At 37.4% G+C, this 60,948-nt stretch overlaps 2 protein-coding genes and 1 pseudogene across 2 annotated transcripts; all 3 read right to left on the bottom strand.

The window, feature by feature from the left end:
• Positions 1-14,199: 14,199 nt before the first annotated feature.
• Positions 14,200-15,144, bottom strand: LOC120221086 (olfactory receptor 4F3/4F16/4F29-like). The gene has a single exon (XM_039218345.1). It carries the CDS (start codon positions 15,142-15,144, stop codon positions 14,200-14,202), a length of 945 nt encoding a protein of 314 aa, XP_039074276.1.
• A 14,976-nt stretch (positions 15,145-30,120) lies between these two features.
• On the bottom strand, positions 30,121-31,059 carry LOC120221094 (olfactory receptor 4F15). The gene has a single exon (XM_039218353.1). It carries the CDS (start codon positions 31,057-31,059, stop codon positions 30,121-30,123), a length of 939 nt encoding a protein of 312 aa, XP_039074284.1.
• A 28,036-nt stretch (positions 31,060-59,095) lies between these two features.
• LOC120221077 lies at positions 59,096-60,361 on the bottom strand (annotated as a pseudogene).
• Between the last annotated feature and the right edge of the window lie 587 nt (positions 60,362-60,948).

Genomic DNA, 60,948 nt, shown 5'->3' with positions numbered 1-60,948 from the left:
AGCCCAAAGTAGCCAAAGACTAGTCTCATCCATGTTCCCTTTGGAAACTTTCTTCCCTGGAGCACTGAGACCCCCGGACCTACTAAACCAAAGCTAACAAGAATAAATACAGGGAGCATAAGTTTCTCCAGTGAATTATTTAGTCTAATTACAAGAGTGACTTTTTCCACTTTGGTCTTATATATTCCAGCTTTAAGACAGACAGCAATGTATATATTGGGTGCTGGTTTAAGGTGTATATTGCGTCAAATAGCTTCCTAAACTTGCAAGGTTTTATACCAACCTTTTGGTACAAAAGCTAAGCATACACCAGGCCATTCCACCATTCTATCAGTGAGTTGCTTCTAGGTTGTGGAGCATGAGTAACTCTAGTAATTCTATGGGTGTAAACCCATTGTCACACTTCATTTTGATAAATATGTCCTCAGAGCCAATGTTGTATAATACATGATAAGACAAGACAGGAAAGGTCTTCTCTAAATCTATGATTGATAGTGCTAGCAGAAGCACTAAGGGTAGGGGAAAAATCAGAACCCAGAATAAGTTTATATCACTATGATGACAGGTCTCTAACCTCTCCACAAAAGGTATACAGTGGGTTTCCTGAGAGTATGTTGAGGTATGGCACCATAGAGAGTATTGAGGTTTTACTTTTACATTGTCAGCTTAGGCACACAGCGCTGATGGTACACAGATCATCTTTAGTGAAGGGAAATTCATGTTGAGTCTACACAGAGACTTCAAATATACTGCTATGGCCACTGTTTAGTGTTTCTAGGAAAACAGATTCTGAGATCAAGATTAACATACATGGAAGTTGTTAGGGAATGCTATTCGGCTCAATTAATTCCATTTGAAAGTTAGGAAATAGCAGGAGTTGGCAGAGGCGCAAGTTGCCAAACTTGTGGGAGCTCTGCACCTGGGATGATATTCCAGAATTGCCCCAAGTGGACTGTTAACCAATCATTGTATGCAAACTAACACAGAAAGTGAACATGGCCTTCGGTATGTCAGCTTTCTCTTTTTTTGTATTATTTTTATTTTAATTTTAGAGTGAGAACACAGGCAAGCAGGGAAAATAGAGCACACAAGTGGGAAAGGGGTAGAGAAAGAGAATCTTTTTTTTTTAATTTTTTAACGTTTTTTTTCTTTTTGAGAGAGAGAGAGACCACATAAACAGGGGAGGGTCAGAGAGACAGAGAACACAGAATCCAAAGACAGGCTCCAGGCTCTGAGCGAGCTGTCAGCACAGAGCCCGACGTGGGGCTCGAACCCACGAACTGTGAGATCATTACCTGAGCCGAAGCCAGACGCTTAACTGAGTGAGCCACCCAGGTGCCCGGAGAGAGAGAGAATCTTAAGCAGACTCCACACTCAGTATGGAGCCCAACACAGGCCACAATCCCATGACCCTGGAATCATGACCTGAGCTGAAATCAAGAGTTCTCAACTGACTGAGCCACCAGGTGCCCCCTTTTCTCTCTTCTTTTTTTTCAACACTCCTTAGTCAAGGGCATTCCCAAAAGGGCAAATTAGTGTCCGATAACAACCTTCCAAAGTGAGGAATAAATCCTTCTGCCCTGAATAAATCTTTCTGTCCTGAAGGAAGGGATCTGGGTGGCAGCTCATAACACCTGTGACATCCACCCCTAGGTCCCTTGCATATCCTTGATTCACTTGAGTTCTAGGAACAGCTTCTTTAGGACTTTCCTAACCTCTTATCTTGAAGGCATTCTGAAAAGGGAAACTTAATAGGGTAAATTACAACACCTTTGGGGTACATTGTGAAAAATTGGAAAATTTTCTAATTTCATTGTTATTTCAGGTAATATGATCCCAGCAGTAGGGCTCTTTGCACAGAGTCTGAAACTGATGCAGAAGAATCTTTTCCAGATCTGAGCTCCACTCCAAGCTGACAAATTTCATGTCATCTGGTACATGTGTTATAGTGATAGTACTGGATGTAAACTCTGCTTCCTTCAGAAAGGGAAGAAGCCATAGTATTTTCCAGAGAAGTGTTTACATTCTCACCAACATCTTTACCGGCACTTGTTATCTTTTATCTTTTTGCTAATAGCCTTCACAGGGGCAAGAGGTGATATATCATTTTGGTTTTGATTTGCATTTCTGTGAAAATTAGTGATGTTGATCATCTTTTCATATGCCTTTTGCCCATTTGTATGTCTTCTTTGGAGAAATGCCTATTCATACCTTTTGCCCATTTTTAAATTGGGTTGTGGTTTTGTTTTTGTTTGTTTTTGCCAGTGAACTGTTTGAGTTTCTTATATATCTTGGATATTAACCCCTTATCACATAAATGGTTTGTAAATATTTTCTCCAGTTCTATAATTTTTCTTTTGACTCTGATTGTTTGTTGTTGTTGAGGGTTTTTTGGGCTTCAGTGGTGGGGGTAGTTTTGCTGTGCGGGAGTTTTTTTAGTTCGATTTAGTCCAGCTTTTCTAATTTTGCTTATGTTGCCTCTGCCTTTGACATCATATCAGAGTAATCATTGCCAAACCCAAAGAGGCTACTCTGTATGTCTTCCATGAGTTTTACAGTTCCATTTCTACATTTCAGTCTTTAATCTATTTTGAGTGGATTTTTGTATATGATGCAAGATAAGGACCCAATTTAATTCTTTTGCATGTGGATATTTAGTTTTCCAAAGCCTTTTGTTGAAGAGACTATCTTTTCCCTACTCTGTATTCTTGGCACTCTTGTCAAAATTTAGTTGATCATTTATGTGTGAATCCATTACTGGGATCTGCAGTTTGTTTCATTGGTCTGTATGTCTTACACCAGTATCATAGTGTTTTAACTACTGTGGCTTTGTAAAGTATTTTGAAATCTGTAAATACGATGCCTCCAAGTTTGTTCTTTCTCAGTATTGCTTTGGCTGTCAGGATCATTTGTGGCTCAATATTAATTTTAGGGTTTTTTTCAATTTCTATTAAAAATGACATTGGAATTTTGATAAGGATTTCATTGAATCTATGACTATCATTGGGTAATATGTATAATAACAGTATTCATATCTATGATCATATTCTTCCATTTATTTTCATCTGCTTTAATTTCTTATATCAATGATTTGTAGTTTTCAGTGTATGAGTCTTCAACTCCTTGGTTTTACTCTTTTTGATGCTATTATCACTGTGACCAGTTTCTTAATTTATGTTTTAGATAATTCACTGCTAGTGTTTGAAAATGCAATCGAATTACCATAAGACCCAGCAGTCTCACTTCATGATATACAGTCAAGTATTTAAATCAGGATCTCAAAGAAATATATGCACTCCTATGTTCATTGCAGCATCATTCACAATAGTCAAGATGTGGCAACAACCTAACTATCCATCAATAGATGATGGATAAAGAAAATTTTATATATATGTGCAATGAAATATCATTCAGCTTTTATTTTTTTTATTTTTTTTACAAATAGTTTATTGTCAAGTTGGTTTCCATATAACACCCAGTGCTCATCCCCACAAGTGCCCTCTTCCAAGCCCATCTCCCCCCTCCCCTCCACACGCATGAGTCCTCAGTTTGTTATCAACATTCAAGACTCTCTTGTGGTTTGCCTCTCTCCCTCTCCCCCACTATTTCCCCCCTTCTTCTTCCCCACGGTCCTCCATTAAGTTCCTCCTAATCCACATATACATGCACACATATGGTATTTGTCCTTCTCTGCCTGACTTATTTCGCTTAGCATAACACCCTCAAGGTCCATCCATGTTGCTACACATGGCCAGATTTCATTCTTTCTCATTGCCATGTAGTATTCCATAATATAGATAAACCATATCTTCTCGATCCATTCGTCCATCGATGAACACCTAGGCTCTTTCCATGTTTTGGCAATTGTTGTCATTCAGCTTTTAAAAAAGGAAATCCTATAGTATGTGACAACATGGATGAACCTTGAGGACGTTGTGCTAAGGTGAAATAAAAGTTACCAAAAAAATACTGCGTAACTCTTATATGATAACAGAGTCAAACTTACAGAAACAGAGAGCAGGGTGGTGGTTTCTGGGGCTGTAGGGAGGGGGAAATGGGAAGGTATTAGTCAAAGAGTATAGAGTTTCAGTTCAACAAAATGGTAAGTCTTAGAGAGCTAATGTACAGCATAGAGCCCATAATTAACAATACTGTATAGCATACTTAAAATTTTTCTAAGAGGGAAGATCTTATGTTAAGCATTTTTGTTACAAAACAAACAAACAAATAAATGTAAGGAAGAAGGAAACTACTGGAAGCGATGGCTTTGTTTATAGAATAGATTATAGTGATGGTTTCATGACTGTATACATAACTCCAAATTCATCAAGTTATATATATTAAATATGCTCAGCTTTTGGTATGTCAATCATACCTCAATAAAGTAGTTTTAAAAAGAAAGAGTAAACAGTTTGGAAATGATGAGTTGAAATGGCCATGACTTTAGTCCCTTATATAAGCAGAATCTACAGAATGGTATTATAATTCACTTTTTTGTAGGAAAGGAAATAGAGCAATAGATCGATGTTTAAGGTCATTCAGATAAAAATCTGTAATCTTCAACTTCCAAATACTAGTCTGCAGTTACTAACAAATGATTAGTTAAACTTGGAGTTGCTGAGAAAAAAGAAAAATTGCAGAAAAGTATATCAATCTGATTGTACTAGAAATTTCTCCACTTGTTTATTCTTTTTTTAATTTTTTTATATTTTTTTTACAAATAGTTTATTGTCAAGTTGGTTTCCATACAACACCTAGTGCTCATCCCCACAAGTGCCCTCCTCCACGCACATCTCCCCCCTCCCTCCCCACACCCATCAGTCCTCAATTTGTTCTCAGTATTCAAGAGTCTCTTATGGTTTGCCTCTCTCCCTCTTCCCCACTATTTCCCTCCTTTTTCTCCCCCTTGGTCCTCCACTAAGTTCCTCCTAATCCTCCTATACATGCAATCATATGGTATTTGTCCTTCTCTGCCTGACTTATTTCACTCAGCATAACACCCTCCAGACACATTGAACAATGGAATATAATTGAGAACTCAGAAGTGGACCCAAAAGTATACAACCAACTAATCTTTGACAAAGCAGGAAAGAGTATCCAATGGAAAAAAGACAGCCTCTTTAAAGATGGTGCTGGGAGAACTGGACAGCAACATGCAGAAGGATGAAACTAGATCATTTTCTCACACTATACACCAAAATAAACTCAAAATGGATGAAGGACCTGAATGTGAGACAGGAAACCATCCACTTGTTTATTCTTAATGAGAAGGGTAGAAAGAGCTCCAGACACTACTCAAAATATCAGAAAGATGTACAGGTATGAGCATGGGAGCTGCATGCTCCCAAAGTAGCTGTTTCTACTGCTATCGATGCAGCAAGGCTTCTAGAAGAAGACTGTTCTTGCTAGGACATAAATAAAATTTTGCTAGTGACTGTAAAATTCCTTCCTTTTAGAGTTAGAAAACTAATGTACAGGAAAGATAAATGGCGTTGTTGAAGCTAAGGAACAAGTTGGTGGCAAATCCAGAATTAATAGATTTGACCCCTGGTTTCCCATCAGTCTGGGTTATTTCTACTACAACATGCTTCTTTTGCTATGGTGGTTCAACCATTGCATCTAGTCTGTCGCCCAGAAAATCATAATATATCAAAGCTACCTTATTCATATTGTCCAAATTCTTCACGTTTACCCCATTGGACTCAAATCTTCTGCTCCTACTTATACTTCATCTGGAGATCAACATTTAAGACCTCTGTGCAGTTCTAGTGAATAACTTCTCCAGTATGGAACGTGAAGTCATGATTTGATTCCACTCATCCTGCTGTCTTCTATATTTTGGTTGTGAGTTTATTTGTTCCAATTCCCCTATTTAATTACAGAATTGATTCATTCCCTATTCACTAGATTAATCTCTCCCTTCTCTATTTCTTGATGAGTTTCCATGCATTTAACCTACATGGACCACTATCCAAACCATAATGGAATCAAAAGACCAAACTCTTACTTTTAGAATATCATTAACATCTATCATAAAAAGACAGCTGAGTAGCAGCACTGAAATATATACACTATTTCATTTTTAATATATACTGTTAACGGTCCTGTATGGGCGTTTCATGATCACATCTGTTTATTTGAAGAAATGCATTTAAATATTTACTCTTATTATATGCTTACTGATTAAACCAAAGGCTATTACATCACTGAATGGATACAGCTTACTGATGCCTTCTTTCGATGATCAGTGGACTCATGATCAGTAAGGAATGGAATTACTATAATTGAGAAGCACTGTGTGTATCATTCCACATGTGAGTGAAATCATATGGTATTTATCTTTGACTTGTTTCACTTAGCATAATTCACTAAGGGGTACCTGAGTGGCTTAGTCGGTTAAGCATAGTACACTCTTGCTCCATCCATATCATTACAAATGGTAAGATTTCATTCTTTTCTATCACTGACTCACATTTTATTGTGGGGTGTCCACCACATCTTTTTTATCTATTCATCAGTCAATGGTCATTTGGGGTCTTTCCATAATTTGGCTATTGTTGATAGCATCCTATAAACATTGGGGTGCATGTGTCCCTTCGAATCAGCATTTTTGTATCCTTTGGATAAATACATAGCAGTGTACTTGCTGGATCATAGGATAATCTTATTTTTAATTTTTTGAGGAACCTCCATACTGTTTTCCAGAGTGGCTGCACCAGTTTGCATTCCTACCAACAGTGCAAAAGTGTTCTCCTTTCTCCACATCCTTGCCGGCATTTGTTATTTGCTGAGTTGTTAACTTCAGCCATTGTGATAGGTATGAGGTGGTATCTCACTGTGGTTTTGATTTGTATTTTCTTGATGATGAATGATGTTGAGCATATTTTCATGTGTCTCATATATATGAATACCTTCTTTGGAAAGGTGTCTATTCATGTCTTCTGCCCATTTCTTCACTGCATTATTTGGTATTTTGGGTGTTGAATTTGATAAGTTCATTAACCCTTTATCTGAAACATCGTTTGCAAATATCTTCTCCCATCCTGTCAATTGCCTTTTAGTTTGATGATTGTTTCCTTAGCTGTGCAGAAGCTTTTTGTCTTGATGAGGTCCCAATAATTAATTTTTGCTTTTGTTTCCCTTGCCTTCAGAGACATGTCTGGTAAGAAGTTGCTATAGCTGAGGTCAAAGAGGTTGCTGCCTGTTTTCCCCTCTAGGATTTTGATGGTTTCCTGTGTGGTTTTTTTTTTTTCCATTGAATATTCTTTCCTGCTTTGTCAAAAATTGGTTGGCCATATGTTTGTGGGCCCAATTCTGGTTTCTATATTCTATTCCATTGATCTAAGTGTCTGTTTCTGTGCCAATACCATACTGTCTTGATGACTACAGCTTTGTAATACAGCTTGAAGTCAGAAAATGTGACACCTCCTGCTTTGGTTATCTTTTTCAACATTGCTTTAGCTATCCAGTATCTTTTCTGGTTCCATACAAATTTGAGGATTGTTTGTTCTAACTCTGTGAAGAATGCTGGTGTTATTTTGATAGGGATTGCATTGAATATGTAGATTGCTTTGGGTAGTAGCAACATTTTAACAATATTTGTTTTTCCAATCCATGAGCATGGAATGCTTTTCCATTTCTTTGTGTCTTCTTCAATTTGTTTCATAGGCTTTCTATAGTTTTCAGAAAGAAGATATTTTACCTTTTTGGTTGGGCTTATTCCTAGGTGTCTTATGATTTTGGTGCAATTGTAAATGGGATCGACTCCTTGATTTCTTTTTCTGTTGCTCCTTTATTGGTGTATAGAAATGCAACCGATTTCTGTACATTGATTTTATGTCCTGCAACTTTGCATATCAGTTCTAGCAGTCTTTTGGTGGAGTGTTTTGGGTTTTCCATATAGACTGTTATGTCATCCACAAAGAGTGAAAGTTTGAATTCTTCTTTGACAGTTTGTATGCCTTTTATTTCTTTTTGTTGTCTGATTGCTGAGGCTAGGACTTCTAGTACTATGTTGAACAGCAATGGTGAGATTGGATATCCCTGTCATGTTCCTGACTTTAGGGGGAAAGATCTCAGTTTTTTCCCCATTAAAAATGATATAGACTGTGGGCCTGTCATATATGGCCTTTATGATGTTGAAGTATGTTCCATCCATCCCTTCTTTCTTGAAGGTTTTTATCAGGAAAGGATGCTATATTTGTCAAATACTGTTTCTGCATCTATTGAGAGGATCATATGGTTCTTATCTATTCTTTTATCAATCACACTGATTGATTTGCAAATACTGAACCACTCCTGCAATTCAGGAATAAAGACCACTTGTTCATGGTGAATGATTCTTTAAATATACTGTTGAATTTGATTTGCTAGTATCTTGTTGAAAATTTTTGCATCCATGTTCATCAAGGATATTGGCCTGGAATTCTCCTTTTTAGTGGATTCTCTGGTTTGGGAATCAAGGTAATGTTGGCTTCATAGAATGAGTTAAGAAATGTTCCTTCCATTTCTATTTTTAGAATGGTTTGAGAAGCGGTATTAACTCTTCTTTAAATGGCTGATAGAATTCCCCTGGGAAGCCACCTGGCCCAGGACCCGGAACAAATCAAAAAGATCAAGATCGCACCATGCATACTTTCAGATCACAGTGCCATGAAACTCAAACCAACCACAAGAAAAATTTGGAAAGACTTCAAAATACATGGAAGTTAAGGAATATTCTACTAAAGAATGAATTAATAAATCATGAAATTAAAGACTAAATTAAAAAATTCATGGAAGCAAATGATAATGAAATCACAACAGTCCAAACTCTTTGGGATGCAGCAAAAACCTCCTAAGAAGAAACTACATTGCACTTCACGCCTATCTCAAGAAGCAAGAAAGGTGTCAATTACACAGCCTAACTTTACACCTAAAGAAACTAGAAAATGAGTGGCAAATGAAACCTAAAGTCAACAGAAAAGAGGAGATAATAAAGATTAAAGCAGAAATAAATGATAGAGAAACAAAACCAGTTGAACAAATCATTAAAACTAAAAGCTGATTTTTAATTTTTTTAATATTTATTTTTTAGAGGAGAGAGAGAGAGAGAGCACAATTTGGGGAGGGGCAGAGAGGGACACAGAATCTGAAGCTGGCTGCAGCACAGAGCCTGACGTGGGGCTTGACCTCACAAACCGCAAGATCATGACCTGACCCAAAGTCGGATGCTTAACTGACTGAGCTACCCAGGTGCCCCTAAAAGCTGGGTTTTTAAAAGAATTATCAAAAAGAAAAAGGAACCAAATAGATAAAATCATGAATGAAAGAGGAGAGATCACAGCCAACCCTACAAAAATACAGTTATGAGAGAATACTATGAAAAATTGCATGCCAAAAATCTGGGCAATCTAGAAGAAATGGATAAATTTCTTGAAACTCACATACTACCAAAACTGAAACAGGAATAAATAGAAAATTTGATCAGGCCCATAACCAACCAAAAATTCAATCATTTGTCAAAGATTTGGGGGGAGGGGTGTTGGCTTCTTAAAATTCTAAGGTTACTGTGCTTCACCCCTATTATGGTGCAGTTCAAAATCATGGTATTGGTGAAGTGAAGAGTTACAAAGACCATTTACAGGGGAATTCATTCAGTCTTAGGAAGCAACTCCATCAAAATTTGATTTAAACCAGCTTACCATCTTATTCTCTCATCCATGAGATAATACTTCATACATGATCACTTTATATATGAACCATGTTCTTAACTGTTTGAAAATTATACTTTGACCATTTGGAGATCCAACAAGATATTTAAGTGGACTCACCTTGTCGGGACAATAAACTGTGTTTTCTAAGCTATGCACTTCCTAAGACATTTAGACTTAGTTGTGTCTCTTCTGGATTCTCACCTTCACTGACATTTTTATCTCTATTTTATTTTTCTGCTTTGGTAGTTTTTGTTTGTTGGTTGGCTTGTTTCTGCTCTGCCAAGTTTGGTTCCAGTGCTGGTTTTGCACAGGGCTGATAAATTATTCCTCGTTGGTGACAAGAGAGATTGTTAATTTGGTTACATGATTTACTAATTTCGCAGTCTCTATTAGGATGGTGAGGATTCATCATGAGTTGAATTCTGTACACCCACCACCAGCAGGATTTATCTTGAAGTCCCCCAATAATTCAGAATGTTAATTTAGTTTGGAATAAGGCCATTACAACTGAAATGAGTTAAGATTAGGGTGAGACCTAATCCAATATGACTAGTGTCCTTTTAAAAGGGAGAAATTCGGTTAAAAACAGACATGCCTAGAGGAAGAATAATGGCTGGAGGGGAACAGGGAGAAGACAGCCATCTACAAGTCAAGGAGAAAGCCCTGGAAGTGATCCTTCCCTCACAGCTCTTCGAAGGAACCAATCCTGCCACCATCTTGATTTTGAACTTCTGTCTTCCAGAGCTGTGAAGCAATAATTTCTACTTATGATACCTAGTTTGCAGTGCTTTTGTTGCAACAACTTTAGCAAACCAATGCAGGAACTATTGTCTATCAGATGAGAGATGAGGAGAATTTGGTTTGTCCATCTGTTTTTTAATCTGTTTGTTTGTGTAAGAATCTGTATTGTTTCTGATGAAAGCAAAGTTTCTTTGAGTTCCTAGGTCTGTATGTGTCTCTACTTTTGATATCTTGGTAGATATGATTGTACCTTTGATCTGTAGGTAAGGTTGTAAAATAGAATCTAAGAGCTTTATGATGCCTTTTATACTATAATCGATAAAACTTTTATTCTCATTATATGACTCTGAAATATTTTTCTACCTCAAGTAGATACTAATAGCATTTATTCAAAGCCTCTAAAAATAAAGATTATGTAAGAATTCATTTATAGAGGTTAACAAGTGCTGACATGAATCTAGCATACCCCATATTTCAAAAAAGTTTTAAAAGCTGAACTTCTATATTAAATTATGCTATATTTTCAGAAAAAAATATTACAAAATTTATTAACTAGAGACATTTTATACAATATTCTATAATCACATAATCTAAATAAACTCTTGGACAATTCAAACTAATTTGATATCTTATAGAACAGCGTTAGATCTTCTCCGTGATCTTTATTGTACAGACCATAAAACAAGCATTTAAAATTAGAAAAAATGTAAAATTATATGTTCAATTTATTACACTTCTGACAGTTCTGTATTGTGTCCACTTAAACATAACATCTAATATCCTTAGCAATTTTAAGACCTTGAGTTAGTGCTAAATAATTACTGGATATGCTTTGGATAATTTTAAAATAAGATTAATTAGGGAATCTTTGGTCACTGTGTGTACATGTGTGCATGTGTGTGTGTGTGTGTGAGAGAGAGAGAAAGAGAGGGAGATTTATGACTTAGTAGAATGTCTATATCTTTTGATCAAGTTAGTGAATGTGCTCATTTAAGAATAACATTTATCACCTATAAGAAAGTATAAGTAAGATGTGTGTGGCTGCTGGGCATTATGTTTCATGTGTTCATAAGCTTTGCCAGTTTACTAAAATGATCACATATGACATAAAATTCTCAATTACCTTCAAAAGCACAATGAAACACAACTTAGTTATGTTGGTTAAAAGTTATAATTGAGGCACCTGGGTGACTCATTCCATTAAGTGTCTAACTCATGATCTCAGCTCGGGTCTTGATCTCAGGGTTGTGTCTTCAAGCCCTGTGTTGGCATCCATGCTGAGGATAAAGCCTACTTAAAAAAAAGTTATAATTAACTTGGGTGACTGAGAATATACCAGAAGTAACATGACCAAAAAGTATCAATGACTATGCAAGTAAAAGAATCTGGTTTGTTGATAGAGGAAAAAAATACATTTACCTTAAGATAAAATGTTGTTCCTTAATGTGAAAAGGAATAGTAAAAGATAAAATCAAATGGATACCAACATTTTCAGAGTAAATTTTATTTGCTTTAGTTATATATATAACTTTAGTTTTTAATTTAACACTGATTCAAAGGGTTATATATGTCCTGATGTTTACAGCAGGATTATCAACAATAGCTAAATTATGGAAAGAACTCAAATATCATCGACTGATGAATGGTTAGAGAAGATGTGGTATATGTACACAACTGAATATTACTCAGTCATAAAAAAGAATGAAATCTTGCCATTTGCAATGACCTGGACAGACCTAAAGAGTATTATGCTGAGAGAAATAAATCAATCAGAGAAAGACAAACACCATATGACTTCACTCAAATGTGGAATTTAACACAAAACAATCAAACATGGAGAAGAAAAAAGAGAAAAATCATGAAACAGACCCTTAACTATAGAGAACAAACTGGTAGTTACCAGAATAGTGGTGGATGAAGGGATGTGTTAAATAGCTGATGGGAGTTAAGAAGGACACTTGTTGTAATGAGCACTGGGTGTTATATGGAAGTGTTGAATCACTATATTTTATACCTGAAACTAATATTACACTGTGATAACTAACTAGAGTACAAGTTTTAAAACTTGGAAGTTATACATATATATATATGTGTGTGTATATATATATATATGTAACTTTATACATACATACATATACATATTTAACTTTAAATAATGGGTCTGAAAAGAAGCAATGACAGATATGAAAATTTTGGCAAAGTTTATACAGCTCAGCTTTGATGAGCTTATTTGATTAAATTTAGAAATGCTTTGCTATCAAAAAGTACTATCTGCTATCAAAAAGTATTAAAGCAAGCCTAGAATTTATTTTTTCTGTTAGAATGACATAACATTTATATTGTTGTATTCCTTCTGCTCCTAACTAGAAGCAATCCATGTAATTCGTTGTCTTCTGTGTAATTTTCTTAGTAAGCAAATTTTCTGTAGTTCACAAAGTAGGTTGTGAACAAGTTTTTAATAGAAGACAAGAGAAAAGGAATGAGAAAAGAAAATTTCATCAAAAGTAAATATCATTATGTGAAACTTTGGTTCAATTCTTTACAGGAATTGGGCAGGATATATACTGTAATGTATAATCTGGGACAGTATCCAAAAGTGTGAAACCCATTCCTCTGATTGACTCTACTCTTGCCATTTAGCTTTCTCCCCTCATTGACACACCATGGCTGAGCTTCTTTGGCCAAAACAAGTCACTCAAGGCATGAAACCTGTGGAGGAGGCAATTTATTACAGTTATAATCAAGCAATAGAAATTTAAACAGGACTGCAGTAATGTATGGTGATAGATGTTAGATAGCTTTATTGTGGTGATCATTTTGCAATATATACAAATATTGAATCATTATTTTGTGCACCTGAAACTGGCATAATAATAAGTTTCAATTATACATTAATTTTTAAAAAAGGAGACAAAGGAACAAAATAATAGGACAGCAGTAAGGGAAGTTAGAAGGGGACAGAACAGCAAGTGAAAGGAAGTGGAAAAAGAAGGAAGAATGACGGCAGGGAGAAGGAGAAGTAAGAAAGTTGAAAAATGAAGGGGAATGGGCTGGAGATCTTCATACCCCAGAGACCGTAAGTGCTTGAAGAAAAATGAAGAGGAAGAAGTAGAAGAGAAAAGGGAATGAAGATTTAATGGCTTTGAAGATTTAATGGGTTTGAATAATACTAATCTAGGAGAAAGATAGTGATGGTTTCCCAGTTCTTTATATTCTGGGATTACATGGCTTCTACCCGGACATGCACCCATTGAGCTTCTATATGTGTGTTCTCAAAGATTCTGTGTGTGTGCTCTCAAAGATACTGTCCTCCTTTCATAGCCCTGACAGAGACCCACAGAAGGAGTAGAATATGGGCAAGCTGCAGCATACAATAAGAAGACTTCATTCATTTCTGTCAGCAAACTCCCACTGAGTACCAGTAGAAATTCCTTTCTGTGAGACAGACTCCTGTTTAAAAAAGTGAGCCCTCCCTGTTCTGAAGGCCGCAAAGAAGTCTACCCTCTTTTGTATTTCCAACAATTACTTCAAATAAGTATTATTCCTTAGGAATTGAGGCTCAAAATTATTATAATCTTAGATTTTAAGTACTTCGTATGTAACTCCTTCTCTCTTTTCAAAAATGAATGTCCCTCTATAAAAATACTCAGTATCAGTTTGTATAATCAAATCAAGGCAAGACAAACAAGAGCTTCTCTCTGAGTTTGACCATCAATAATGAGCATCAGTTATCAATAAGAGCTCTTCACAATACAGACATTCCTTAAGAGATCTTCCTGTAGTTCACTAGCTGTCTACATACTCTCCTCATTGCCACCTTCATTTCTTGATTCCTGAATGTATAGATGACCGGATTTAGGAAAGGAGTGAGAACAGCATCAAAGATGGCCAGAAATTTATCCAGGTGTATGGAGGGAGACGGCCACATATAGACAAATATCAAAGGGCCAAAGAACAAGAAAACCACAGTGATGTGAGCTGACAGTGTGGACAGAGCCTTGGATGAACCAGCTGAAGAGTGTTTCTGAACAGTGAGAATGATGATGATATAGGAAATGATGAGTATAAAGAAGGAGCCAACAGAGATGAATCCACTATTGGCTGTGACCATAAACTCTAGTCGGTAGGTGTCTGTGCAGGCAAGTTTGATGAACCGAGGAAGGTCACAGTAAAAGCTGTCCAGCACATTAGGACCACAGAAGGGTAAGTTTACCACAAAAGCCAGTTGAACCATGGAGTGGATAAGGCCAGTCATCCAGGCAGCCACTAGAAAGAAGAGGCACATTCTGGGGCTCATAATGGTCAGATAGTGGAGAGGCTTACATATGGCAACATATCTGTCAAAGGCCATGGCGATGAGCAGCACCATCTCCACACCACCAATGACGTGGATAAAGAAGATTTGAGTGATGCAGCCACCAAAGGAGATGACTTTACGCTTTCTGAAAAGGTCATAAATCATCTTGGGAGAAGTGACGGAAGAAACTCCCAGGTCAATGAAGGAGAGGTTGGCCAACAGAAAGTACATGGGCGAGTGTAAGTGAGGGTCAGAAGTCACGGTGAGCATAATGAGGGAGTTGCCCATCATGCTTGCCACATAAAAGGTGGAGGAGAACACAAAGAGGAGAAGTTGGATCTCCCAGGAATCGCTGAGTCCCAGGAACACAAACTCTGACTCCACAGAGTGATTCGCTCCATCCGTTGGCATTGTCGGCACTGCTACCTGAAGAAGGACAATAGGAGAAAATGAAAATTATGATAACTATGTTAATAAATTAGGAGAGATGGCCAAAATTATGAAAGCCTGTTTCTATTTTAGCATTAGAACTGACCTAATATGCTCATGGTCTCTCAAATGTGATTACCCAGAAAAATTGGTGGCTGTCATGTGGAGCTGCTCTCTACCACCAAGTTGGCTGCATTTGATAACTCTGCTTCCTCCCAGGTTGATGCTGCAATTAGTCATGATACATAAGATAGTCAACATGAGCCAAAGCTTTTGATTTTTGGTTCCAAACTAATACAATCTGGCCCCAGTCACATAGAACTCATCACAATTACAGTCCCTTCCAAGTCTATAAAATTTCATCTGACACATAGACCCTTCTTCTCTTCCACCCCAGTCCCCACTTCTGGGAATATATTCATCTTTAATATTGCTTAAATGCTTACCACACCTACAAACTCTTGCTTTATTATTACTGGCATAAACACCAAACCTTCTTTGCATTTGATAGCCCTCTGCTTCCTCCCAGGTTAGATACTATGATGTTTTTCATGAGATACAAGATTGGTCAAGTTGGGTAATAAGAATCCAACACTAATTTCTTTTGATTTTTGTTTCAATACTAATAAAGCCTGGCTCCAGTCACACAAAACTCTTCACCACTTCTCAGCTCTTTCATTCACTTCCAAGATTACAAGTCTTATTCTGACGAACAAACCCTTCCTCCTAACTCCCCATCTCTGGAACATATTTATCTTTAAGGCTTATTAAATTCTAACCACATCTGTGAGGTCTTGCTTTATATCACTAGCATTTATTTTACTGTGTCTTGTGTTTTCATAAACTAAGTATAGTTTTAACTCGCCAAACTACTGTAAGCTCCTTGAAGGCAGAGATTATGACGTATCATATTTGGTTTCCCTGAAGAAATGGTCCACATATAGGTGCAGGTCCACGAATTTTCTGTTATGAGTTTGCATCATGCTAAGTGCAGAAATTGAGAGTGCTTAGAAACTTCTCCAGCAATTTTACATCACAGCAAAATCCAGATGTAGGATTTTACATTTACTAGAGTATCAATCCATGAAGAATTGGAGGGTGTGGGAGCAGGGGAACCTACTGCTTCACCGTTTAAGAAGCACTGCCATAGAATACTGAACACATGAAGGGGTCATGGTACAGTGAAAAGAATTTTGTTCAAACCTCTATGTAAGGACTTACCACATTACCTTTTAATTTTAGTTTTATTTAGAGAAGCAACATAATATAGTGGAAAGAATATGGATATTGGATTCACAAAACTGAGACTTATTCTCTGATTTACCCACTGAGTTTATACTGGGCAAGTTAATTAAATTCTTGAACCTCAGTTTATCTATAAAATTGCAATAATGCTTTTCTAAGTATGTTGTAGAGATAAAGTAAAGTTTTTCATCATGGATCCAATGTGAAAATATTTAGCAAATATTGATTTTACTTTCCTTTATTCTGTTTGTCCTTAATAGTGCTCAATACATGAGATAAATGAACAAATAAGAAAATAAAATGGCATTGTACATTTTGATGCACAGAGCATCAAAATTTCTTTTTTTAATTTCTTTTTTTGTTTAAATCCAAGTTAGTTAAATGTAGTATAATAATTATTTCAGAAATAGAATTATTAGTGATTCATCAGTTACATATAACATCCAGTACTCATCTCAGCAAAGGCCCTCCTTAATGCCCATTGCCCATTTAGCTCATCCTCCCACCCAACACCATGCCAGCAATCCGCAGTTTGTTCTCTGTATTTAAGAGTTCTTATGGTTTGTCTTCCTCTGTTTTTATTTTATTTTTGTTTCCCTTCCCCTATGTTCATCTGTTTCTTTCTTAAATTCCACATATAAGTAAGATCACGTGTGGTATTTGTCTTTCTCTGACTTATTTTGCTTAGCATAATACACTGTAGTTCCAACCACATTGTTGCAAATGGCAAGATTTCATTCTTTTTGATCACCAAGTAATACTCCAGTGTGTCTGCATGTGTGTGTGTGTGTGTGTGTGTGTGTGTGTATACATATACATATATACCACATCTTTACCCCATCAGTTTATGGGCTTTGGGCTCTTTTCATACTTTGGCTATTGTCGATATTGCTGCTAGAAACATTAGTGTGCATGTGCCCCTTTGAATCAGCACTCCTGTATCCTTTGCATAAATACCTAGTAGGAGCATCAAACTTTCATGTCTAAAAGATATTTCAGTAATACATTATGATTATCTCCTTCCACATAACTTTATAATATTTATAATCTTTTAGCGATCAAAATAAATACCATCCTATGTAGATTAAATATATTTCCTCTAAAAAAATCATTGTATTTCTTAATAGTACTTACTACAAATGTAAATTATTGATTTTTTTCCCTTGTTCTCCTTCCTAATGAGACTGCAACTTCCACAGAGTGAAGAACTACATCTGTCTTATTATCATGTATCCTAAAACTTAGAATCACACCAGGTACAGAATAGGGATATGTAAATATATCAGGAACTAAGTATTTGCTAAAGTAAGAGGGTATATTTAGATGATTAAAAATATATCCAATTATATAATTAAGGAAGATGGGTAGTTTGTGCATAGCTCCTAAGCAACAGAGAAAAATAGAAAATAAAGAAGTGTAAAAGTAAAGAAGAGTTAGGGGGAAAAGGAATAAATAAGATTAAAAGGGAAATCTAAAAAGGATGAAGATTAGGAATATATATACATAATAACAAAGAAAAGAAAAATAAAGCTTACTTTAGATTAAGTAAAAGGTAGTTTATGAAGTATGATTTGCGTTACTTTCTGGTCCCATTCTTGACAAATTCTGTAATCACAAATATAGTATGATATCTCCAGGTGCCTTTTAGGTGCTAAGGCTCTTAGGAAAGTGTCTCAAAAGGCCTTTATCAGTTGTGCACATAGAGCTGTGATTTTTTTTTTTTTTTTTTTTTTTTTTTTTTGCCTTTTGGCTCTCCAATATCCATCAGTTAGGAAAGAACTGAGAATTTTAGGGAAAATGACTTTAAAGCTAAACAAGATATAAATATGAAATTAGATGCAATAAAAGGGTAAAAATACATTCAAATATCAGGGAATATAGAAAATTGAAAAGTTGGATCATCAGAGTTTTAAAGTGACTTGAGAAGGAGTCATATCCAAGTCTCAGTCCAGAATAAAAGTTATAAAGATGTTTCTAAATAGAGACACAAGGATATATTTATTCACCTAAAAGTCATCAAGTACCCATAGGAAAAAAAAAAAACTCCTGAATGGTGATATTCTCAAATCATCTTCTCTTATTTATTGTCTATGCTTTGAAATAAATTTTCTTAATCATATTATACCCATTATTTTATAACTAATTAAACATCCATGATGCAAGAGACAAGGCCCAGCTCTGTCTTCTTTTGTGATTAATACTTTTTCTTGGTCCATATGGAAATGATTAATCCTTCAAACAAATCTCCATATAAATTTAATCCTGTATAGGTGAAAGCAATATTGGTAACTGAAGTTCTAAATAATAGAGTTACCAAGTCAAAGGGATCTACAGACAGCTGTTAGGTTTGAAAAAAGTAGTAATCTAAATCAATATCCATATAAATTTTCTCAATATAAAAATATTGTGAGCTTAACATCTCCCTAAGCTCATACTTTCTACATTTATATCTTTAAAGTTGTCACAGAACCTTCCTTATACTCAAGTAAAATCTTCCTCTGCTTTTACTTTTTATCTCTGTGGGAAAAATAAATCTGTGTCCTTTTCAAATAACTTTCTGTGTACACAAATGCAACAAATTAAGTCACCCCTTAGCGTTCTGTTTCCAAGATTCAACAAATTCAATACTTTTTGTAATTCCCTTTAGGATCTTTTTCTCACTCCCATCCAAAAAATAAATTCTCATTTGTCAGCCTTCTTTAAACTTTCCTTAATTCTACTTACAACTTAGAGATAAAATTCAGATAAAACACTCCAATTCTAAACCATTTAAGGGACTGGAAAAATTAGTTCAATCTCCTAGTAGCTTTATGGGTTTGTTTTTTTAATCTTCTGCTTACATTTTAAAATGACATTACGTGGGAAATTATTTATTCAGCTTTGGAGTTTTTGGTCTCCATGTCTTTTATTTTTATTGAAATGTCTATGAAATCCTTTTCCATCTTATAAACTTAACAAGTTCCTTATAAATTTGCTTCCCTTTTCACAGAAGATGATCAGTTTATACCCATCTATTTTGAAAAGCTGATGGAGAGAAAAATACAATTACCCTGGGGGGTTTTTTGTATCTTCATGTGTCATCAGTCTTTCTCATCTGTTAATCAAGTGGCAGAGGGTGAGGATCAGCATAATATAATTATATAATCAGCATTAGGAACAGAGTGATTAATTGAAATCTATGCTAATCACAAAACATTACAAAACCATTTGACTATTTTAATGTCTTTCACATTACGCAAGATACAATGTGATTCTAGCTAAAAGTCAAGATCAGTTAGCCTTTTCCAAAATGTCAAGCAACTTTTTCACAATTATTCTTCTATACTGTTCAGTTCCTTATTCTAGACACTATCTACTTTGCTTTAGGATAAGATGCATGCACTTGAGGATATGACTTGTATTCATAACAATTCTAACAACAAAATCATGTCTAAAATTAAAGGCACTTTTTGCATTTCTAAATTTATTTCTATCCTTCCATTTTACCTGTACAAAGGGAACAATATCTTCAAGGAGTCTGAAATTTTCCTGTGCTTTCTAACACAAAATGCCATATAAAATCCTGCCATTAGAATAAATGAAGCCAATTACAGCTCAAGAAGACAGTAACCAAGTGATACTGCAAAAATATGATAGTTTAGAAGGAGCTCCTGGATCAGGGGACTTTACCTCTAGAGAACTATCTAGTTTGACCAGACCAACCAATGATCTAAAACTCATAATAAGACACTAGAGAGGGAGAAGCAAATAAGAGTGGAATATTTTTGTTTAACATTTATGCTGTTTTGTCAAAAATTTAATAAATATTGGTGATTACTCATTAGAATTAATCTCTGAAAATAGGTAAATATTAACTCAAAAAAATTAACTATGGTCATCTTGATCATCTCCAAAACCACTGTGCTTAACTTTTTAGTATAATTTAAATAGAAGAATGTACACTCAACTTCATTTTTATGCAATCATTAATTTTATAATTAATTATGGATATATACAAATATATGAAATATATGGATGTATACAAATATATAAACCTATACAGAAATTTAGTCCAGTGAAGAGAGCTTAAAAGTGAATGAAACAGGGACCCCTGAGTGGCTCAGTCAGTTGAACATCCAACTCTTGATTTCCGTTCAGCTCATGATTCCTGGGTCATAGGATTGACGCCCCCCATCGAACTCCATGCTGAAGGCGGAGCCTGCTTGAAATTCTCTCTCTCTATGCTCCTTTCCCCTGTGCTCTCTCTCACACACTCTCTCTCTCCCTCTCTCTAATAAATAGATTAATTAATTAATTTTTAAAAATGAATGAAATAGCTGAATCATATATCAACTGATGATAAATTAAAGACATTATGATATATCCATATAGTCAAATTCTCTGATGCTGTTGAAAAGCAAGTTCAAACTTTATAAAGACACCCATAACACACTGTTGAATGAAACTCTGGGTAGCAAACTGGCATGCATATTGTGTTGCTGTGCATATAAATAGATACACATATCTGAACAAATAGACTATCAATTTTTTAAAATAAATACTTCAGAAGAGTGGTATTATTAGATGAGAAACCAAATATTTTGATTTTCAATTTTGTATACTTGTATCAGTCAGGATCCTGCCCCAGAAAAACTGTCACACCCAAAGTAAGTAGCTGGAAAAGAACTTAATAAATGCACAGAGTCACCTGAAGAAGAGTTGAGTGAAACTGAAGGGACAAGTGGAAACTATCCTTTTACTCTCTGCATCCACTCTTGTCTTTTATCCAGGGGACAAACCGGATAGAAAAGATATCAGGACCGAAGTAACTGAGCATCAAATAATTACCTATTATATCACTTCAGAGTGATCTAAATCCAAAATGTCAGCCTCCTCCTTATGAACTACATAAGGGGAAAGGGGGAAGAAAAATATAATATAAAACTAGCTATCATGGTATACTGGTCATGAGACTGGAAACTTCATTCCTGTAGGTTATCAGTCTTGATATGATCCTTTGTTTAATGGGATGCCACTATTTTTCATTGGTGAGAACTATGAACAAAGAGGTACCTAGAAGCACTCCAATAAAGCCCCTGAGTTCTGGACTTAATAGTCATTGTCCCATTGTGGAATAGGAACCAAATATCCCCCTGGTAATGAGGATATGTCATGAGGATCTGGATGTGTATATACAGTCATCATATAAATTAACAGAGAAGAATAGCATATACTGTACTCAAGATTTTGTAACCATAATTTATAACTTTCAAATATTTCAGCATAGAGCTTACAGACTTCCATTTTTTACTTTTGCCCCAGTCCCCGCACATGTCAGAGGCAAGTCCTCTCCTGTATATTCAGTGACATGAGGAGCCCAAACTGGTTAAAGCCTAGTCTCAGCTTTGTTTTCTTTGGAAACATTCTTCCTTGGGGCACTATGACCTTTGAACTTAAATCAAAGTTCCCATGAGTAGGAAGCATGAATTTCCTCTGTGTACTATTTGGTCTTATTGTTAGAGTGACTTTGTCTACCTTGGGTTCATATACTCCAGCTTATATATTGGTATATATATTGGCCACTGGTTTAAGATATGTACTGCATGAGACAGTGTCCTAAAGTTGCAAGATATTCACTTCCCAATTGAAACAAAAGCTGAGACTTCTGTGTGCCCTTACACTACTCTATCAAGCAAATTGTTTCTGGAGTTTGGAGCACAAATAAGTCCAGTGAATGCTATGGGTGTAAGCCCATGGTCACATTTCATTTCCTAAAAATATGCCCAAATGCAGCATCCTATATGATATATGATAAATATATAACTACAGATAAGGCAGTGAAGGTATTCTATGAACCAATAAATGGTAATGCTGACAGCAGCATTGTGGGTGGGAAAGGCATAGTGGTACCCAAAATTAATAAATAAGTAGATGACATATACTTTATATATGTAAACATATATTATGACATATATTACAAACATAGAGTTTCACATGTTTAATGTACATGAACTATTTTATAGACTTATATTTAAAATTTGTAAGTATAATATTTATATCTATATACAAAATACATAAGATGTATTTATATGTATAATACTTTTCCCTATGAAGTGAGATTAGAGAAAGAGATAGAAATAGAGATAAATATCCCTATGAAGATAAGCATTTCTCCATTCTATGAAAAAAGGGTCTAACTTTATTCAGTCTGACACAAGTTTGAATAGTTCTTGTCTTCTCACAGTAGGCTAAGATATAGTACCATACAGGGAACTGACCATTTACTTTTGTGTTGGCAGTTTGGGTGCCAGAAGCAATGGTAAACAAATCAGCCTTAGTGATGGGAAATTCATATAGTTGACTTTAGGCAGAGACATCAACTCTACTGCTGTGGCTACTTTTAATGCCAATTAAGCAGTTCTGGAAACCGCTGGGGAAAGAGGCTGACTGACAACCATACTAGCAGGTCATCTTATTCAAGTACAATGAATAACCTCAATTATGCTCTTATATGGGCATGAATATTGTCATTCTCTGTACTTTTCAGAGAAGTCCAGCTACCTATCTCTCCCTAGAATTCCCTGCTAGTAATTTTATAAGCTCATTTCTTAGTCTCTCAACAAACCAAATAATTAGGTCTGCCACAAATTAGTAAGATGTGTATCATAATCTATTGTTTCCTTACAAGGGAAGCACACAACTAAAGGTATTCTCTGAAGTTCTTTCCATCAGAAGGGTTTTCCTTTACCACTGTCCATCAAGGCAATCTGAGTGGTTTAATGTCATGGCCATTTACTTACAGCTGATACTAATATAACATTCTTAACTATTCATAACCCAGTCTGTTTTTTATCCTCCATTGTTAATTTGTCATAGAGAATTTCCAGTATCCAAAGAGAAATGTGAAAGAATAAGAAACCCTGTGAGTCTGAGCCTCCTGCTCTGGCCTCAAAAGGTTACTTTTGCCTTCCAGATTGTCTACCAAGCCTTGTCTTCCTCCAGACCTACCTCAAAACTGGCAGCTTTATAATTTTTCCAATAAATAGATTGAAGCAACATGTTCAAATATGGTATATGTTTCCTCCAAAAGGTAAAGAAATTCACCAAGGATTGGGTTCTTTCCCTGGTGGGTGTCAGAAGGTGAAGATACTCTAGAAGAGATACTCTGGTATGCTCCAAACCACTTGGAGATATTAGTGATTTTGAAGGTCCCTGAAATTTTGATGTATTTTTCTCATCATTCAACATACTTGTGTCTTAACAAGACATCTAAGGTACCTACTACTTGTAGTTCACGAAGTCTAATTAACATTATATTATATTATATTTTATATATATATTATATTATATATTATTATGATACACATCTTACTAATATATATTTATATATAAATATAAATATATATTAGTATATATAAATTATATCTAAATATAAATATATATATTTATATATTATATATTAATGGACAAACATAATATTCCATATGATATCAAAACCATCAGCTACCTTCTCTGACAATGTATCTGAGAAGGATCAGGAAAATTGTGTCAAAATTTAGATTCCCGGGGAAACAGATTTTGAGATAAAGATGAAAACACAGGAAGCTTGTTTGGGAACGCTATTAGGATGAGTTAATTCCATTTGAAAGTAGGGAATTAAGGGGCATCTTGGAGGCTCAATCAGGTAAGCATCCAAAACTTGGTTTTGACTCAGGGCATGATCTCACAGTTCGTGAGTTTGAGGCCAGCGTGGGCTCTGTGCTGGTGACCTGAACAGAGCCTGCTTGGGATTCTCTCTCCCTTTCTCTGCCTCTGCAAAGCTCTCCCTAATTCTCTCTCTCAAAATAAATGAATAAACCTTAAAAAAAAGAAAAGAAGGAAAGTAGGGAAATGAGCAGGAGGTGGCAGAGGCAGAAGCTGCCAAACTTGTAGGGGCTCTACACCTGGGATGAGATTGCAGAATTGTCCCAAATGGACCAGTAACCAATCATTGTATGCAAACTAACACAGAAGAGTGGGCATTGCCTTGGATATGTTAGCTCTCTTTAGTCAAAGACATTCCCAAAAAAGGGCGAACTGATAGGAGGCATCAGATAACAACCCTCCAACAGTGGGGAATAAATATTTCTGTCCTGAATAAATCTTTCTGTTCTGAAGGAGAGGATCTGGGTAGCAGGTCATAACATGTCACATCAACCCCTAGGTCACTTGCATCTCATTGATTCATTTGAGTTCTAGACCCAGCTCCTTCAGAACTTAGCTGACCTTCTTATCCTGTAGTCATCTTATAAGAGGAAACTTAAGGGAATGAATTGCAACACCTGCTCCTAACGTGAATCATGAGCCCAAAACTGGTACTCATATCCCTCCTCTGCTTTGTAGTCTAGAGTTCTTGGTTGGCAACTCTGCTGGCCTAAATGCCTCATCTGATGACCTAAGGTGACCTTAGGTGACCTAAGCCCTTATGCATGAATATTCCAGAACCCTGTTTATTGTGTTCTTTTCAGGCTATGGATATTGCATTTGTCTATTTTCCATCAAAATTTGTTAAGTGCTGGAGTCCAGCTCCAGCAAGTCCAGGGGTCCCTGAAGGATGGACGGTGTTGGTGAGAGAGGGATGAGGGAGCCACGAGAATCTTTCTGGCCACCAGCCAGGCATCTCCACACTGTCTGAGACGCAACTTTATTTTATGATTAAGTTTTTGGGGGACGGCACAGAAGTGGCATTCTGATGATAAATTCTTTGATCAGTAAAAACTTTCCAGAACATTGTTATGTATAGGTGTATGGGGAACAGCCCAGAAGGGGGATTCTGATGATAAATTCTTTGATCAGTAAAAATTATCCAGAACATTGATATGGATAACCTTATTATTATGATTTAGATAAGGGTACTCTTGCTCATCATATGAGCATTCAAATTCATACAGGATAATGTTTTTAGCATAGTAAAAGCAAAAGTTAGCTCTTTGTGAGCAGCGGTCAATAGCCTGTTTATCGATTAATGGGAAGTATTAAGAAAACAGGTTTTTCAGGAAACGCAATGTTTGCTTCCATAACGACAAGAGAAAAAGTTCCCACAGTAAGTTCCTTCACAAGGTGCAGTCAGCACATCAAGGCCAGAATAAGTCATTCCGGTGAATCAACAAGGTGCCTTGGGGGTTGGTGCTCAAGCAGAAACAATTGAGTGGGGGTGGGTATGAATCATCATCTGATGGCAAAAGCCTTGCAAACTTGCCTTAACCTCACAAGGAGTTTTCCTCAACTAGTGAGTTCAGAATGGCTCCCAACAGTTAAGGGAGTTCTAAAAGACACCCATATGAATCAACTGGTGCCGAACTGTATCCTTCCTACCCTCATGTATAACAGCAGTCTTTTTTTTTTTTTTTAAAGGAAGGAACTTTTTTTTAATGTTTATTTATTTCTAGGAGAGAGAGAGAGACAGTGTGAGCAGGGGAGGGTCAGAGAGAGAGGGAATCACAGACAGAAACAGGCTCCAGGCTCTGAGCTGGCAGTCAGCACAGAGCCCGACGCGGGGCTCAAACCCACGAACCTCGAGATATGACCTAAGCGAAAGTCGGACGCTTAACCGACTAAGCCACCCAGGCGCCCCAACAGCAGTCTTACTGCTTCTTAATGATCAATTACCCCTGCCGGGGTGGTGATTCCTTTTCTTGTCTGTTTATTCCTGGTAGAAAAAGCCTGAATTTCCTGAGCAATAGCCACAAACCAAGATTTAATGGAACTCTTTTGTTGTATCTCTGGTGGAAGTGTTTCCCCCTGTTATAGAAACCAGGACTTCTAAACCCATAGTGCCCAGAGTTCCAAGAATAGGAAGCTCAAATTTCCCAATTGTATCTTGGATTCTGGACTCATGTGTGCTGCATAACAGGGACAAAACACTCAATTATTTATTGTGTGTATAGTATATATCTCAAAATATCAAGTCAAATCTGGTACTTTAGCTGTACCTGGGTAAGCCATTCCAATTCCTGTATTAGACCAGCAGATTCTGGTTGGTACACTTTGATGGGACTAATAGATTCAATGTTCATGTGCCAATTCCCGCACCTCCTTTTCTTTAACGTGGATCCTCAGTATAATGTGACAATTTGTGATATCGTGTGTCTGTATTTCAATTACACTGTAATCCTTAGAGGAAATAATTTGTCCAGAACTATAAAGAATTATGTTTTGATTATTCAATTGATATTTGCTATAAACTTCACATCTTTTCTTTTTTCACTACCAATTTTTCTAATACTACAGAGTATGCCAAGTAGGATTGTCCGAGTACAGGGCTATTTGCATAAAGTCTGGAAATGCCACAAAAAAACTTTTACAGATCTATACTTTTTTATATCATTTAATACATAAGTTTGAATGCTATTCCTGCTATAGAATGTTTCCTCCAGAAACTGGAGAAATCTACCAGATATTGTGCTTCATTATTAGTGACAGAAGGTACAAGATTCAATAATTTTCCTTTACATGGAGGGGATCTCCAAACATGCCACTTACCGTTAAACTCCTGGTTTTTTTTTTCAAACTTGATTGAGGATAATTAACAAACAAAACTGTATACATTTAAAGTTGATAATGTGATGATCTAATACATACATGTATTGTGTAATGATTGCCAAATTAACACATCCATAACCTCACATAGGTAACTCTGGGTGTGTGTGTGTGTGTCTGTGTGACTGTCTGTGGTAAAAATGCTTTAGATGTACTTTTAGCAACTTTCAAGTACACAGTACCATATTATTAACTACAATCACTGCACTGTACATTAGATCTTCTGAACCTATCTTCCTATAACTGAAAGTTTATACCCATTGACCTATGTCTCCCCATTTCCACCTCCCCCAACTTCTTGAAACCTATTCTCTGTGTCTGTTAAATCCGCTTCTTTAAAAAAAATTATTCCACATAAAAGTGATACTGTACACTATTTGTCTTTCTCTAGCTGGCTTATACCTGTTGGAATAATGCCTGGCAGGCTCATCCATATTATTGCAAATGGCAGGATTTGCCTTTTATGGCTAAAGATTCCATTTACATATATACCACATTTTCTTTATTCAACATGCATTGAAAGAAATTTACCTTGTTTTCATATCTTAGCTATTGTATTAATACTGAAGTGAAAATGGGTATGCACATACATCTTCAAGATAGTGATTTCATTTCTTTTCAATATGCACACAGAGATAGAATTGCTGGATCATGTGATAGTTCTGTTTCAGTTTTTAATGAATCACCATATTGTTCTTTGTAAACTTTCATAATATTTACTGTAAATTAGCAGTTGTACCAATTTGCACGTCCATCAACAGTGCACAAGGTTCCCTTTTCTCCACATCCTTACTACCATTTATGTCTTTGTTTGTTTTGGTAGTAGCCATACTAACAGGTGTGAAGTGATATTGTGGTTTTGATTTCCATTTCCCTGATGATTAGTGATGGCGAGCACTTTTTCATGCACATATTGTCCATTTAAATGTCTTTTTGGGGGGCACCTGTGTGGCTCAGTCGGTTAAGTGTCAGACTTTGGCTCAGGTCATGATCTCACCATTTGTGAATTTGAGCCCCACATCGGGCTCTGTGCTGAGAGCCAGCTCAGAGCCTGGAGTCTGTTTCAGATTCTATGTCTCCCTCTCTCTCTGACCCTCCCCTGTTCACACTGTCTCTCTCTCTCTTTCAGAAATAAATTAAAAGCATTAAAAAAATTTTAAATATTGTTTTTGGAAAATGTCTATTTAGGACCTTTACCCTTTATTATATTGGGTTAATTACTTTTTTGCTATCATTTATATGACTTTCTCATTATGTTGCATAATAACCCCTTATCAAATATAAGATTTACAAGTAATTTCTGCCATTCTATAAGTTGCCTTTTAAATTTATTGTTTCCTTTGCTGTGCAGAAGCTCTTTAGATTGGTTTCTTCTTAGTTTATTTTAGCTTTTGTTGCCTTGTGCTTTGTGTCTTATCCAAGAAATTATTGCCAAGACAAGTGGCAAAGACCATTTGCCCTGTGTTTTCTTCTACATTTGACTCTTTGATCCATATCTTGAAATCCTAAAATTTTAATAATGCGCAATTTCCTCATTCTTTACACAATTTATTCTTTGCCTCGACAACATATATAATACCAAAGGATGAATATACTTGCCATTTCTTCCTTATCAGGTTTGATGGCATGATGTCATTAATAGAATAGATAATTATGACATATAAAATATCCAGATGGCCTGGATCTCTTCAACTTTATGACAAAGGATAAAATTGTAAATATATACTGACATCCATTCCATAAAAATGCTGTTTCTAATGTCCTTTCTGAAAGAGTTGGAAAAAAAATTTATAAGATCAGTGATCACATATATATGGCTAAGGCTGTGTTAATCTGCTTTTGCAAAGGTACCACCCTTGGTAAAGCAACTGCAATTAAGTCTATTACAAGGGTAAGTTTACAACAGTCCATTGTCATTTCCCAGGATCACCCTGACTTTTGTAGGAGTCACATGGGTGAATTAAGTGGACAGAGTATGGGGATCACCATTCCAATATTGTTTGCTTATTTTATTGCCACAGCTATCCCATACTTTTTGAAATACTGTCTGGATGTGTGGATGTGACAGTCTCAGCACCTTCCCCTCTACAATAGCTGAAACTCACAGGGCACGGAAGCAATGTAGGGTTTGTATCAACTGCCAAGCATATCCATTCAAATCACCCATCAAGGAAGTGGTGTGATGATCATGGGATGGGAGGGGGTATTATTTGGTGGATACACTATACACCAAATCTAAACCAGGACTCTGTATATAGTTAATTCCCACATGTCTTCATTCAAACAAAAGGACCACAGTGACCCTTTAGGAATTTGAGTATGGTCATGGTAGAAACTAAGATTTAGAAATGATAAGGAAGTGCTCAATGCTAATGACAATTTACCAGAAAAAGGAATACACAAGAGATATAAACCTCTTTCTTTAAAGAGACCTAAAGGAAATAACTGAAAGAGTAGAGTATGTTCAGAAATTCAAATGGAAAACTCATTTAAAAGTGAAGGGGTAGTAACATGGCAATCAAGGACATCGTTTCTGGCACCTGGCTCTCTGGTAATTTCTGTTCTGCTCCTGGGCTCAATGCAGTCACCCCCTCATTTCTTGGGTTATAGCTAGTCCACCAGAAGGATTGGAAGCAATGATGTTGGTAATTCACTCTAGTTTTAACCTCTAAAATTCTAACTAGAGTTATGGATTTTATACACTGCCAGGTAGAGGACTCTGATAAGGACAAAATGGAAGCAGAAAATGGAGAAATAAAAATCAAACAAAGTAGGATCAAAGAAAATTGAAATCAAGAACTAAAATCCAGTAAGCAGATGGAAGACAATGTAAATGCAGTTTGTCTATCAACAGAATCTTTACAATATATGAAAAACATAAAACTTCATTATTTACTCAATTACATGGCATGCTTCTAACCATGTAAGTGAAAAAGCACATTTCACTTGGTTTTTAATAGACTTGATATATAGACTATCAAAGGATGATATCACTTCTAAATTAATGGCGAAATAGATATCATAATATCATAGACAGTACTTTGTTATGCATATAATATGTCCTGAGTGCTGAGTAATTTTCTGAACTTGTAAAATGTCTTTTCTACAACCACCATGAGAGAGAATCTGTGACTTCATATCTTTGTAGCCATCAGCTCATGAGATCTTCCAGTAACGCACAAGACAACCGCACAGTCTCCTCATTGCCACTTTCATCTCTTTGTTCCTGAATGTATAGATGAGTGGATTCAGAAAAGGAGTGATAAATGCATCAAAAATAGCAAGATATTTATCCAGGTGGGATGTGGGAGAAGGCCATGTGTAGAAAAACATCAGTGGCCCAAAGAACAAAACCACCACGGTGACATGAGCTGACAGTGTAGAGACAGCCTTGGATGAGCCACCAGAGGAATGTTTCCAAACAGTAAACAAAATGAAGATGTACGAAATGACTAGCAAGATAAAGGAGCCCACAGAAATGAGCCCACTGTTCACAGTAACCATGAACTCCAGTTCTTGGGTGTTTGTGCAGGCAAGTCTGAGGAGCCGGGGAAGGTCACAATAAAAACTATCCAACACATTAGGGCCACAAAAAGGCAAGTCTACCACAAAAACTACTTGAACCAATGAATGGGTGAGGCCGATGACCCAGGAAGTGACTACAAAGTATAGACACATCCTGGGACTCATGATGGTCAAGTAGTGCAGAGGCTTACATATGGCCACATATCTGTCAAAGGCCATGGCTATAAGCAGCACCATCTCAGTGCCCCCGACGGCATGGCTAAAGAAGATCTGGGTAAAACATCCATAAAAAGAGATAGATTTATGCTTCTTGAAAATATCACAAATCATTTTAGGGGCTGCAGTTGAACAAAACAACATATCAATGACTGAGAGGTTAGCCAGGAGGAAATACATAGGGGAGTGCAGATGAGCATCCAGTGTTACAGTGAACACAATGACAAGATTGCCCATCATGCTTGCCAAGTAGCACAAAGAAGAGAAAACAGAAAGGAGAAGCTGGGTCTCCCATGAATTAGTGAGTCCCAGAAACACAAACTCTGATACTAGCGACAGGTTCCTTCCATCCATCTCCTCAGACACCAGGATCAGTCTCTTGTTACCTAAAGGAAGAAAGAAAATTAAACACAATTGCCTAGGCAAGTATTAGTGTTCACAAAAGGAAGCCTACCATCCATAAAAACAGTTATCCTATTGGCCACTCACACAGCCAAATAAGCTTCATCCCATTCATTTCGGTCCTCTACTTGGAGGAAGCAGCCAGTGCCCAATGCCAGTGTGGATCCAAAACTGTCACATCTAACTGAATCCCACCTCTGGGCCTGTTTCCCTTCTGCTTTCTTCTACTCTCCCTCTTACTATTTCCACCTGCCCTGCATTCTACGTCAGTAACATACAAGGTCAACTTCAAATGCTTTTGACTATGATTTCTTATAAATGGATAGGATTTCAGCCGCTCGTGTGAGCCACGTAACAATTCCTCATGCTCAGCATACAGCTTTCAAAGTCTGTGTTCTGTTATTCCTATTGCATGATTAGACTTTAAACATTTTCCTTCCTTCGACTTTTCAGACTTCTCAATCTGTTCTCTGACATCCCAATTTTCGATGTCCCAGGTCAAATGTTCCCTCCCTTGTGAAATCTTCCAAAGCCGCCAAAGTGTCCACCCTCGTTGTACCGTTAGCATTTACTTCACTCTACCTCTCATGACTATACTAACTTCCATCTCTCAAATTAACACATAGTTTCTTGAGTACAGGCATCATTGTAGTTTGTATGGGCATCCCCTACCTCCATCACAATCACCAGTGGTGATTCACACAGCCAGTTATTTCATGAGTGTGTCACACTGTTTGAATGAAGTAAAAAATTAAAGAGACTGAAGAATGACCCTGGAGTCAAGAAAGTTTATCACAATTTACTAATGTTCATATTAATAGTGCATTTTGTAGTACCAGTTAGGAGTTATCACAGGATCCTTCCCTCTCTGTCCCTCCCTAATTTGCATGTGTGTGTTTCTCTCTCAAAACGAATAAACTTAAAAACAATAGAGATGGTGCAAAAGGCTCAGTCTGTTGAGTGTGTGGCTTCAGCTCAGGTCACAGTCTCATAGCTCGTGAGTTCAAGCCCCGCTTCCGCCAGAGCCTGGATCCTGCTTTGGATTTTGTGTCCCTCTCTCCCTCTGCCCCTCCCTCACTCATGCTTTGTCTCTCTCTATCTCTCTCTCAAGAATAAATAAAAAATATTAAAGTGAAAAAACTAAAATTAAAAAAAAAGAAATAGAGATACATACTCATTGAATCCCCAAAGATAAGAACTCTACCACATAAAAGCAGTCTCGTTTCTTCTCAAAATACATTTGGAAGGGATAAAAGAATAACAGAAAAAGAACTGGGTGAAAACAGCAGCCAATATCAGGGTCTGCAGTGAGAGAGGATCATAACTGAATTATAGAAATAAAGGGCAGAAAAAGAGCTAAGGGACAATAGCCAGATCACAGCATGGAAATGTAGGAGACAATTACAGTTATTTAAAGATTAAAAAAAAAAACTGCCAGAAATAAATCATCAGAGGTCCAATTCAGTGGCAGTTTTGCTTGAGTACAACTTCATATTATACCAGTGACAAAATGTATATACAAAAAGATATGCCCAGGGAATTGTGCGTTATCACAGAGTTAATTGATAGGAGGATTCATAGGAGATCAAGATTGCCTGGCTCCCAATGAAAGTTACTTGCCTTAAATGGAACTTTGTAGTCATTCTATATGTATTCATTATCTATTTCTACAGTAACAAATTACTGGAAACCTGATATTGGTTTTTTTTTAATGTTTATTTATTTTATTTATTTTTTTTTTAGAGAGGGAGAGAGAGAGAGAAAGACAGCACAAGCGGGGTAGGGGCAGAGAGAGAGGGAGACACAGAATCCAAAGACGACTCCAGGCTAAGCTGCCAGCATAGAGCCTGACACAGGGCTCAAACTCACAGACTTCGAGATCATGACCTGAGCTGAAGTTGGACACTTAAACGACTGAACCACACAGGTGCCCCAAACCTTGTAGTTTTAAAAGACGCCAATATGAGATCTCACAGTTCTGAAGATGAGAAGGCCAAAATGGGTCTTCCAAGCTAGAATCAAGATGTCAGCAGAGCTGCATTACTTCCAGAAGACCTAGGAGATGATCCATGACCTTCCCTCTTCCAAGGATGCCTGCATTCTTTGCTTCATGACCCCTTCCTCCCTCTTTCTGGTACAACACTCCAAACTCAACAACCATCATCACATCTCCTCTCTGACTCTGTCCATCCTGCCTTCCACTTGTAAGGTAAGTTTCATGTGATTACATGGGGCTGATCCACGTAATCCAGGGTAATTTGCCATCTGGAAATTCTTAATCACATCGACAAAGTCTCTTGTACCATACAAAGTAACCTATTCAGAGGCTCCGGGATTAAGACATAGGCACCGTCCAGGCCATTATTCCATACACCACAACTTCTCACAAGCGAATAAATATTTTAATGGGAAAAGGAAGACCTTATCACTAACCAGTGAATCAGATGGAAGAAATTTCAGAGAGCCTGTCAGGAACATGGAAGAGCTATTGAGGGATGAAGGACAGATGGTACATCCGGACCTTTTCCCTGACCCTACACATGAGACACTTCTGACTCCAAATACATCTAGGACCAAGTCTGACCACGTAATCTCTACCAATGATAAGGAACCTATCCTGGGATTATCCCCAGATAACCAGCCAACCAACATGTTCTTGGAAAACTGGGTATATACTTCAGTCCTGAGTGGTTCTCTGAATGACGTTGAAATGACTTTTGCTCATGAATCTAGTAAATATTTTTGAGGACCCACAATGCCAAGCACCATTCCACACATTGAGGATACAGCATGGACAAGATTTTCTGCTTCTGTGAAGTCGATGTTCATGTCAGAAAATGCAATTTTGGTCTGTCACGTACAGGTTTCCCTTCTTTAGAAAGGATAAGAACACTTGAAGAAACACGGTAATTCATCAAATACTGGGGAGTCTCAAACACCCTACTTCTCCCTCGTTCAATTTCCACATCCACAGAGTCTCTTCTCAGTGTCTGACTTATTTTTATATGAATTTTTACGTCTATGAATCATACTAATTTTTCAATGGCTTTCTAATAAATATACAGGGATTTTATATCCTCAAATATATTACAAGACATTTGGGGCAAGTTTTGTGTATCACAGTTGTTTACACTGACAAGAGCAGCTCAGAAATTATGTTGGCTATATTTTTTAATTTATACATTCATTCATTCAACAAATATTTATGTAGCAGTTATCAGACAATTTTAAGTCAGAGTCATTCAGACCATTAAAGGATTTGACCTAAAAGCAAGCCTCCATATCATGAACTATGAACTCACTAATAAAATTTTTCTAGGAAGATGCAGAAAATAAGGCAAAAAGCATTGCTTCTGACCACTAAGGAAAACTGTTCGTTAGCCAAAACTTTTCCTAGGCCTCCTTGGAAGTAGAAATATGAGGTAGGAATAATGAGAATATACTATACTATGAGATGAAAATATAGGTGTTGCTTCCTCCAAATTGTAGTATGAAGAGCAAAAAATAACAAGTGAAAGGGTAAAATAAATACTGCTAAACCTGACTATTAATAAATTTGTAAGGAATAGGGTTAGCAAAATTAGAAAAAGATGTATTGAGTCATTCAAGGGAGAAAAACTATGCGATCTTCTAAAGTTTACATAAAAACAGAATCTAGCACAAGGGGAAAAAGGATAATTTGGGGGGGAACAAACATAAATACATCTTAAAAATCAGAAAGGAAGTTGACAGAAATGATAAGGAAGGCAATAAGAAATTGGGGTTTTTAATGCAGCAGGAGTTCAAGATGGTCAGTTAGTTGGAAAAATATGATAAATAGTAAGAAATGGCAGACTGGGAGCTTGTTCCAATATACCATCTCCAAAGTCCCAGTGCTCAGAATTCCTTCCTACTAGCACCTAGCATTAGAGTTGCTTTCTTTTTGACTAACATGCTGCAACCCCTAGTTTTACTAACATTGCTAAGGGAAAGGTGCTTCATTTAGCTATTAGAGACAAACAGGTAAGTTACCAGATGGCTTTCCTTAGCTGAGATATTATCCATGCAAGAAATAAGTTTTTACAGTGAAGAAATAACTGATTCATTTATACCTCATTCAATACCAGAGAAGGATGAGTTTGGATAGGTTGCTGCAGAAGTCAGGGGAAAACACAGGTGCTGAGAAAATGAGGATAATGCTGAGAAAAGAAGGATAAATGAGTTCCATGACAAAATGTACCTACTTTACATCCCTTAAAGAATAAAAAGGAAAAAGTAATACAAATAACAAATAGGAGATCTAGAAACTTACCCAGCTCATGTCTTCAAGTATTCACATTTCTTGAGTGTCTCTCCAATGGCCCTGAGGTACATAGTCTCTGAATGGCTTCTAGAGGAAGGTATTGGGTTCAGTTACTTTGAGACAGCGCAGACCTTCCATGGACACAGGGCTGCTCCTCTAAGGCCATTGCCATTAGAGGATATTCCACGTTGAGTTCTCTGCTTCCGGTCTAGCTATTTTTCTCAAGACTCATGATAAGAATTATAGCCATCATTTATTTGGACTATGTAAATGATCATGGTATGCAGTAAATCCAGATTCCGCAGCATTTAATGGAATCATCATTTAAATGTCTTGATTTATATGGAATTAGAATTGGGCAACCTCTTAGAATAGACTCATGGGAATTTTACATTTTAAAATTTTGTGTAGGGGGAGGGGGAATACAGAGAGATGCTCATTATCCCCAATTAATAAAATCAGTCAGTTGGAAGAGATCTAAAAATGTATTCTGACCCAGTTCTTTTCTTTGGTTTCTCTACCCAGGACATGGTTTCTCTACAGTTTACCTGGTTTGAAAATTGATTTTCTTCCTCAGTGTCCTGCTTTTTATTAAAATTATGGTCCAATGGTTCATCCTTATGAGAAGAAAATCTCTCATTCTTTCAACTAAACTGATGTCCCCTTGATTCTTTTTCTGCGGATATAAAGACTCTCTCAGATAAATGTTTACTATCCTTGATCTTGGAAAAAGCAAATAAACATCATTCTTCTGTACCCTCTAGATTAACCACCTCCAGTCTTTTAGTCTTCCTTCATAGAATTATCTTCTATCCCTTCATAGTTGACGCTCTGCCTGCCAACCCCTATTTCACCGCCAAACATCTCACTGTAGTGACCTAAAAAAATTTTCTAACAAATGTTTAAAGAATATAAACAAAAACAGGAGGTCTGATTACTCACTGTTAAATATGATCTATTTAGTTCCCTATTTTTCTCCACTCTTTCCACCGCCTAGTTTTAACCTACACTACATTAGTTTATGGTGAGTTAGATCCCAAGATAATTTTCTTCTAAGAAGGTTTTCTATTATCTTTTCTCCTTCTTGATTTATGAAATTGAGGGTGTTTTTAATGTCACTTATCACTTACGCGTAATGAACTTTCTCTTATTTCTGAGTTCCCTAAAGATAAAGGTAAAGCAAGCTTGTTATGATGACAGCACACATATCTGTATTTACTTTGAGTGCTAATAACTCTCTCTAAAGACCCCTTGGCATTGTTAACAACTCAGCCTGCATTCTGGTCCTGACCACAGTGTGGACTCCAGTCTCTGCAAGTGTATCTTCATTCTCACCCACTGAATCTCGAAGTCATTTCCAAGTCCTTATTAAAACTTTAGGTTAACTCAGTTCTTCATGTTGACAACCATTCATATTTATTTCCTGCTCTACTCACCATCTCCCCACCACTAACACATGTTTCTTCCCACCTCTGGGCCAAAGTGTAATTGAAATACGCAAAAGCAAACCATTACCTGAGTGTTCCTTGTGACTGAAGTTTACTTGGTTTGATCTTCCTCCTACTGTCAATTTCACTCCAACCTTCCCTTGGAGCTATTTCCAGACTATTGTCTCAGCCTAGAGGGGTATATAAATTGTATCTATATATGGAAAACATAGTTAATTAACTGAACTGAAGGAGAGTGACCAACTAATGTTATCCTAACCTGGGATTGCAAAACTAAAGTCAATTAGGCAAGGAAATTGCCTCCTAAAAATAAATTCATTGTGATCACAGCAACAAAGGGAAGTATCGTAAATGTGTCAAGGAAGGGACAAATGACACTAGAGTATTTAAGAATATCATCTCTGATATATGGTTTGCCACTTTAAATCTTATGAATAATAAAAGATATTTAGATAATTTTATAATATTCACTTTCTGAGAAATGTATACAAATTATATAGAACAGCTTAATAAATATCAGTTCTCTCTGTATTTAAATTAACTAGGGAACTGAAAGAAAAAGATAAAAGTTTTTAAGTAAAAAAATAGCTACACAAGTAACATCCCATAAGTCACTCACTTCTCTTTCATTAGGATCACATAATAAACCAACTGAGCAAGTTTAACATCACTAGGGATGACCTGTATATTAGATACCCCTCGTATGATTCTTAGCATTCTTTTCAAAAACCCAAAATCCCAGTCAAATTATGAAGAAAAACATCAGACAAACCCAAATTGAGGGACATTCTGCAGAATATCTAATGAATATTCCTGAAAGCTGTCAACAGCCATGAAAAACAAGGTAAGATTATGAAACCCAAGAAACCAGAGGTTGCTAAGGAGTCATTATAGCTAAATGTCTTGATGTATTCTTACTTAAACTCTAGAAAGGGTAAAATGGAAAAACTTGTGAAATCTGAATAATGTCTATTAGTTAATAGGACTTTACTACTGTTGATCTCTCCATGTACCACAAATGTACCACTGAAATGTAAGATAAAAACATGAGAAGAAACTGAAACTGATACTGGGTGAAGGCTACAAAGAAACTGCCTGGACTACCATTGCTACTTCTCTATAAATCTAAAATTATCCCAATATAAAAGCTCTATTTAAATGAAGAAGAGTTACCTGGATGGCTCAGTCTCTCAAGCGTCCAACTCTTGATTTTGGCTCAGGTCATGATCTCACACTTACTGGGTTGGATCCCTAGCCCCTCATGGAGCCCCACATTGAGCTGTAAATGGGGATCACCCTAACAGCATGAAACCTACTGGGGATACTCTCTCTTCCTCTTTCTGTTCCTCCCCCACTCTTTTGCTCTCTCTCAATAAATAAACTTTCAAAAATAAATAAGTGGGGAAAAAAAAACAAAAAAGAAATGTAAAAATAGGGCCAAATACATTTATTAAGTGAAAACCATTTAGGAATATTCATTGAAACTCTGCTATTTGACAAACAGACATTCAAGATACAAAGTGAATAATATACTGGTCCACATTAGTGACTACCCAACAGTCCAATGGAGATGTAAGACTTAGCAAATGAGGAAACAAGATCTGAAATGATAGATGAGAGCAAAGGACCCAGACCCTGGCAACCTAAATTCGGAATTTAGATCTTCCATATAGTCCCTTTATGATCCTGAACTAATTAACTAATTTTCTAGTATCTGAAACTTTTTATGATCGGGAAAATCTATGACATGATCATCACTTTACATGAAAATTAAAAACTGTGTGACCCACCATAATTGAATTGTAACAATTTTACAAGTTACTGCATGTGCTATATAAACTCTTATCTTTCAGCTCTAAGGTATCCTCCTATACTATGGATGCAGGCGCTAAGGCTCTGCAAACTCATTTCTTTCTTACCAGCTCTGCCATTAGAGGGCACTAGAGGGAGACTGCAAGGCTGGAAGAGGAAGAGGGGACTTCCTTGTTCCTTCTTCGTTGCTGCCTGTGGGCTTCCTCTCTGTTCACTGTGTCTGTGACCATCACACAACCTCACTGTTCACCTCAGCAACCTTGATTTCTTTCCAAAGCAGCAGCTGTGTTCCAACTTAGAGGCACTCACCTCATCACCTCAGGAACTGTCTCAGGAACACCTGTGCTAGCCAGCAGCCCCCTTTCCTCAGGGGTGGTGTCCCTGCCTTTCTCTGAGCTCAGAGACACTAGCAGCAGCCCCTCCTCAGATATTTGAGTTTCAACTTCACAGGTCCTTCTTCTAAGATTTTAATAGCATTTTCTTTTAGGTTTACTAATTCTAACTACTATCCTTAATTTTCCATCCCTAGGGGTGACAGCTACTTTTTACAAATGCTGTGTCTGTGGCATCTCGGGCTTATTCTTTTTTAAATAAATAGAGTAGAGAACTTAGAATTGGACCCACAAATGTATGGCCAACTAATCTTTGACAAAGCGGGAAAGAGTATCCAATGGAAAAAAGACAGCCTCTTTAACTGATGGCGCTGGGAGAATTGGACAGCAACATGCAGAAGAATGAAACTAGATCATTTTCTCTCACCATACACAAAAATAAACTCAAAATGAATAAAGAACCTGAATGTGGGACAGGAAACCATCAAAATCCTAGAGGAGAAAGCAGGAAACAACCTCCTTGACCTCAACCACTGCATTTTCTTACTTGACACATCCCCAAAGGCATAGGAATCAAGAGCAAAAATGAACTATTGGGACCTCATCAAGATCAAAACCTTCTGCACGGCAAAGGAAACAATCCATAAAACAAAGACAAACGACATAATGAGAAAAGATAGTTGCAAATGACATATCAGATAAAGGGTTAATATCCAAAATTTATAAGGAACTCACCAAAGTCCACACCCAAAAAACAAATAATTCAGTGAAGAAATGGGCAGAAGACATGAACAGACACTTCTCCAAAAAGGAGATCCAGATGGCCAACAGACCCATGAAATGATGCTCAGCATCCCTCATCATCAGGGAAATACAAATCAAAACCACATTGGGATACCACCTCACACCAGTCAGAGTGGCTAAAATGAACAAAGCAGGAGACTCTAGATTCTGATGAGGATGTGGAGAAACGGGCACCCTCCTACACTGTTGGTGGGAATGTAAACTGGTACAGCTGCTCTGGAAAACAGTGTGGTGGTTCCTCAATAAATTAAAAATAGACCTCCTCTATGATCCAGCAATAGCACTGCTAGGAATTTACCCAAGGGATACAGGGGCGCTGATGCATAGGGGCACATGTACCCCAATGTTCATAGCAGCACTCTTAACAATAGCCAAAACATGGAAAGAGCCTAGGTGTCCATCAACGGATGAATGGATCAAGAAGATGTGGTTTATCTATACAATGGAATACTACATGGCAATGAGAAAGAATGAAGTCTGGCCATTCGTAGCAACATGGATGGAACTCGAGGGTGTTATGCTAAGCGAAATAAATCAGAAGGACAGATACCATATGTTTTCACTCATATGTGGAACCGGAGAAACTTAACAGAGGACCACGGAGGCGGAGAAGGGGAAAAATAGTTAGGGAGAGAGAGGGAGGCAAATCATGAAAGAGTCTTGAATACTGAGAACAAACTGACGGCTGCTGGGGGTTGGAAAGAGGGGAAGGGGGATGATTGACAGGAGGAGGGACTTGTTGGGATGAGCACTGGGTGTTATATGGAAACCAACTTGACAATAAACTATGAAAGAAAAAAAATCCCCAATACCACTTTTGTACATCAAAAATAAAATGTACATAGACAGGATATGAGGAATGGAGACTGGATTTGCATTCTTCTTATCACATCTGGCTTTTTAAATTTTTATATAAGTAAACTACACATAACACATATAAATTTACATAATTTTTAAAAATAGACAATGCCTAGGTTTAATGCAAAAAAATTAATAATAATTACCTCTAAGGGTTAGGAAATTATTCAGGAAAATGGATCTTTTTGCTTTTCATTTTATAAGCTCTTACCTACTATCTTGCTTTTTTTCAATTAACATATATCAATTTCCTTTTTGCAAAAGTGTCCATGTATGTGGGTCTGAAAAATTATACCAATCTATGTCTGGAGATTTAAAACCTCAAAGATAGCATCATACTGTATCTTCCAAGATATAGCAAAGATTAAAGCCACACCTAAGATATTCACTAACTCTGTTACTACACTTCTCCCTATGCCTTGCAGTCTTAGCTGACCTACCTCCTCTTCCCTGGACAGACATCAAATGGTATTTACCCCTGTCTCACACATGCACTCAGATATTCCATTCCATGGCTTCCTCCACAATCTTCACCTAGCCTGCAGTGCCTTAGCCTTTATTACATTCCTCTAGTTCTTCCCATTCTCCAACAGCTCACTCTTCAGAACTCCTTACTCTATCAAGTCCTTTCTCATTCTCTTACTTTATATATTGAGATGAAGAAAATTTTTCATACATGGTGATAACAAAACCAAAACCATTAACAATTATAGTGTTCTATTACTGCTCTAACAAAGACTGCTATTTAATTCTCTGTTGCTCTACCTAAAAGTTTTAAATGTGTTTAAAGTGTCTTTTAGGCTTTTTCTTTATGATGGGATAAATTATATTCACATTAATGAAAATCAGCTCAACCTGGATTCAGTTAGATTCCTTTCATAGGGATGATCACCAGTAACCTCCCCAAGGATGCAGTTTATCCAAACACAAATGATAGACTCTAAATTACCCTCCTGGAATCTGACAGTCACTGCATCCATGCTTCCAAATAACACTCAGTCCAAACTCTTTATAGTTTTTACACAAGACCTTAATTACTCTTCTTCCCAAAAGCAGATGATATCTTGAATGCATCTGCTTAGCACAGATTTAAAAATTGGGATATTCTTAGCATCGGTAAAATGTTGGAAGACAGGATGGTACAGTCATGATGGCCCTGCTTCATAGCCAGTCTTTCACTTTCTGCCTGTACTGAAAACATGAGGTCTCTAGGGGCCATACTTGGTATCAGTTTCCACTGTTAAACAAGAGCAGAATAGTAGTTTATCTCTTATCTTTTTCTGCCGAAGGCAGAGTGAAACTGTCCTTTCCTACAAAAAGATCACCTTAATGGTGATCAATTAAATTCCAGTGTCTTTTGTAGTTCTTGAGTCCCACTCTGTTCAGCACGCGCGCACACACACACACACACACACACACACCACTGACCTCTGCCTATTCCCCCATCACAAGCCTAGAATGTAAGAAATGAGAGATACCTCAGAGATCCTTAGTGACCAGCTGACTGCCTTCTCTGCTTTGGTCTGTTCATTCTTGTGCTGGCCAACACAGAGGGCAAACAAATTATAAATAACATGGCCTCACTTCCAATTCAAGAAATCATTACCATTCTGGAGTATTTTTTTCATTTCCTTTTTTTTTTTTCCATTTACATTCAAGTTTGTTAGTGTATAGTGAAATAATGATTTCAGAAGTAGAATCCAGTGATTCATCCCCTACATTATAACAACCACTACTCATCCCGACACGTGTCTTCCTTAATGGCCCTTGCCCATTTAGCCCATCCCCCAACCACAACCCCTCTAGCAACCCTCAGTTCTCTATATTTAAAAGTCTCTTATGTTTTATCCCCCTCCCTTTTTCTATATTATTTTTGCTTCCCTTTCCTTATGTTCATCTGTTTTGTATCTTAAATTCCACATATGAGGGAAGTCATATGATATTTGTCTTTCTCTGACTAATTTCGCTTAGCATAACACACTCTAGTTCCATCTATGTTGTTGCAAAAGGCAAATTTTCATTCTTTTTAATTATCAAGTAATACCCCATTGTGTGGGGGGGGGGGAGTGCTTGTGTATATATATATCCCATCTTTTTTGTCCATTCACCTGTCAATGGACATTTAGGCTCTTTCCATACTTTGGCTATTGTCTATGGTGCTGCTATAAACATTGAGGTGCATTACCCCTCTGAAACAGCACACCTGTAACCCTTGGATAAATACCTAGTAGTGTAACTGCTGGGTCAAATGATAGTTCTATTTTTGACTTTTAGAGAACCCTCCATACTATTTTCCAGAGTCACTGCACCAGTTTACATTCCCACCAGCAATGCAAAAGTGTTTCTCTTTCTTTGATCCTCGACAACATCAATCATTGCCTGAGTTGTTCATCTTAGCCATTATGATTGGTGTGAGATAGGTGTCTCTTTGTGGTTTTAATTTGTATTCCCATGACGATGAGGAATGTTGAGCATTTTTTCATGTGTCTGTTAGCCATCTGGGTGTCTTCTTTGGAAAAGTGTCTGTTCATGTCTTCTGCCCATTTCTTCACTGGATTATTTGCTTTTTGGGTGTTGAGTTTGATAAGTTCTTTATAGATTTTGGATACTAATCCTTTATCTGATATGTCATTTGCAAATACCTTCTCCCATTCCATCAGTTGCCTTTTAGTTTTCCTGACTGTTTCCTTCACTGTGCCGAAGGTTTTTATCATGATGAAGCTCCAATAGTTCATACTTGCTTTTGTTTCCCTTGCCTCTCGAGACATGTTGAGTAAGAAGTTGCTGTGGCCAAGGTCAAAGAGATTTTTGCTTTCTTTTCTTCTAGGATTGTGATGGCTTCCTGTCTTATGTTTAAGTCTTTGATCCATATTGAGTTTCTTTTTGTGTATGGTAAGAAAGTGGTCTGGGTTCATTCTTCTACATGTTACTGTCCAGTTTTCCCAGTACCATTTGCTGAAGAGACTGTCTTTATTCCACTGGATATTGTTTCTTGATTTGTGAAAGATTAGTTAACCATATGTTCGTGGGTCCATTTCTGGGTTTTCTATTCTATTCTATTAATCTATGCATCTATTTTTATGCCAGTACCATTCTGTCTTGATGATTATTGATTTGTAATACATCTTGAATTCCGGGATTGTGGTGCCTCTAGCTTTGGTTTTCTTTTTCAGGATTTCTTTGGCTATTCAGGGTCTTTTCTGGTTCCATAAAAATTTTAGGATTGTTTTTTCTAGCTCTGTGAAAAATGCTGGTGTTATTTTCATAGGGATTGCATTGAATATGTAGATTGCTTTAGGTAGTATCAACATTTTAACAATATTTGTTCTTCAAGTCCAGGAGCATGGAATTTTTTTTGTGTCATCTTCAGTTTCTTTCATTAGTTTTCAATAGTTTTCAGTGTCTGGATATTCCACCTCTCTGGTTAGATTTATTCCTAGGTATTTTATGGTTTTTGATGTAATTGTAAATGGGATTAATTCCTTGAATTCTCTTCTGTTGCTTCCTTATTGGTATATAGAAATGGAACCTATTTCTGTACATTGCTTTTTTGAGCTTTATTTATTTTTGAGAGACAGAGTGTGAGCAGAGGAGGGACAGAGAGAGTGGGAGACACAGAATCCAAAGCAGGCTCCAGGCTCCAAGCTCTCAACACAGAGTCTGACACAGGGCTCAAATCCACGGACCACAAGACCATGACCTGAGCAGAAGTTAGACACTCAAACAACTGAGCCACCCAGGCACCCCTGTAGAGTGATTTTATATCCTGCAACTCTGCTGAATTCATGGATCGGTTCTAGCAGTTTTTTGGTGGGATCTTTTGGGTTTTTCATATAGAGTATCATGTATGTGAAGAATGAAAGTTTGACCTCCTTGCTGATTGGATGTCTTTTATTTCTTTGTGTTGTCTTATTGCTGAGGCTAGAATTTCCAGTACTATGTTAAGTAACAGTGATGAGAGTAGACATATCTGTCATGTTCCTAACCTTAGGGGTAAAGCTCTCAGTTTTTCCCCATTGAAGATGATATTAGCAGTGGATCTTTCGTATATGGCTTTTATGATCTTGAGGTATGATCCTTCTATCCCTACTTTCTTGAGGGTTTTTATCAAGAAAGGATGCTGTCTTTTGTCAAATGCTCTCTCTGCATCCATTGAGAAGATCATGTGGTTCTTATTCTTTCTTTTATTGATGCAGTGTATCTCATTGTTTTGTGGATATTAAACCAGGCCTGCATCCCAGGTATAAATCCCACTTGATCATGGTGAATAATTCTTTTAATGTATTGCTGGACTTGATCGGCTAGTATCTTGAGAATTTTTGCATCCATGTTCATCAGGGAAGTTGGTCTGTAATTCTCTTTTTGAGTGTGGTCTTTGTCTGATTTTGGAATCAGGGTAATGCTGGCCTCGTAGAATGAATTTGGAAATTTTCCTTCCATTTCTATTTTTTTTGGAATAGCTTCAAGAGAATAAATGTTAAGTCTTCTTTAAATGTTTGGTAAAATTCCCCCTGGAAAGCCATCTGGCTCTGGACTCTTGTTTTTTTGGAAGGTTTTTGATTACTAATTCAATTCCCTTACTGGTTATGGATCTGTTCAAATTTGCTTTTTCTTCCTGTTTCAGTTTTGGTAGTTTATATATTTCTAGGAATTTTTCCATTTCTTCGAAATTGTCCAATTTATAGGCTTATAATTGCTCATAGTATTCTCTTATTATTGTTTGTATTTCTGTTGGTTGTGATCTCTCCTCTTTCATTCTTAATTTTGTTTGGGCCATTTCCTTTTTCCTTTTGATCAATCTGGCTAGGAGTTTGCCAATTTTGTTAATTCCTTCAAAGAACCAACTTCTGGTTTCATTGATCTATTTTACTGTTTTTTGTTTGTTTGATAACATTGATTTCTGCTCTAATTTTTATAATTTCCCATCTTCTGCTGGTTTGGGGTTTTATTTGCTGTTCTTTTTCCAGCTCTTTGAGGTGTAAGGTCAGGCTGCATATCTGAGACTTTTATACCTTCTTTAGGAAGGCCTGGGTTGCTATATACATCCCTCTTATGACCTTTGCTGCATCCCAGAGGTTTGGGGCCATGGTGTTACCATTTTGATTGGTTTCCATGTACTTTTAAATTTCTTCTTAACTTCTTGGTTAACCCATTCATTCTTTAGTAGTGTGTTCTTTAATCTCCCAGTATTTGTTGTCTTTCCAAATTTTTTCTTGTGGTTAATTTCAAGTTTCACAGTGTTATGGTCTGAAAATATGCATGGTATTATCTCAATATTTCTGTACTTGTTGAGGGCTGATTTGTGTCCTAGTATGTGATATACTCTGGAGAATGTTCCATGTATAGTCGAAAAGAATGTGTATTCTGCTTCATTAGGATGACATTTTCTGAATGTATCTGTTAAGTATATCTGGTCCAGTGTGTCATTCAGAGCCATTGTTTCCTTGTTGATTTTCTGCTTAGATGATCTGTCTATTGCTGTAAATGGGGTGCTAAAATCCCCTATTATTATGGTATTATTATCAATGAGTTTCTTTGTGTTTGTGATTAACTGACTTATATATTTGGGTTCTTCAACGTTGGAGGCATAAATGTTTACAATTATTAGATCTTCTTGGTGGATATACTTCTTAATTATAATGCCCTTCTTCATCTCTTGTTACAGTCTTTGTTTTAAAAACTAGATTTTCTGATATAAGTAAGACTACTCTGACTCTTTTCATGACCATGAGCATTATAGATGGTTCTCCATCCCCTTACTTTCAATCTGAAGGTGTCTTTAGATCTCAAATGGGCCTCTTGTAAACAGCATACAGATGGACCTTGTTTTCTTATCCATCTTGCTACCGTATGTCTTTTGATTGGAGTGTTTAGCCCATTGTCTTTTAGAGTGAGAACTGAAAGATATGAATGTATTGCCATTGTATTGCCTGTGGAGTTGGAGTTTCTGGTGGTGTTCTCTGGTTCTTTCTAGTCTTTGTTGCTCTTGGTCTTTTGTTTTGTTTTGTTTTGTTTTGTCTTTTCTCCCCTTAGAGAATCCCTTTAAAATTTCTTACTGGTTTTAGGGCTGGCTTAGTAGTCACGAACTCCTTTAGTTTTTGTTTTTCTGGGACGTTCTTTGTCTCTCTATTTTGAATGACAGCCTTGTTGTGTAAAAAATTGTTGGCTGCATATTTTTCTGACTCAGCATATTGAATATATCCTCCACTCCTTTCTGGCCTGTCAAGTTTCTGTGGTTAGGTCTGTGAACCTGATCTTCCCTTACAGGTTGAGGACTTTTTTTCCCTTACAGCTTTCATAATTCTTTCCTTGCCTGAGAATTTTGTGAATTTGACAATGATATGCCTTTTTGAGGATCAGGTTTTGTTGAATATAATTGGAGTTCTCTGTACTACCTGGGCTCTGACGTCTGTGTCTTTCCCCAAGGTAGGAATGTTTTCTGCTATGATTTGCTCACATATACCTTTTACCCCTTTTTCTCTCTCGTCATCTTATGGGATTTCTAGGATTCAAATGTTATTCTTTTTTAATGAGTCACTGAGTTATCTAAGTCTTGTATCTTTTGTTTTAGTTTCCCTCTTTTTTATTTTTCTGCTTCATTATTCTCCATAATTTTGTCTTCTATATCACTGATTCACTGCTGTGCTTCATCCATCCTTGCCATGGTGGCATTCACTCAAGATTGATTCTCAGTTATAGCATTTTTAATTTTGTCCTGACTAGATTTTACTTCTTTTATCTCCACAGAAAGGGATTCTGTTTTTTTCAACCCCAGATAGTACTCTTATTATTGGGATTCTAAATTCTAGTTGAGACATCTTGCGCATATCTGTGTTGATTAAGTCCCTAGCTACATTTCATCCTGTTCTTTCTTTTGGAGTGAATTCCTTCATTTTGTCATTTTGGAGGAAGAAAAGGAATTAATAAAATTTTAAAAACTACAAAATAAAAACAAAACAAAAAATCAAATAAGAATGCTAGATCCTAAGGTGTGTTTTGGTCTGGTTGTTGAAAGAATCTTGATATAATAGAGAAAAAAGAGAAAAGAAAGAAAGGTAAGAAAACATTAAAAAAAATTTTAATGTATAGAATAAAATAAGATGAAGAATGTAAAATAGAATTTTAAAACTTTACAAAAAATTAAAAAGTTAAAATAGCAACTAAGGAAAAATCTTTTTTGTGAAAACAGAAAAAAAGTAAAATTTTCTCTTTCTTTATTCAAGAATAAGAAAAAAAGAAAAGAAAAAGATTTTAAAAATTGATTAGATGGACCTGAGAGCAGAATGAAATCCAAATGAAATTTAGAAGTCTAACTATGAAGCACTCTATAGTATGTACACTAAGCAGGCGGAGAGACTTGTGGTGGTCCCCTAGGGCCTAAGCTTGGAGTGGAGGGTAGTTGGACAGGGCTTGGTGTAATGGCTCCATTCTCCACTATTTGGTGCTGCTTAGCTTACTGTGTGGATCTGTGTGTCAGGCGTGCATGTGTATGCACATACATGGGAAAGATGAAAATGGCATCACCCAGCTTCCCTGGCTAGCATCATATCTCTGTACTCTCCCTGACTAGCAGTCAAGCACCCCTCCTTTGTCTCTGGTTTCTGTCCACTCCCTACTTCTACACTGGCTGCATCCAAGCTGTCAGCTTGCCAAGCAACACCTCCCTCCTGATTTATATCTCATATGGGGCTGTGTTTCCAAACACCTCTCTTCTGAATGTCCTGAGGCATGGACCCACTCTGACTTTCTGGGGAAGTGTCTTGCCAGGCAACAGCCAGGTGCCGGCTTGCCCCAGGAACATTTGTGTGATCGATCGTGCTGCTGCAGAGGTCACAGATTGTAGCTGGGTGCCTGTTTGCCCCAGAAAAAGTTCATGTGATCGTGCAGCAGCAGAGATTCACAGGTTATGGAAAACATAATACACAGCCTACACCAGGTTTCACCACACCCTGACATTTTTGTTCCAAAAGCAGCAAACATGGTTATTCTCTGAGGTCCGTTTGGACCTTTACCTGTGGGGAGACCATACAGCCTCTACCAAATGCCCACCTAACAGAGGAATCACTTCTCTCCATTTGGGCTGCAGACCCGTCACACCTTGCTGCCTGCTCCTGAGAATTCACCCTTCCCACCAGAGCACCACCAGGTATTGAGCTGTGGACTTTCTGACTCTGTGATCCCCTGTTTATAGAGTCCTAATGATATTGAAACCCTCTCCTTTCCCTTGTCTCCCTTTCTTATTCAGTCTTTTGTAAGTGTTTCCATTTTTTCTCTTTCTCTCCAGCTGCTTTCGGGGGAGTGATTTTCCTGTACTCTTCCCCCTTTCTCTGTCCCCCCTCCACAAAAACAGCTCCCTACCCTCCAGGACTTCTCTTCCCCACCCCATTCACATTTCTGTGCCATGTGGCTGCAGAGTTCTGAGGTTCAGTTTATGCAGATTGTTGTGTTAATTCTTAGATCAGTTCACCATCAGCAAAATGATTTGGTGCTGATCTATTTGCATTTCAGGATGAGAGAAGCTGAGAACTTCCATGCTGTTCCACCATGTTGACCCCTCCCTCTGGAGTATTTTTTAAAGTAGATCAATATTTGGAGTCACCCAAACAAAGATTTGTAATCTTCTACTTCCTAATCTGAGTCCCAAATTGCTGACAAGGTTGAGTTTAAAGTAAAATTACCAGAAAACAATAAAATTTACAGAGAAATATCTCAATCTCATCCTCCTACAAGTTTCTCCACTAGTTTGCCCCTCTGGAGATCGGTAGAAAAATGCTCAGGACAGAACAGGAAAAATGTGTACAGGAATGAGCACTGGAGCTGTATGTTCTCAAAGTGCTGCTTTGTTGCTATCAATGCAGCAAGCCTTGTACAAGGCTATTGTTGTTGGGACCTGAATGAAACTGCTAGTGATTATAATATCTGTTTATTTTATTTTTTAATAGTTTATTGTCAAGTTGGTTTCCATATAACACCCAGTGCTCATGCCAACAAGTGCCCTCCTCCATGCCCATCACCCATTTTACTCTCTCCCCCACCCCCTATCAACCCTCAATTTTTTCTCAGTATTTAAGAGTCTTTTATCGTTTGCCTAATACCTATTTATTTTAAAGTTGGGAAAACCAAGGCAGAGAAAAACAAATAGCATTACTGAAGCTAAGCAACAAGCTGGCAGCAAGTCCAGAATTAATATGGTTGACTTTTGTTTTCTACATAATCAAGTTTATTTTTACTGCACCACACTTCTTATGCTGGGATGGTCCCAGCTAGGCATCCAGTGTGTGGCCCAGAAAATCATAAAACATCAAAGCTAGTTTCTTCAGCATTGTCCAAAATTCCTCTCATTTTACTTCCATTGAGCTCAGATGTTCTACTGCTACTGTATTCTATATCTGGAGACCAACATTCAAGAGACATCTGCAAATGTCACTAGAATAACTCTTCCAATACAGTTCACAATGTCATGATTGACCCTGCTCATCTTGCCGTCTTCTCTGTTTTGGTTGGGAGTTTATCCACTGTCATCTCCCTGTTGAATTACAGAATTGATTCATTTCTTCTAGATGATTAGATCTCCCTTCTCACTGCTCTGTGGGTTTTCACTTGATGCTCTGACCTGCATCAAAGACTGTGTCCATCCATCTAATTCACCTGAACCCATGCCAATTGATCGTGGACCTAGAAAACCACAGAATGCAGAGCTCTTACCTTGAAATGTTATTATCACCTGGCATAATAAGCCATATGTAAAACCTCCAAGCAGGAGATAGAGCCAATTAGCAGCAATGAAAAGTTACTTGAGTGCTGCTGTAGACACCTGGCATTACCATCATAATACATTTAGCCAAGGGAGTTGTATCCTAGAACCACAGAAATTTAGCCATAGCAACCAAAAGGTAAAGTTAGTAATAGGTCACCTGAGGAAAGAAGGAAAGGAGATAGGAATCTTTTGTGGAAATTACAGATTTTTTTCTTTTCACCTGCATGATTTTCTGATTTGTGAAGGAAGAAACTCTGTAAGATTGAAAATATACACCTTCTAACAAGTGAAAATAATGCTTAACATCTCCATAGAAAGGAAAAGAGAGAGAGAAGGACAATGAAATGTAGGGCTCCAATGTGGCACTGCAATGTCATCTGTGTCCCATTGTAATTTCACAGCCCCTCTCTTTCTCTCCTTTTTGTCTCTCTACACAGGGTGTTCCCTCCCCTCAATGCCTACACTGTTTTATCTCCCCTAATTCATATACATGCCTGCCAAGCTGTCTCCCTCCAACTGTGGAGATCCTTCTGCCACTCCACACACTGATTTCCTGGGTGTTCCAAGTGATCTGACTTCAATACAGCTGTGTATGAAGGACAAGGAAAATCCCAGTCCCTCTACTTTTCCACCAACTTAATTCTGCCCAATCTGTGTCCTATTGTAAAAGATAACTAAAGTACAAGTAATAAAATATGCAGATATTTCATTAACATTATCTAGTTCTTTATTATGTCTGTGATTGGAGAGATGAAGAGGATGCTGTAATAACAATGCAAGGGGATAAATCCAAATGGTAGTGGAGCTAGGATGAGGCAAATCACTAATGGTTTATTCTCACATATATCAGCTTCTTAAAAAGAAACATCAACAAAACAGTAAATCTCCTCCATTTGTATCTTTACATAAAAAGTAAGCAGAGAGTCAGTGATGTGACCATTGATAAACTATATAGAACACACTGTATAAGCAACCCAACTAGTGTACAACCAAGTAGCTTAAAGCAACATTTTCCTTGCTGATGAGTCTACAGTTAGATCTGAGCTCAGCACGTCTTCTGCTGGTCTCACCTGGGTTTTCTCATGAGACATCAGTTATCTGGCAGCTTGACTGGGACTGGAGGCTTTAAGATGACCTCATTTACATGTCAGGGACCTTAATGCTGGTTATTAGCTGGGCCTCTTACTCCAAGGGGTCCTTTATCATTCAATAGTCTTGTCCAAGCTTCCTTACAGGGTAGTAGGAACACCACAAGACAAAAAGGCAGAAGGTACAAAGCAAACTCAGTCTCATTTCTGGAATTCATGCAGTATCAGATTTGCCACATTCCATTGATCAAAACAATGACGAGACCAGGCCAGATCTCAGGTTGGGGAAATAGCTCTACCCCTTAACAAGAGGAGGTAGAAAATATTCGACAAGTGAATGAATAAATAAATATTTCCTGGTAGAGAAATCTACCAGACATTTTGCTTCCTTATTAATGATAGGAGGCACAGGATGTAATATGTTTTCCTTTACTTTTGACAATGTCTTGACATGCCCCAGACCATTGAGCTCCTAGAATTGTTTTCCAACATGACTGAGGAATAATTGACAAATACAGTTGTATATATTTTAAGTATACAGTGTGATCAAGAAAATTGACACATTCATAACCTCACATAGGTAACTCGTGTGTGTGTATGTGTGCACTTGGGCACACATGTCTCTAGTAGAAATGCTTTAGATTTACTCTTAGCTACTTTCGAGTACACAGTACTATATTATCAGCTATAGTCACTACACTGTGCATTAGATCCTTTGAATTTGTTCTTTTTATAGCTGTAAGTTTGTATCCTTTGACCTATATCTCCTCATTTCCTACGCCTAAGACCTGTAGAGCACCATTGAGTTCTGTTTCTACAAAATAGGATTTTAATTAGTTTTAATTATTTTAGATTCCACATATAAGTGATTCTGTACATAATTTGTCTTTCTGTGTCTGGCTTATTTCAAATAGCATAATGCCCTCCAGGATCATCCATATTGACACAATGGCAGCATTTCTTTTATTATGGCTGAATATTCCATTGCTATATACACCACATTTTCTTTACTCATTCATGCACTGAAACATATTTACATAGTTTCCCTATCTTAGCTTCTGTGAGTAATGCTGCAGTGAAGATGAGTGTACACATACCTCTGTGATACCCTGATTTCATTTCCTCTCAATATATACCCAGAAGTAGAATTGCCTGATCACATGGTAGTTCTGTTTTCAATGTTTTGAAGAATCTCCATACTATTTCTATAAAGTTTCATACCATTTACTGTAAACTAGTGATTGCACCAATTTACATTCTCACCAACAGTGCCCAAGGGTTCCCTTTTCTCCACACCCTTGCCAGAATTTCTTGTCTTTTTTATAACAGCCATTCTAACAGGTGTAAAGTGATAACTACTTATTGTAGTTTTGATTTGCATACATTTTCCTGATAATTAGCGATGGTGAGGACCTTTTCATATACCTGATGTCCATTTGTATGTCTTTGTTATGAAAATATCTATTCAGGTCTTTTATTCATTTTTTGCTATGAGTTATGTGACTTTCTTATTATTTTGTATAATCCCTTATTAGATACATGATTTCCAAGTATTTTCTGCCGTTCTGTAAGTTGCCCTATCAATTTATTGATTCTTTTCCTTTTGTGTAGAAGCTCTTTAGATATCTTCTCAATTATTTATTTTAGCTTCTGTTGCCTATGCATTTGGTATCTTATCCAATAAATCATTCCCAAGACTAATGTCAAGGACCTTTTGCCCTGTGTATTCTTCTATATAGTCTTTGGTCCATATCTTGAAATCTTAAATTTTTTAATGCAAAGGCAATTTCCTCATTCTTTACACAACTTATTTTCTCCTTTGACAATACCTATGTATTACCAAAGTATGAATGCGCTTGCTTTCTTCCTTATATGGTTTGATGGCATGATGTCATTAATACAGTAGATAATTTTGATGATGTATAAAATATCCAGGTGGTCTGGACCTCTTCAGACTATGTTATGACAAAAGGTAAAACTGTAAATATATACTGATGTCTATTCCATATAAATGCTGTTTCTAATTCTACTTTCTGAAAGAGACAGAAAAGAAAATTTATGAGATCAATGATCACATATCATACACCCAAGGCTTTGTTAATCTGCTCTAGTAAAGGTACCACCTGTGGTACAGCAACTGCAATTAAGGGTACTACTCGATTGAATTTACAATAGTCTTTTGTCATTTCCACTGAATTCACCCACAGTGGTGAATTAAATGGAAAGAGGATGGGGATCACCATTCTTCTGTTGTTTGGATATATTATTGCCACCACTACCCCTATAGAATACAATGCACTTTTCGAAATACTGCCTGGGTGTGTGGATGTTGACAGTCTTGGTGTCTTCCCCTCTACATTAGCTGAAACACACAGAGCACAGAAACAGTGTGGGAGTTGCACCAACTCCCAAGTATATCCATTCATATTATACAATCATGAAATGTTGTAATAATCACGGGGTGAGAGGGGGTATCATTTGGTGGATATTTGGTGGATGTATTATGCACCAAATCTAGACCTCAACTCTATATAGTTAACTCCCACATGCCTTCAACTCAAACAAAAGGACCACAATGGCCTGATAGGTATTTGAGTACACTTTTTAACTTAGACTCTCTGTCCAACAGTCCTCAAAATATTGTGGCATTCCTTTTTCCTGGTGGATGATTATGCAAGTAAGTGGTCAAGGGTACCTTTGGGGAAAGTCCTGGGAGATTCATTGTCATATATTCTTACTGAGCTATTGTACAGCTTTTACTACTGACATTTTTATTAAAGTAGTCTTTGTGATGCCATGCCCCTTGGCCCCTCCAAGAAGGACAGAGTTAGGTGTTATCTAAATATGTTACACATAATAGATCCATTCAAATATCTCTCTTGAGGCTTTAGGCTCCTCCTCTACAGTATGCCAGGGGAAATCTGGCATTCAACTTCCCTGATAGTAGTGAGTGCCTTGGACAAAATGCCTGGCTAGTTTTACATACACAAGAAATATTTGTAAATTTACTAACCCCATAAATACTAGGTTTTGGTGGAGATGAGGTCACTAGAGGAAGTCCACAAGTAGGGACCCTTTTCAAGTAAAGGAATTATTTTCTTATCTTTTATTACCAGAGACACATTATAATGTAGGGGTTAAGATAATCAATCCTGAAACCAAGCCACAAAACTTTGTGTCCCATCTTATAGCTTAATACAACTTGAGAATATTTAACGTCTTTATTCCTCAGATACCTTCTCTGTAAAATGGGGATAATGAGAGTATCTATTCATAAGACTTAAGATAAAGCACTAAGAACAATTCCTGGATTATAAAAAGCATCATATGAGTCGCATTAGTTATTACCTCCCCTAGAACACAAATGATGGCAGACAATCATAATTTAATTGCTTCGTGAAGGAAACTTCAGTTAGTACATTCCATTCAGTTCTTTACTAACTTTATTAAATAACAAGCTGCACAATGTCTGGAAAAAAATAAGCTTTGTATACATTCTACAAATATTTCATTTTATACTTGCTGAAATATTTTAAATTTCTCTTTATGAGAGAGTCACAATGATCTTAGTGTTGCTTACTTAAGCAGAGTACAAAGTTAATAACATTTCTTTCCCACAAAAGAAATACAACATTAATTTTAAGTATTGAGGGGGGGGGCGCTTCAGGGCTACAAAACAGAATTTAACCAAAGATCTCTGAATACTGCTGGAAAAAAAGAACACTGCTGAATAATGAATTTTAAAGATGGCTTTTATAATTAATCCAGCGGTTTAATATTCAGCTTTGTAAGGACCTGAGCAAGGAAATGTATGGTCATGACTGAAATTAATAAAGGATTTAGAAACGCTAAGGAAGTGCTAAATGCCAGCTTACCGGAAAGAAAGAATACAAATAAGTGTAAAGCTCTTGATTCAAATAGACTGATTAGAAAAGCTTAAAGAGGAAGGGGCAAAAGGCGGAGAAGTAAGGAGCTCCGTACTTGCATTCGCACCCATATGTCGCACAGAAAAGATCTGAAGCCATAGTAAACCTTACGAGACCCAAGAGATTGGGAGAAAAAGGACACAGAATACACTGAGAAAGCCTTCTAATGTGAGTGCGGACTGGGGAAGACAAAATCGGGCCGGGATTGGAGACTCCATGGATGGGAACGATACCCCTCTGTGGGGAGTGAGAGGGGAAAAAGAGAGAGTCCGAAACAGAAAAACCTCCGCTCGGGGCGCAGAAGGACAATGCACGCCAAATACCTGCGCGCCAGGTCCCCGCGTGCCCAACTCGTCCCGGGGGAGCTGTGCGCATGGACTGCTTCTTTGTGCTTGCTACTCGCTGGCTGGACTTCTAGAGTAGCTGCACGCCTGCCACACCATTGTCCTCCTGGCTGGCTTGGACCCCTGGAGGAGCCACGCGCGGGCACCGGGCGTCAGCGCTCTTGGCAGGCTGGAGCTCTAGAGGGAAGGCAAAGAGCTAAAAACTGGGAGATTTGCCCTCGAGTTCATGTTTCGGGTGATGAGACATAGAGGGACCTGGTTTTCCTCACTCCAGTGGCCTCAGCGCGCCCACCAGGCAAGCCCCCGCCCATGCTCGCCAGCCCAACCCGGAGAAGGGAGCAGCAATTCTAGTTCCACCCCTGGAGCTCAGCAGGAGGCTTGGAATTGCCCGGAGGGGATTGACTGCGCGGTTGTGTCTACTGCAATTCCAGTCGGGCGCGCAGACTGCGATTTGCAGACTGGGACTGGCCTGGGTTGAAGAGTGCAACCAACTTTGGCTGCGCCCCCGGTACAGGGAGTTTACACACCCAAAAAAGCGAGGCACAGCGCTTGGTTCAAGAAGGGACTGGAACACATCCACTCTCCTCCCCACAACCGCCAAGGCAGAACTCCAGCCTGACGCATTGGATCACACCACGCCCATCCCCGCTTGAGAGCTGCCCTCCTCTCCCCCCCTTTTTTTTCTTTTCTTTCTTTTTTCCCCCCAGAACACTGACCTGATTAACTCTGGTCACCGCTTGCTTAAACAATCACATTTAGTCCATTCTGTAGATGTAAATTCTACACCTACCGACCTTTTCATCTCTTTCTCTCAGGAGAAATTAGACTAGATAGTTTCTATGGGTAATACCAGCATCCTTCTCTCACCTAACCAACCATATTCTACCCTTTACCTCTTTGAAAAAAGCTTCTTATCCCTTCTGTCTGTTCATTCTATTTCCAATTTTGCCTCAGCCCCGCCCTGTCTTCTCTCTCTTTCTCTTTGCTCTTCAACCAGCACTGCATACACACGGCTATTTAACTGTAGCTGGGAAATCCGGTTATGTGCTTTAAACCGTTCTTTTCCATCGGTTTTCTTCTTTTTTCGTTTTCTTTTCTTCTTTTTGACATTTTTATGTATTTTTTATATTCTATTATTGGCCTTCCCTCCTCCATCTTTTCTGTGTTTCGTTTTCCCTCTCGGTTTGGATGTTAGTTGGATTTGACTGTGCGTTTGTGGGCTCCTGCTCCCTATGTTTGTCAGTCTGTTTTCTTCTCCAGGACTACCTCAAGAAACAAGCCAAAGTACACATGGTGAAGAGTCCCAAATATCACTACGAGTAGGAAAATAAAATAACCAAGGTCTCAACAAGAGAGACCAAGAGATACCATTCAAAAAACACTCTCTGAAAAGATAGGACCTGGACAGTCAAAGAGCCTTCCAGGGTACAGCAGCACTCACAGGTGCAGAGAGCATAACAAGTCTTTAAAACTGACAAGAGCCAAAAAGCTAACTAAAATGGCGAAACGAAAAAGCACTCCTTGAAAGAAATTCCAAGAAGATTTGACAGCTAATGAACTGCTCAAAACAGATATAAGCAGCATAACTGAACAAGATTTTAGAATAATAATCATAAATTAATAGCTGGGCTTGAAAAAAGCAGAGGGGACATCAAAGAAACTATGGCTACAGACAAAATGGAGAATAAAAATAGACATGATGAATTAAAAAATGCGATAAATAAGATACATAATAAACTGGAGGCATCCAATGCACGGATTGAGGAGACAGAAAGGAGAATAAGTGATATAGAAGACACCATTATAGAAAAACAAGAAGCTGACCAAAAAAAGAGACAAACTGATCCAGGAACATGAAAGAGGAGTTCGAGAGCTCAGCGACACGGTCAAACGCAACAATATCCATATCATAGGAATCCCAGAAGAGGAAGAGAGAGGGAAAGGTGCTGAAGGAGTCCTGGAACAAATTATAGCAGAGAACTTCCCTAACCTGGGGAAGGAAGTAAATGTTGAAATACAAGAGGCTCAAAGGACTCCCCTCAGACGTAATTTGAATCGACCTTCTGCAAGGCATATCATAGTAAAAATGGCAAAATATAAGGAAAAAGAGAGAATTTTGAAAGCAGCTAGGGAGAAAAGGGCCCTACATACAAAGGGAAACCTATCAGAGTGGTGACAGACCTATCTACTGAAACTTGGCAGGCCTGAAAGGAATGGCAGGAGATCTTCTATGTGATGAACAGTAAAAATATGCAGCCAAGAATCCTCTATCCAGCAAGCCTGTCATTCAAAATAGAAGGAGAGATAAAAGTCTTTCCAAATAAACAGAAATTGAAAGAATTTGTCACCACTAAACGAGCCCTACAAGAAATCCTGAGGGGGATGCTCTGAAGGAAATGTTGCAAGGAACAGAGATACCAGAGACACCACCACAAACATGAACCCCACAAAGGACAAAAAGACTCTAAACCCACATATCTCAATAATAACACTGAATGTAAATGGGCTGAATGCTCCAATCAAAAGATATAGGGTAGCAGAATGGATAAAAAAACAAAATCCATCTATATGCTGTCTACAAGAAACTCATTTTAGACTGGAAGATACCTTCAGATTAAAAGTAAGGGGATGGAGAAAAATATATCATGCTACTGGAAATCAAAAGAAAGCTGTAATAGCTGTACTTATATCAGACAAACTGTACTTTTTTTTTTGAATTTTGAGATTTTTTTCATTTGAAGGTAAATCTTAATGCTAACAAATTCACAAATATGCTAATTTAAATACCCAATTCTATTTATCTAAAACACACATTGCAAACATACAAATAACTATTCTCTCCACATGTCAGAGCCCATTCATTTCATGGTTTGGAAATGTGGAGAAGAGATTCCCCTTAAACTGCAAGTCAGCAGGTGTTTCTTTACAGTTAACTTTAGCAAAATTCATACAAAATAGTACTTAACAATGATCTTCTTTACTTTTTAACTCATAAGGAAACACCTTCAAAACTGCATTTTGTTAAAGTTTCTGTACTAAAATGTAGAAAAACTGAACTACACAAGTATTGAAAAGTTAAAAATTCCTTAATTTTTTGTTCCTGGTACCACGACCACAATTTACAGGGCAATATACCTGATGTAATGAAAAGAAAAATAAAAAGACAAAGCTACAACAGATAAAAGACCTCAAGAATGTACATCTAATTGGCAATACATTGCATTAATCAGTAGCTGCACTTTTTGCAAACTGTGGCTATGACAGTCCTGAACAAGAAGAGTTTACTGTTTAAGCTTGCAGTAACTTTTCTGACTATGGATCATCTTCCCTTCTGTGACAGATTTTTACAGTTCCTCTAATGCATTTGGGAAGACTGTCTCAAAGTAACCTGCAGCTTTCCTGACAACTCCTCGCTCTCTCTCCTGCTAAGAACTGTAGCCCTTTTCTTCTGAAAATTTTTAGAACCTTCTGCTACCATATCCACCACTTCCACCACCAGAGCCATAACCACCACCATAGGGACTGCCCGAACTTCTTCCACCAAAACTTCCCCCCTTCATGGGTCCATAATTTGATTGCTGTTGTCCACTATAATTTCCAAAATCATTAAAGTTCCCACCACCACCATAGTTACCACCTCCAAAATTTCCTCCTTCATTGTAACCATCATATCCTCCACCACCGCCACCATATCCACCTCCTTGGTTTCCATATCCTGGTCCACCACCACCATACCCTCCTCTACTACTATAACCAGGACCACCACCATAGTTGCCACCNGCCACCATATCCACCTCCTTGGTTTCCATATCCTGGTCCACCACCACCATACCCTCCTCTACTACTATAACCAGGACCACCACCATAGTTGCCACCATCACCTCCAAATCCATTATATCCACCATCATCTCCTCCATAACTACCTCTGCTGCCACCACCGCCACCACCATAGCCTCCTCTTCCACCAAAGTTACCACCACCTCCAAAGTTTCCTCCCCGACCCATAAAGTTGCCAGATCCACCTCCACGACCTCTTTGCGATCCGGCAGACTGCATTTCTTGTTTAGAAAAGGCCTTTTTCACTTCACAATTATGCCCATTAATAGTGTGGTATTTCTGAACAACAATTTTATCAACTGTATCATGATCATCAAAAGTTACAAAAGCAAATCCTCTGTTTTTTCCACTCTGTCCTCCATAACTTATATGGTTTCAATCTTGCCATACTTTTCAAAGTAGTCGTTCAAATTATATTCTTCTGTATCTTCTTTAATACCACCAACGAAAATTTTCTTCACATTTAGATGGGCACCAAGATTTACAGAATCCTCTCTAGAAACAGCTCTCTTTGGTTCCACTACACGCCCATCAACCTTGGGTGGTCGAGCACACATTGCTGCATCCACCTCTTCCACACAAGAGTAAGTCACAAAACCAAACCCCCTGGAACGTTTTGTTTGGGGGTCTCTCATCACCACACAATCTGTAAGTATGCCCCATTTTTCAGAATGTTCTCTTAAATTATCATCTGTAGTTTCAAAGCTCAAAGCACCAAAATAAGTTTTCTCAACTGTTCTGGTTCCTTTGGATCATGGCCCTCCATTTTGAGACCGGACTCGCCTCTTCCAACTCGAGTTCAATATCAGACAAACTGTACTTTAAATTAAAGACAATAACAAGAGATTAAAAAGGGCACTACATAATAATTACAGGGTCTCGCCATCAGGAAGAATTAACCGTCATAAATGTCTATGCACCGAATATGGAAGCACCTAAATATTTAAAACAATTAATCACAAACAGAAATAAGCTTATAGATAAGAATGTGCTAATAGCAGGGGACTTTAATACTCCGCTTAACAGCAATGGATAGGTCAACCAGACAGAAAATCACTAAAGAAATAATGGACTTAAAAGACACATTGGACCAGATGGATCTGACAGATATATTTAGAACTCTACATCCTGAGGCCAGGGAATTCAATTTCTTCTCAAGTGCGCATGGCACATTCTCCAAGACAGATCACATACTGGGACATAAAGCAACTCTCAAAAAATATAAAAGAATTGAGACACTACCACAAATACTCTCAGATCATAATGCTTTGAAACTTGAAATCAATTACAGGAAGAAGTCTAGAAAACTTCCAAAAACATGGAGGTTAAAGAACACTCTACTAAAGAATATAA

This window comes from Hyaena hyaena, unplaced genomic scaffold (assembly GCF_003009895.1).
Source record: "Hyaena hyaena isolate Hyena2069 unplaced genomic scaffold, ASM300989v1 scaffold_756, whole genome shotgun sequence".
NCBI lineage: Eukaryota > Metazoa > Chordata > Mammalia > Carnivora > Hyaenidae > Hyaena > Hyaena hyaena.
This window is presented reverse-complemented; position numbering and strand designations above follow the sequence as displayed.

What these genes read in the sequence shown, in the direction of transcription:
- LOC120221086 (XM_039218345.1), bottom strand. Translation starts at nt 15,144, where the DNA reads ATGCCAACGGATGGAGCGAATCACTCTGTGGAGTCAGAGTTTGTGTTC.
- LOC120221094 (XM_039218353.1), bottom strand. Translation starts at nt 31,059, where the DNA reads ATGGATGGAAGGAACCTGTCGCTAGTATCAGAGTTTGTGTTTCTGGGA.